Consider the following 66,027-nt stretch of genomic DNA (forward strand, 5'->3'; position numbering starts at 1 on the left):
AGGGCATGGATCATCAAAGATTTGAGGGAAATCTCCAAATATCTGAGAAGAGAGAGAGAAGCAAAGACAACAGACAGACCTCTAGTTATTTAGTAATGTAGAGGTAAACAAAAGATAAATCTGGAAGACTTAAAAGTTGTTGATTTTGGAGAGCAGGACTAGGGTTGTATACCCATGGGACGGAGAATTGGTGTTTCTCATTTTAAGCCTTTGATTTTGTTTTTAACTGCTTGCATTTATTAGATTAATTTTAAAAAATTGTAAAGTAAAAGCCATGAATTTTCTTAAGATCTCAAAACACTGTTTTCATTATATATACTTTCCTATCAGATAGGTGTTTTTTATCAGAAAGAACTTTCCATTGATTTTTTTAAATCATGAGTTGCCATCACCTTATCAGTGTTTTAAAGACCTCTTCCTGTTTTTAACCTCATGTTAAGATTTATTAAATTCATGTTATCTTCTAACTAGTTTAAGGGATCAATATAGTCATAGAAAAGAGTTACTTCATAGGTTCTAATAATTCTTCAAGGTTCGTAGAACTTTCAGTGTGGCACTAAAGTTTCTTTTCTATCTATGCTGGTAAGTAAAATTTTTATTCATAAAATTCAAACTACAGTCACAGATTTCATACATGTCAAGGCATAATGGGAAGGTATTTCAGAGGTGGAGTGCTGGACAGTGTCTCAGATGTGTGACCTCTTTAAAGTTTCTGCTTGGGAGATTATAAGTTATACTGAAGTCAATGACCATCTAACGACTTGACCACCGTTTCTGGGGTTATGTTCTCTAAACACAGCAGCCCTCTGGCTCAACCACAAAAGCATCTCATGAGTTATAGAGGAACTTAAGCATAGTTGTGTTTGTAAAGAAAGAAACCTAAAAAAAAAAACATATTCTGGTTTTTATAGCTCTACTTAGTTTTCTTCAAATTCTATTCTAATGACAACTTGAAGGGCTGAAGCTACCAGTGGTTGAAAACCTCAACATGGTTTCCTTGGCAATCAATAGAATACAAATAGAAATGAAAGTTACCCAGTGAAAGAACAAAATCCCACAACTCCTCACCCCTCCCCCTTGATCCCCTCCAAATTGGAGGAAGTTCAGCTGAAGGAATGAGCCAGCCTGGGGCTTGGAAGAAAATATCTGGCCTCCCCGGACTGACGATCACACAATCCTTGTGCTGCCCGTACAGCGTCATTAATTCCTGGTGGGGTTGGTGAGATACGACACAGGAGAGCAAGGAGACTGACTGAAGGACACTTTCTGTTTGGGAAAAACGAGTTCCTAGATGAAGGATGCTTCTTCATGAAGTCTGTGGGCTTTCTCTCAGAGTTGTTACATGGTTTGGTTTCTCACCGGCCAGGTTCTCATGTGGGCAGGTGGGTGGAGCCCTCTCACTCCTGCTCTCTCTACTTTTGTGGTGTGACATTCTGAGTTCACTGTTGTTTGTTCCTCATTATTTTTTAATGTCTCATTATAATCGGAAATAAAGTCAGAAATGCCCTAAGCTCCTCTTTTTGACGTAGCATGAAATTTTACCTGGATTTTTATTAATTTGGAGTTAGAAGCATACACATTTTGAAAAGCATATGTACATAGATAGCATAGCATCGTGTTTGCATTAACTATGTTGTATCCTTGAACTGTTTAATTTTCTCCCACCAGAAAGTATTTTTAATTTGATAATTTTCACAAAAATTTAAGTAGGCATACTAACACCAAACTCATTTTCCATTTTGTAACTCACCTTTTTTAATTTTTTAAGAGAGTTTTTGGTTCTTGCTTACATCTCTGTGGTTTGATGTTTTATCCTTTGGATTAGCTTCAATACTTTCTCTTCTGTTACTAAGATACTTTCACACACAATTGGACTTCTGTCTCTCCTCATGATTTTCTTCTTAGGTTTGGATAATTCATATGTTCCTTCCTTTTATGTAGAAATCTAAATCTAGCCTTAAAGAATTGCTTCAAATAAAGAGGATCTATTTATTTATACTTCTAACTTATCCTGAAAAGGAATTAAGGTGATTTATAATAACACATAAAATATATTAGGATATATTCAATTAAAAGTAAGAAAAGTTGGCAAGAGGAAAGTAATGTTGGAAAATTAAGAAGCCAGGAGTGAGATCAGTACCCAAGTACCTTGCCAAATGGAGTCACAGTATGGCTTGGTGCTCTATCGCTGGTTTTTGTTCACCAGCTTCAGGTCCCTTTCTTGAAGCCTGAGGACTACAACCCACCTGTATTAGTCAGGGTTCTCCAGAGAAACTGATCCTATAGGAGATATATATCTATCTCAAGAGATTTATTTGAATGAATTGGCTCATACAAGTATGGAGGCTGCCAAGTCTCATCCTAAGCAGTTCAGGTTCTAAGGCCATTAGTCTGGAGGCCTAGGGAAGAGCCAGTGCTGTCATACAAGTCCACGTGAAGGCTGTCTGCTGGTAGAATTTCCTCTTGCTCCGGAAGCTCAGTCTTTTATCCTACTCAGCCCTTCAGTTGATTGGAAGAGGCCCACCCACATTATGGAGAGCAATCTGCTTTACTCACTTAAATGTTAGTCTCCATGAAAAACACCCTCCTGGAAATACCCAGAATAATGTTTGACTACGTATCTGGGCACCGTGACCCAGCCAAGTTGACATAAATTAACCATCACACCACTGACGCCTGTTCCTTGCCTTTACCAACCACTTGACATTTTTCGTGTGTGCATCCCCCCCTTCTGTTTCCCCTAATCCAGGAAGATTCTCTGTATCTTTTTTCTCACTCCGTACACTAAAGACACTCAGAATTCCAAAGGGGTCATCAGGCCATGAGTCCATGTTTCCCAGGACTGGGTGAAGCAACTCTCCTCTCAGGTGGCCGGCAACTGCCTCTGAGTCAGCCTCTCGGTTATCCTGGGCTTCCTGCTAACCTCTCCTCCAACAGTCCAGCCTCCAAGCTCTTGGTAAAAATTCCTTACATTGTTGCAGGCCTGTCATGAGCCACCATTTCTGCGAAAGGGTTTTACAGTAGGAAGTAGCTTTGCTGACACATTTTCTGGGGCTATGAAGCCAGCACAAAGGCCTGGGGCTTTAACAATTTACCTAATCCCCAGTGATGATGAAGCAATAGGACAGTTCCTGGGAAAGTTTCCCAGGACCTAGCAGTCCAGTACGTCTCTGTGACTAGAGGGGAGTCGTGCTCCTTTCGTCCAGCTCTTGCTCCCCTGAAGAACAGAGCCCAGACCAGAGTCGGGGGTGTGGGAATTAGTTGCTGTCCCTGGGAGGCTTCTGAGTCTTGTGAGGAGAAACAAAAACAAAAATGAAATAAGACAAATAAGTGACAACACAAAAACATTTATAGACGGAGACTCATACAAAGTCTGTATTGTTCCCCCTTTTCCTTTTTTAACCAGCTACCAGAGGACCCTTCAATGCATAACGACCATTTCTGAAACCGTTGATAATATTCCCGTACGATCTGAGCCCAGATCTCAGACCAGTCGCAGCTGTGTGATCTAGGGAAAGTCACACCGACTCTACTCTCAAGTTACCACATCTGTAAAACAGAATGAGTAATGTGTTCCTCTCAAAATTACTGTGAGAGGTAACTGAGATAATGCATGGGAAAGAGTTCTGTAAACTGTTAAGTGCATCCAAACGTCACCTATTTAGTAAATCAGTTAAAGCCATACTGAAGACATTAAAACAATTGATTAGATATATCATAAATGGAAAACTAGATAAATAATTAGTTATCACTTTAGAAGTAGGAAGAGGAGTAGATGAGATTAGTCAGGAAGAAGAGTAGTCATTTGCATGGTCACGCGCTCCCCTTCCCAGTGGAAAATATAAACATGCTGTGTGTTTACATTGTATAAGAGAGAAGTGTCAGTAAATTGCTTTTCACTTTCTCTGGTCAACATCAAAAACAAAATTTTAAAGCTAAGAAGTTTGAGTAATCTGATAGAGGAATTTTTCTGGAAAAGAGAAAATTCAGTGATAGATATTTACACATATACCAAAATATTAAATACATTCTTTTATATGTAGGTATGTTTTATCTGTCAAGGAAATAACACGTTACCCCTCTGTGTATTTTCATTGTTTTATATATCATTGTTTCCCACCTATTGTTTAACTTTTTGATTCTCTTACTATTTTTTTCCCCCTTTGTGGTCAAGTGTGCTTCACAGACCACCTCAGATTAGCTGAGAATGTCATACTCGTGAGAGCATCTGAAAGCCATGCCACATCAAAGGTGGGCAGAAGAATTCGTTTCTGGCTCTTCTCTCCTCACCATGAGAGTCTGCCCCAGTGGCCCCTACCACTCCCACCCATAACCATCTCACTACACTTTGAACCCCAGCATATTTCATATCTGTAACGCTCATCTGCTTCTCATGTACCACTAGGTAACATTATTTATCTCTTTGTAAGCTCAGATTTATGCTCAAATGCTCCATTTCCCCTCATACCAGCTAATACTAGTAGGGGATTTACTACATGCCAGGCACTGTTTTGAAATTGCATGAGTTAACTTATTCAGTATTTGAAAGGATCCTATGAGAGAGGTGCTATTATTTCCATTGCATATGTGAGAAAAAAGGCAGGGTAGATAGATGACATATTTGCTTAACACCCCAGAGCCAAGTGTCCAGCCTCAAGTGGTTTGGCTTCGAAGCTGTAATGGGAACCATTGAGTTACAGAAGCTCATAGGTGCCAAGACCTTGCCTCCCAGCATCTTACCATGATTTGCATTCAGTAAGGGATGGTAAGGTCTTGTGGTTGTTGCTCTGTGAAAACAAATCCTGTTGTTATGAACAAAATAAGGACACAGGGACTAGGGAACTTATGAATGCTATTTTTATGGTTTTCTCCTTTTTTTTTCTCATTAAATTAAAATTTTTAGATTAAGCTAATTTGTACTGAGTTCAAAATCAAGGAATGTTAATGGTATCGAGGGTTTTCTGGCACTGATTTTTTTTCTTAGTGTCAGCCTGTGGTTTGGTGACATAACTATAGAAACATGGATAGAAACTCCCTATTATGTGACAAACCACTTCCTGTGTCTGTTTATTCATTTATCTGCAGTGTCTTAGCTAAACCCTTCTCCACTTGTAGGGCCCTATAATGGCAGCTGTATCTCACTATGTGGATCTTAAAACATTGCAGAGTGCTGAAGAACATGTATTTGGTACCTAGGTTTCAAGGCTAGAATTTTATGTAAATCCTGTGTACATAGCATGGTAGGAAGGATTACCTGTGCTAATCTATGTAAAGCAGTGTCACACCCATAATAAGCACTTTTTAAGTGTTTACTATTGTTTTTAAAACCCCACAATCTCAGGATATATATTTAATCCAGCCTTGTGCAATCAGAAGCTTTAACTCAGTTCAATGTGAAGGATAACAAAGGGAAGCTTCTATTCTCATAGGAACATCAGAACTTTGATTTGAAAGGGAACTCAATGGTAAGCTGCTCCCATTTCTGTGTACTATACCTAACAGGTGGTAATTACGTTTCTGCTTGAACATGCCCGGTGATGGGGAGCTTACTACTTCTCAGGAAAGTTCATTCCCTGATTGAATAGTTTAATTCTGAATAAGTTTATACTTTTTATTGAACAGAGAACTAACCTTCTATAAATTCTACTCATTGGTTCCAAGGATGGGTCATCTAAGCAGCGGTCTTCCATTTCCTTGGACAGAACTGTTTCATGAATTCTTAATGTCTTTGATTCAATTTTAATTTTTTCAAAAGTACATTTTTTAATTATTTGCCAAAACTGAAATTCCAAAGAAAAGTGTGCAACATCCTTGGGGAGACTGCTTAGCTTCTCCAATTCTCAGCTTTTTAATCTGTAAAATGGGTATAATTAGTAAGTGAATAATAAGCAGTTAATAAATGTTAGCTACATCTTTATAATTATTATCATTGTATTATTAGCATTTGATACAAGCTGTTAGGAGGCTTCTTTAAAACTCTAACTGGGGGCAGGGTATAGCTCAGTGGTAGAGTACATGCTGGGCATGCACGTGGTCCTGGGTTCAATCCCCAGTACCTCCATTACAAAAATTAGTAAATTAATAAGTCTAATTACCTCCCTTCCTTCAAAAAAATAAATAAAATAAAAATAAGGTAAATAAATCTATTTTAAAAACTTAAAAAAAAGTAAGCATGCAAACTAACAGAAAATAAATTTGAAAACAAAAAAAAATTTAAAGAAAATCCTATTGCTCTGTTTTACTCATGCTTGCTATAGACAATTCTCAGCCATCCTCTTCCTCACCCTGGTGGAGAACTTATTCCAAGGTTCAAACCCAAAACTTGGCCTTGTAATAAACTGAGCATGGGCTTCCTGGGTCTCCATCCCCTTCAAGATAATCCATCAGGAGAGATGACTCAACTCCCAGCAGCTACAGTCCCTGAAGATCTTCCAGGACAGGTGTTCACATGGTAGCGGATGCTTTGGAAATCCACTGGAGCTGAGTTTTGCTAACATCAAGGTTTCCACGTTGTGTGACCCGGTGAAGCTGCTGCCCACTGCAGACCCCACCATTCCTGCACATCCCAGCTGCCAGACCCTCCAAAGTACCCTGTGGCCTTAGAATAGGGAGAAATCCACCACAGCTGATTTCTACTTTGGGGATAATTCCCATTTCATGTTAATCCAGCTTTGCAGAGGCTGGAGACTTGGACACTAGGGAGACTGGTACTCCATCCTCAATTCAGAAGACCATCTTCTCTTCCTTCTGCTTACTCACTTAGCTCCTCCGAGTAAGGAGCTAGATCTGGAAATCGGTCTGAGCTTGACCAAAATGATATCCCCTTTTGTCTATCTGTGCTGTAAATACCTGTGGAGCATATTGTTAACTAGTTTTAAAAATTGTAAGTGTGATATGTGTGCATAGTAACATTTTTTTCAAACATTTCTAGTATAAGTGTAGAGCATAAAATAAAAAGTTATGTATCCCTAACTACTATCACCCCCAATTCCACTGCCCACTGATAGATCTCCTTATAAATGGTTGCACAAATTTCATGCTCTTATGCATGTAATTATGCATATAGCATATATGCCTATTTTTATAAGAATACTGAGGGACTCATTATAACATATAAATATATGCTTCATGCACTTTATATTTTGGGCGTTTTTCCATAGCAGCCCTTATAGGTTGTTTCTTTCTTTTAATGGTCTTACAACATTAAGTTAAAAAATCTTTTAACCAGTACTTTATTAATGAATATTGAGATTCCTTTTTTTTCCTTTTTATTCCAAACTGTCGTAACTAGCCTTAGAAGATGGTCTCCAGTGAGCCTCATCTCGTGGTATTCATGCCCTTGTGTATTCACTTCCCTCACTGAACTGGGCTGACTTGTATAACACAGATAGTGTGGAAACGGTGATGAATGGCTTCCAGGACTAGGTCATAAAAAGCATTGTGGCTTCTGCTTACTCTTTTTTGGATCATTCACTCTGGCGAAACCTGGTTGTTATGGGGACACCCTAACAGTTCTACTGAAGTCTGTGGGATGAGGAACTGAGGCCTCCTGTAACTTGTCAGCCACGAGAGTGAGTCACGTTGGAACTGGATCATCCAGCCCCAGTCAGACCTTCAGATGACCGCAGCCTCCACCCACACCTTGACTACAACCTCATGAGATACCCACCCAGCTAAGCTGCTCTCCAGCTCCTAGGACATCAAACTACATGAGATAATAGTGTTTATTATGATGTTGAGCTTTTTGTGGGTAATTCTCATGTAGCAGTGATAACTATTACCCAAACAATGCCACAACAGTCATCCATGTCTGCTCACTTTTGTGCATCTAGGAAAGTCTGTAAAATAAATTCCTAGGAATAGAATTACTGAGCTGAAACAGATGTGAATTTTCAATTTCACTTAATTGTGTCAAATTTAACAATATCCCAAAGGAATAAATAGGCTTCCCCACACCTTGCCCTCATCATCATAGCCCACCCTCAACTTTTACCATTTTATAGGCTTAATTTTTTTTCAATTTGAATTTCTTAGTTAGGCATGAGATTGAGCATTTTTTCATATATTTATTGGCCAGGTATATTCATACTTCTGTTAACTGTCAGTTAATGTCTTTCACTCATCTTTATATTGAATTGCTCATCTTTTCCCTATTAACTTGTTAGAGCTCTTTGTATAATAAGAACATTAGTCTTGCTTTATGTGTGTACATATTTTGACACTTTAATTTTAACATTACTTATAGAGATTTTTCGGAGTAGAAGATTTTTACTTTTTGTAGGAAGATGTATCTTTAAAACAGTATTTTGGATTTTTAGAAAAAGTTTACCACCTTTAAAGAAAGTTATTAAAAGAAAAATGCTCCTTTATCTCTGGTTCATATCTTACATTTTTTTTTCTTACCGATGTGGTGACTGGAAAATTGAATCTCAAAACACAGAAATGAAAACAAAGGCCCTAATTTGTAGTATTTGCAAATTTCTGAGGTGTAAACACTCTTTCCATGCCCAGTTACAAGCTCTCAGTGCAACCTCTCTGAGCACAGAGTTAGCTAGGAAGAGATGTGCACAATTGCCTCTTGCCAGCTGGTAAATGCCAGCCTCGCACACCGCTGCACCAGAAATGTATTTTGACATAAAGAATGAGAGAAATCCAGCTTCTTTTTCCCATATGGCTTTTTTTCCCCCAAATGGAAAATTCATTTTCTTTTCTGTACTGAAGTGCTCAGCTTGATCATATTCTCCTGGACACATTTGGGTCTATTTCTGTATCCTGTAGTCTCTTTCATTGATTAGCTGTTCCAGCCCACAAACAGTTTAATTACTAGCATTTTATAATCTTTTATACCTGACAAGTCTAGTCCTTTTAGTCTTCTTTTCCAGAGTTTTCCCTGTCTCTGTTCATATACTGTGCTTACAGATGTGCCCTTGGTTTAGAAAAGTTTATAGCTTTGTACTGGTTGTTTAAAAAAATTTGAGCCTATAAATTTGCACAACTAAAACTACACCGTGATAACGCTTACATGACCAAGTTCCTAGAGACTCAGGAAAGCTTTTCGGTGAATTCTTTTCTTATGCACCAATACAACACAATAGATAAAAGCAATTGAACACATAACTTGGTCATATTTTGATAATATTTTGACATAGGCGGTGTTAATGCTGACTGTACCTTTTAGATGTGTGTTAGGCTTTTATGTTTATATTAAAGAATACAAGCTAGTTGTTAGTGCCCTTCAAAACTTCTGATCCAGTTTAACGAAAGTAGTCCTAGACTGCAATGTGAGTTCTTTTAAAGAACCATTTGCAAATATTTGTTATTATGAATTGGATTTTTCTCAATTCTGTTAAACTAGATCAAAATTTTAAAAATAGTCTGATGCTGCCACCTGAGGTAGATGCTGAGCTGCATGTGAGACTAACTTTCATTAAAATAGCTACACTTTCATGCTAACATGAATTTGTATCAATTACGTTCTTAATATATTATGTACAAAAATGTAAGCTTTTATTTCAACATAGGCTTTCACTATTAAAACTGTTTCAAATCTGCTGAGCTGAGTCTTCAGCAAGAAGTGAGGATGGGTGGGGTGGAGAGAGGTGTGTCTCACTCATTTACTAAGTTGTGTGAGTTTCCCTTTAGGTCTTCAGTCCCCACACCCGTATCACCCCATATACCTTACGACTAAATACTCATATCATCTGTATTTTTTTGTTTGCTTTTTATTTAAATTTTTATCCCCCCCCAGTCAAAAACTAATTTCACTGTATAAAGATCAGTGGTTGCCAGGGTTAGGGTGAAAGAAGGGAGGAATGGGCAGAGAACAGAGGTGTTTTAGGGTAGTGCAACTACCCCAGATAATACTGTAATGGTGGCTATGTGTCAATATAAATTTGACAACACCAAAAGTGAAGCCAATGTAAGGTTTTGGGTGATAACCATGTGTTAATGTACGTTCTTCGGTTGTAATGAATGTTTCACTCTTGTGGGGGATTCTGCTAACGGGGAGGCTATACACGTGTTGGAGTAGCGGGTATGTGGGAACTCTCTTTACCTTCCTGTTCAGTTTTTCTGTGAACCTAAAACTGCTCCAAACATAAGTCTGTTAAAAACAAACAACTGATCTCAGACCCTTTGTCATACTAAAGTGCAAATGATGGGTGAGAGATTAAAGTGTTATCTCTCCAAGGACCTTTGTCTTTTAACAGGAAAAGAGGCTGTAAAGCTGATGAACTGAAACTTCAGTTCTGGCTGCAGATGGATGCGAGAGTTTATAGACATCACAGCCTTCCCATGAGTCGGGAGAGGAGGGGCACAGAGATGAAAGGCAAGGGGAAAACTGAAAAAGCAGAAGAACTGAGGGCACAAGATTTGTGTTCTGATCTTGGCTCTATCATTTCCTGATGAGTGATCTTGAGAACTCCCTAAAACTTGTTTTCCTCACCTGAGTAACAAGCTTAATAAAAGCATCCCACCAGTCCTTTAATGAGGATAAATTGAGATAACATATGAGGACATGCTTCATTAATGGAAATAATACAAAAATGTTTGTTATTTGTCACAAAAAAGGCAGATGTGCTTTTGAAACATTTAGAGTCCAGATTGACAGTGGGATCAGTCTGTCTGTTTTCTCTCCTTTTCCATTAACTCTGTGTCTGAACTTTCTCATCTCTAAAATTGGGATAACAATATTTACTTCTCCAGGTTGTTTTAAGGATTAAAATGGATAGGCTTGTAAAGTATTTAGAGAAGTGTCTGTCTGTCCTCACTCTCATCCCAGTAAGTGTCCAACAAATATTTTTGTTGTTTCCATTTCCTCTCCAAATCCATGTGGAAAGACATTAGTGTCTGTCACTGAGGTTCAGCTCAATCAGAAGTCAAGCCAAGCCCCACTGACCCAGGAAAGAAAAATCCCTGACTTTCTCAGAACTTCTTTTAGGGCATTTATTACTTTCTGCTTTCCTCTGTTCACTGTTCCCATTGCTCACTCCTCAGACTCTTTGAGTGGGTGCGTGACTTTTTGCCCCCATCATTCTATTAAAACTGCACGTGTTTTAGAGGAAGTAAACTATAAAGGGTTCTTCAGACAGTTAAAAGTGATGTGATGCATTTAGAAAGGGAGAGAATTTTTAAAACCCAGAACAATGATCAATTCTATTTCAACTTGCAATATACAGTTAACAGCATTAGGTGTGAGTGAGAAGTGGAATAAGCCTGATTATAGGCGACTGTTACTATATTTCTGAAAAAGATGTTTCTTCTTTCCTTCATGATTGAATTTTCAGTTACCACCTGTCTTCTTGGATAGAAATAACTTCCTTTCTCTGAAGCTGTTGGGTTTCTCCGGGAGCTGGGAGGTTCTGCACCTTGCGTGTGACTGCTTTCCTCAGTTCAGTAAAGAGATCAGTCACCAAGTCACCCTTTCCTCTCCAGTGATAGCTGCCACCTCTCGTTTTCACAAGAAATGATAAAGCAAATGAGTCAGCCCCCAGGACACTTCAAGACTGGCACGCAATGCTCAGGCGAACCTCAACTTGAGCTGGTGCTAAAGAGGTTTTAGAAAAAGCCTTCAGAAACCCTTCCTCCAGAAATAAAGGCATGAATCTGCCTTCCTTTTTTCCCCCTCTCTCTCCATTGGCCTTTTAACGGCTTTCCAGATTTCATTGAACTTTTTAAAAACACAAAGTTATGATTTTTCGTTTGAATAAAAAAGCAGTGATATAGTAGTCTGTGATCTTCCCCTTTAAGGTAAGAATCTGCATAATTATGTGTAAAGAGAAGGTGTTTTGAATTGTAGAGGAGGGAAGGTGTGTTTATTCTCCTAACTGTCAGTTACTTTGCAATCAGTTACTTTGCAGTCAAGTATAGGACTAGAAAGGTCTTTTCGCTTATGTGCTTGGTTGGTTTGTTTCAATGACTGTTTTTAAACAGTGACAGGTTATGTCCTCTGTTGTTTTCCTAACTACATTTTTAAATATCACAACAATTTCTGTTTTAAGTACTTGGAATGATATGTACAATAAAATAATTGTTAAATAATAGAAAAACAATAGATGCGACTGAGAAATTCTAAATGAAACCCACATCTAAACTACTTTTTTGACCAGCTTTGTAAATAATCGCTTGTTTATAAAGGTGTTAATTTATATTGTAGGAGGGAGAAGGATTTTAGTTCCTTTGAACTTTTATTATTATCCTTGTCTGTGTACGCTAGAAAGAAAGCAAACCAATAGCATTGAAATTGTTTAGTCATTAATTATGGTATTCCATGATTATTCCTTTCCAAGAGTTCAGTGCACTATCATCTGACTGGGTAAAGTGAAGCGGTGGAGACCAGAACTTGGGCAGCAGGAAAGTGGATAAAGTTGCTGGAAAAGAAAACTGTGATATTAGAGAAACTGGTTTAGCCCAGTACAGAGGCTAGAAAAAGTCAACTGCATATTTGCCCAAAGCATCCACCTTAAAAAAAAAACAAACAGATTTTAATCAATTGAACAGGTAGGACTTTGGTCGGAATGTTTATTTTTGTCTATTCATTTATTCTTTATAATCAGTCAGATAAAATGGTTTGGATTGGGTACCGTTATGCTTGTATATTTGAGCAAATCAATATCCACAATAAAAGTGTTATAAGATGATAAGAAATGCCAAACTGGCCCAGATCTACGATCCATCCACCCTAATTTCACCTGTTTCAGACTGATCTGGAGTCAACATGCGCTATGACCTGGTGGTTGCCCTCCAGACAACTTCTTAAGTTTAGGGAGAGCCTGTAAACAGTGCTGATAACAGTGCCTGGCAAATGTGTGGCTTGGGAGTGATTCATGTTTGCTGAACAAATGAATGAGCCAGAAAGTAACCATCATATACTTACCTCCATTCCCCTGAAGCTAGTCTTAGTTTATGTTACCAACTATGCATGATAAGTTCTTTGTTTTAAATGTCTTATATTACCTTAAAAATTACTTATCTTCAGCATCAAGAATTCCTCCCTCCTCAACTTTGGTATTCCAGGATTTGACCTGATTAAAGTTTAAGACAGAGAAAAATGCTCTGCCACCTGGTTGATGTACTCCCTGCCTCAGCTGAACCCATTTCCCTCAGAAGTGGAAGAATTCTGGCTTTGGTTGCAAACAACATTCCGGTAAGAAAACCAGTTGTGTACCAGGGTGTTTACTGCATGGCCTACATGAAGGATAAATGTTAACTAGTTATTACTGCTCCTTAATACCAGCGATGTTACAAGATTAACAGAAGTAGATAAGAAAAAGAAGCATGATTTATAAGTGATGCTGGCAGAAGGGTAATTACAGGGGAATGAGCTATTATTATGTGGTAATGGTTTATTGCAATAGACCCTAACAAGGCCTTTATAGTATATATCAATGCTATTTTCAAAGGCCTGGAGGGACAGGAAAAGGGAGGAAGCAGAAGCTCATCCTTTGGCGAACGGAATTTGTTGACAAACACACTCACTATCATATTCTGCAATTTCCAGGAACTAGAAGTGGATGATTAGTTGCATCTGTTGTGATATATACGGGCGTGACGAGTGGGAGCACTTTGCTGTATACTTGCTACCCCAGGCTAGACGAATCAGAATTTGGCTTATTCTTTTGGGTAGAAACATAATAAGAGAATAGATCCAGCTGGGTTTTTTAAAATAAAGCAACATAGTAGATAAAGCAGGACACAGCGTAAGATTCTCTGATTGAAACAGCTCTATGGTAAGACTGTAGGAGTTTGACCCCACTGACCTTCTGAAGCAATGTGGGCTTCAGAGATTAAGAGAGAGCTCTAGAGTGACTTCTCTCCAATCTAGCAGTTTGGTCGTGGGTTAAGTAAATTCACACTGAGTATCTCCAAAGAAAAACCAGTCTCTCATGGACTTAATTACACAGGATAACAAGTAGCAAACTGTAAGAACTCTACACTCCCCCCACCCCAAGCTTTTAATTTCTGGTAGAGGAGGACATTCTGGGAACAAGGAATCATGTTAGATCTACATACTCACACCTATCCCACACCAAAAAGTTTGCATTGCTTTGGCAGTGCATTGGTTAAAAAAAAAATCCTACCTCTGCTTCTCCTCAGTAGGGATAAACTTTCAACAGATTGGCAACATTAAGAGAATTCCTTCAGGAAGTACTTCAACTAGCAAGGCTTGGTGTTTTCAAAATGCCTTGTATTATCTTCAAGGGTATTTGTTCCCCTGGCTCCCTCCCTGTGGGGTTGCTTCAAGCCGGCAGCCCTCCCTAGGAATGTTTAGAAAGATCTCTTCTTTCAGGCGCTGGCAGTTGTCCCCTCTCCGACGTAAACATAAGCTCTGTTGTTACCAGTCCCAGGTTACTGCACTATCCCTTGTGACCCCCCTTCATTTAGCCCCCCTTAAGTTATCATAAATTGAGGAAGCTGTCTTTTTCCTCCCAAGATCCTGACACATCACCTAATATCATGAAAAAATATGAGTCATCTTCAGTGTGAAGTGAGAGTTCTGTAAGTAAGAGCTGTCTGAGAAGGAGAGTGAGACAGAGGCAGAGAGATGGCCCACTAGTGGATCAACCACCTTGTGATGGGGCTTTGGACTCTGTCCTGGTAGAATACGAGTGCAGTCCGTGGACCAGGTGGAATGAGAGACACCAGGGTCCCTGCTAGCCCAGTGGGACCCACTACCTGGGAATGGCTCGGTCTGCTGCATTTGGAAGTCTGTCTTCTTTATTTCCATGTAGGATCATTTAATACTGTAACACTTTCCTTGGGAGTCTACCACAAAACTCCTCTACTTTCTTTTGGTAACGTCAACATCTTTTCAGTCAGAGGTCGTCTTTTTGTTCTTCCTAAAGTTAACCTAAGGTGTGAGATCACTGCAGCATCCACACCCTACTCCCTGCTGAATCTGGGATCAGAGTTGTAGGATCTTCAGGTTACAAGAGTGGTGTGAAGCTGTGGAGTACAACTTCCCCCTCTCACACATAGTAAGCTGAGGTTTCCGTAGCCAGAGGTGGAAGGCCTTCCTTCAAAGCCCACAGCTCGTGGTTATTGGGAGTGTTAGAGCCTGTGAAACCCACAGCCCTGTTTTCCCTGGCCTAATCTTTCTGGCCAGAGACTCTGGACTTGACATGTGACATCACTCAGACTAGAGGCCTGAGGGGCAAAGGCCTCCATGGGGAGTTTTGGAGAATGAATAGGGAGAAGAGAAGAACCCAAAAAAGGGAAAAGGTTTTTAATTCCTGTGGGAATTTTTTGAGGTATACTTTGAGGACTGTGTCTTACTGAGAATTCGACAATCCAGCCACCAAAAATTCCTACTGGCTTTTTTAATAGGGTGGACATTTTCAGCAAATAGTCAGGAACCAGGGTTGTGTAGGAGGCAGTAGCCCAGAAAAGCAGTTCACTTTCTCCCTTGCTTTGCTTTAGTCACGCCCAGTAAATGAGGGCACCAGGGGGCTCACGGGCAGGTGTGCGCAGCGCTGAGCCCGGCTTAAGCTTTGACCTGCTAGTAACTGGAAATACTCCTTTGAGTGGAGCCAGTAAACGTTGTCATTTGCTATCATTCCTTGCATTCCAGGATTATTCACAGCAATTAGAATTTATTCTTCATGTAATATGGCTGGTATCTAAGACTAATATTTTACTTTTAAATGTGGCAACATGAGAGGCAGAATACTTTTGTGAGCCCCTTCAGTAAGAGACGCTTCATTAACCATTTGAAATAAAAATCAGCAATACTGAAACGGTCTTCTTGTTAGTTTAATTTTATCTCCTTTGTATCTTCATTTTGTAAGGTTCTTCTGTGTGTAAGTTTCTACTAACTCCAAGGGCAGATCCTGAGCTTTACAAGCTATTGGAAGTAGGCAGGAAAAAGTACAGGACAACTGTTTTTAGTAACATGCATGTTCTGAGGAACGTACTTTCATGCAGTGTATTAGTTTGCTAGGGCTACTGTAACAAAGTACTGCAAATGGGGTGGCTTAGAATGATAGAAATGTATTGTCTTGTAGGTCTGGAGGCCAGCAGTCTGAAAGCAAGGTGTCAGCCGGGCCATGCTCCTTCTGAAGGCTCTAGGGAAGGGTCTGTTACGGGTTTCTCTCCTAGTTTCTGGTAGCTTCCAGAATTCCTTGGCTTGTACATGGCCATCTTCTCCTTGTGTCTCTTCACATCGTATTCCTCTGTGTATGTCTGTGTCCATGTTTCCCCCTTTTATAAGGACATTAGTCATACTGGAATAAAGCCCACCCTAATGACCCCATTTTAACTCTGTAAAGACTGTCTTCAAATAAGGTCACATTCATTCTAAGGTCCTAGGGATTAAGACTTCACCATATCTTTTGGCAGGGGACACAGTTCAACCCGTAACTATACAGCCTGCTGAAACTGTGAATGGGGCTGCTACTCATGGTTGCTGAGCTACTCAGAACTAAACATTCTGACTGGGACTTTTCCCCAGCTCATCGAGGGCGCACCTTTGCTTAGTGTGCTGTTTACCACACGTTAGGATACAACCGTGTGTTTAAAATTAGTGGTCTTGAGGTGTGTGCTGGTGGGGCTTGCTGTTTTTTCTCTGGCCTTTCTGAGTTTCATGTGCAAGCGAGACACTGCTCAAAAATCAATGACTTTGGTGTGCTTGTCTTATACTCTTAAGTCATAAGATCATGGCTTCAGGCAGAGCTGCAAGAGCTGAAAAATCACAAGACAGAAAGGACTGCACGTTTTTGGAAATTTGTTATAAAATAAACAACTTTGCATTTTGTTCTTATCCAAAGTTGCTAATGATGTTTTTCCTTTTGGATTAAGCATCTTCCTTTCTTTAAAAATAAAATATTAAGATAATTCCTAATTATATGTCTTCTAATTATGTGAAAATGTTATTCAACATTTCAAAAAAGTTTTATATGACTAAATAAAAGAGGATACAAAAATTACAGTATGGAGGCTTGGATTCACTTAGCCATGTTCAAACGTATGGATCATTTGTTTTTTAGATCTGTAAAATCAGAAACACATGCATTTGCAAAACGACACGTGTCTCAATGTAATTAAAGCTTTGCTATTTTATAATTAGTCACCCAAGCAGCCCCAGCACTATTGCTTATACTGCCATTAACACTGCCAGTACTACTGCTACTAATAACAGCTGATGTCTGTTGAGCACATATTCTGTGCCAGACACTGATCCAAGTGCTTTGCCATGTTTTGACTACTCTCACTTCCACAGCAATTCAACAACTCAATTCAATTAAACCATTATCTCTAATTAAAGAAACCAAGACCCAGAGACTAAACTAACACTGTAAATGGCAAAGCCAGAATTCAAATCTGGACTCAGAGCTCTTACTTTAATCACTAAAAAAAATCTTCTTGGGCAGAGCATTCCAAAATCTGTGCCATAGAATACCAATTTTATTAAATGCTCCTGAAAAGAAGAAGAAGAAGAAAAAGAAAATGTTTATGTAGCTAAATACATTTGGGGATTACTGCTATGTAGATTTGTAATGTATGCTATGTTAAAAAAAAACCTATATAACAATGTAAGATTGAAATTTCAACTAGGAATCAAGATAAAATAAATGCAAAATTCCTAAATGAGTTTCTAAGTCACCATATGCAGACTATAGAAGCCTAATATCTGGAAACCTATTCCATAACTCCTGGATCCTTTCAGAGAATGGAAAGGTTTTGTATGATTTTCCTGGGAGAGGTTAGCAGCTGTGCTATGGGGCACCAAGCTTTTCTGCTTGAGAATGTTGCTACCTCCTACATCAAGCCCAGTGAGCAAGGGCTTCAGGAGGACTACTTGAAATGCTTAATTTGTGTCCCTATATGTCACGGAAACTGCAGACTGAAATTGACTCCCTCTTGGGAAATCTAGATGTAAAAAGTTGGCCCATTAGCACTTTAATGCCAGTACCTAGATTGGCCTTGCTGCTGCATGGGGGCAAAGATGTTTCACTGCTTCCCATGGACCATGGGTGGGCTGTAGGGGGTGAGAGTTGTAGGAAGGTGGAGTCTCCCAGATGATGGTCTGGGAATAGAGGTGGATGGACATCCTGGAGAAATGAAGAGTATCACTCTTCATTTGAGAATTGATGCTGGAGAGTTCCCCTATGATGGAACTTTCAAAGAACCCCTAAAATCGGCCTATATGAGTCACCTTTACCATCTGCCATGCCCGAAGAACATAAACTCACTTAGCAGAGTAAGGACTATAAATCCCCTCACCTTTTCCCTCTGCTGTCATCTTGGGTTGCTAGATAAAATGCAAGGTCTTCAGTTAAATTTGAATTTCAGATGAACAATGAACATTTTTTTATTATAAGTATATCCCATTCAATATTTGGGACATGCTTATATTAAAAAATATTTGCTATTCATCTGCAATTCAAATGTAACTAGACATCTTGTATTTTTATCTGCTTAATCTGGCAAACTTCGACTCACCCCACCTTTCCCTGAGGAGATGTTGAGCAGGTGAATGGTGACGGGAAGGAAAGAACAGAAGTTCTTATATTTTCTGAAATAGGGCCATGTTTGCAGATTTAACCTCTTTCCAAAAGATAAGTAGAAAAGTCAATAGACCTGCCCAGGTCTTCAGGCAAGGGGCAGGGGGCAACTGCCGTAATGAATAAATTTGAAAAGTATTAGATGAGAATAAAAAATGAAAATTATATTTTGAGTATATTACAAATCTTCTTTGTTAAATGATCCAGGTCTATTTTATTTGACTTTGTTAAGCTGTTCTTCTCCAGGACTATAACAGCTGTTAACTTCTCTTGGAATTTGTGCTCTTTGGAACACATTTTGGGCAATTCTACTTTGTTTTATAACTTGGTGGTATAATTAACTAAACTGCTGTACTGGAGAATTTTGACGAAACTGCTGGGGGACCAGTGTATGAGTATATGAATTCTTCTAAGATTTCAAGTAAAAGAAAACTCAACTCAAATAGGCTTAAACAACAAACGGGCTTAGGTTTGGGGAACTGGAAAGCCCAGATGTACAGAGGTCTTCAGAGTTGCTTGATCTAGCAGCTCAGCCATTGCCAGTAAGAACTCAGTTTTTAAATTTTGTTTTTTTCTTGTTGCTTTGTTTTTCTGTCTTTTCTCTTAACTGTCAACCACACTAGTTAATCTTATTCTGATTGGCCCTGTTGCTGTTAATAAGGTGGTTGCAACTTTCAACAACAGAGCCTGGTTGGGGAGAGAGCAGTGCTGACCCGGCATTCTGAGTAGCCTGGTTGGCTGGTCACATGCTCAGCCTGTGGTGACTGTGGCCTGGGGCTGGAAGGAACTGAAGATCTGAAATCTGTTAAGGCTTTTCCATGGGGCTGAGGGTGGGACCACCTTTTACCAAAACACACAAGCTGTGTGGGCAGGAGCAGAAAGATGAGTGCCCAGGGGTGGGAGCAGAACGTGTGAATGGATGCTGGCTCAACCAACAAACGTCTGGTACAGCTGGAAATTTAAGTTTCTGTCATTGACTACATGCAGGGTTGAAGCTCAAAACTATTTAACAACCTACATCCTCATGGGCACCAACCATTCTGAAAGGACATTGCTGTCAGTGCAGGAGCCTGGTTCCCAAAGGCTCCTGCTTACAAAGTGTTAACTCTATAGTTGCTTGATATTGAAGGGCCCAGGAGTCCTAGGGAAGGTGACAGAAGGCCATGAGAGGTGGGCATTCAGGGCAATGCTGCTTACCAGCTGGAACAGAAATGTACCACTATCTAAACAAGGTTTATAATTGTACCCACGTGTGCAAGCTCAGTGATTTTTAAAAAAACACGAAGGATATTTGCTTCTGAATAAGACTCTTAATTTACTTATTTGAAAAATGAGTGGGTTGAAGAGGATGATTTTATGGTTCCTTTGACAGAAATGTTTGTGTTGTATTCTATTAAAAATTAAATAAATAAGCCTTAGTTCTATCTATCATGCACATTGTGATGTGTCTGTATTAAATAGAATATTATAAACAGTTGTTATGAATTTAAAAATGCAAAGAACCAAATTTCCATTTGAAATTTGGCACATTACGTTTAACTAATTTGAGTCTAAATTTAACTAGATCTTTACATTGAAATTTTTAAATACATTATTTCTAAAGGCCATGAGGATTTTCTCATTGCTTCTCATTTTCTGTTTTGTAGTGAAGAAAGAAAAATAAAAACCCAATAATTTAACATATGAAAAACTCATTTTAAAAACATGTTAAAACTCATAGAGGAAAACATAAGCAGAACACTCTTTGACATAAATTACAGAAATATTTTTTTGGCTCCATCTCCCAAAGTAAAGGAAACAAAAGCAAACATAAGCAAATGGGACCTAATGAAACTTAAAAGCTTTTGCACAGCAAAGGAAACCATAAACAAAACGAAAAGACAACCTACTGAATGGGAGAAGATAGGTGCAGATGATATGACCAATAAGGGGTTAATAGCCAACATATATAAACAGCTCATACAACTCAACATCAAAAAAACAAACAACCCAATTAAACAATGAAGAGAAGAACTAAACAGACATTTTCCCAAACAGGAAAAGCAGATGGCCAACAGGCACATGAAAAACTGCTCAACATTATGAATCATCAGGGACATGAAAATCTCAATCACAATGAGCTGTCACCTCACACTGTCAGAATGGCTATTATCAAAAAGAACACAAGTAACAAATACTGGCGAAAATGTGGAGAAAAGGGAACCCTCGTACACTGTTAGTGGAAATGTAAATTGGTGCAGCCACTGTCAAAAACAGTATGGAGGCTTCTCAAACACCTAAAAATAGAACTACTATATGACCCAGCAATTCCACTTCTGGGTATAACCCCCCCCCAAAAAGCCCAAACCCAAAACACTAATTTGAAAAGATACATGCACCCCAATGTTCACAGCAACATTATTTACAATTGCTAAGGTATGGAAGCAAACTGTGTGTCCATCAACAGATGAATAAATAAAAAAAGATGTGACACACACACACACACACACACACACACACACAATGGAACACTATTCAGCCATCAAAAGGAATGAAATTTTGCCATTTGCAGTAACATGGATGGACATGGAAATAAGCTAGAGAAAGACAAATACTGTATAATATTATTTGTATGTGCAATCTAAAAAATACAACAAACTAGTGAATAAAACAAAACAGAAGCAAACTCACAGATATAGAGAACAAACTAGTGGTTACTAGTGGGGAAAGGGAAGTAGGGGGCAATATAGGAGATGGGGAGAAAAAAAGGTTATATATGAAACCATGAGTGTGAAACTTTTGAAAATTGTAAAGCACTATAGAATTTAAAGAAACATATTCAATAAAAACAAAAAACAAAAAACATTAGTGCCATTTTGACCTTAATGGAAAGCAGAGAGGGACAAAACCAGAAATGGCTAAAGAAAAAATTAGAGTTAAGATGGAAGCCATGCATTTACCTAAAGATGGTTCAATGGCTGAAGCAATCCGTTCATGGCAGCCACTGTTGGCAGGGTTACCCAATGGTGGAGAGATACAGAGCGGGTAGTGGCCATGAGGCTTCTCCCCTCTCCCAGTGGGTCAGTGTCCTCACAGGGCAGAGCTGAACTGCAGTTAGAGAACATGAATTTTTCTCCAGGGCTTTACCTGCTTGCTTTAACAATCCCTGAGAAGCCTTCCCAACCACTTAGGTTCTCAGCTAGCTAGTCATCCTAGATAAACCACAAAAACAAAAAAACAAAACAAACAAACAAACAACCACAATGATGCTGCTGTCTCCTATCTCCCACTCCCTTACTTGTCCCTCCGCCAACCCCCCTCCCCCCACCCCCACCCCCAAGTAGAGTTGATTTTTCCAGAGGGCAGTGCTGGAGGCACCAGAATTGTAGGCAAGAGGGATGAACATTATATCTATGCCTAATTTTTTTTTTTACATAGATATATAAATAAAATGTTTGTGATATTTTGAATTTTTGGTCTGTCTGATGGAGCATTTTAAACATTCACAGATCTATATTTGTAGATTTTTCTACACTTAAAGTCATCAAAAATGTCAAAGTCAAGAAAGGTTTTGATTTTCAAAGAGAGAACTTCTTGCCTATAGCTAGCGTTTTCTCCAATCTTCAGGGCAAAACCGAGGCTTGGTATATCCTTAGCTCCCTTCCTCCGTCTTTATATATAATTTCTGATAGAGTTATAGGTATATGCACATCCGTGTTAATTAACCCAGCTGAAAAACTTTTCTTACAGAGGCTTCCAAGGAAATACATAGAGTCACAGGGATAAAGACTGGTCATCTTATTGCTTTAAAGGTGTTTTCTGTTATAGCACCAGCAAGAGCTAAATAATAAATGCCTTATAATGCTTTGAATAAAAATAGTTCTCAAACATAATGGTAAAACTTGCTGCCTAGGGGCTAAAATTAATTTATTAGCTATGAATGAGGATGCTGGCTCTATGGGTCTGCATGTTTAGGTGTGTATGTGTGTGTATATATATATATATATAAAATGCCTAATATATAATATTATATGTATTTTATATTATGTATGTATACTCTAACAACAACTTGATAAATTTTAAGCCTTCACAATTAAATTACTTTAAATTAAAATTTGTTTAAAAATATATATTTGTGTTTATGCATGTAGGATTAATAAAGAATATAAAAACAATACAAACATTACTTGCATGACCTACCTCAACAACCCCAAGGAAAATAGTGTTATCCCCATTTAACATGTTAGAAAGCCAAGGCAGAAGATGTCAATAACTCGTCCAAGGTCACACAGACGTTACAAAGTGATTTGTTGTTGTGGTTTCCAACTCAATTTTTTCCGATTCTAAAGCCTTTATGTGTCCTGTTACATCGCACCATAATTTTTACTCCATTATTTTGAGGCATTATTCATTTAAATTTTCCAGAGAAGTGAGAGAAAGGTTGGGAATAGTAAAAAGGTGTGAGTAGATAAACTCTAATAATAGCTATGATATTACTCATCACTATAGTACTAAGAATTATTACCTACTACCTAAGGTGTCATTGAGGACTTTCTTTAAGTCAGCTAATCAAGATGCTTTCCAGAGGCACACTTTCATAGTTCCCTGCTTTATATATGACTTCAGTAGACTGAAAATGCACAAAATGCTTGTTATTTCATTGTATAGTGTGCTCATTTTTATATGTCTGAATGAAAGTATTTCCCAGAAAAATTCTTGAACCCTCAGAAAATTTTCCTTTGTGTATTAGTTCCAGTTTGCAGAGAAGCAGACCTTAAGACAAGAGTAGGCAAGAGATTTATTGCAGGATGGAACTAGAGAAGGTGTGGAGAGACCCTCAGACTGAGATGGAGGTCTGACCCTCTGGAAAAAGAGGGAAGAAAGGTGGACTGGGTAGGTTTTTTCCCACAGGTTAGAGTGTAGATTAAATTAAGTGTGAGAATGAATATATGTGAGCCACTTAACAGTTCCTTGGTACTAAGTGAATACTCAATAAACATAGATTTTATTCTTAGTCTGCATTTGAAAACATAATTGCCATGAGAATTGTAGATATTTATCACAAGTCATCTTCCTTGTGCATTTTTCTTGGTAATAGAGCTGTACCGTTACAATGGAAAATTGACGTCAAGACAGTGGTTCTCCTTCTTTGAGAGCTACGTAAATAGTCTTCAGACATCCTCGAAGCTAGAAAACTTTCTAGGTAAATCCAAGTGAAAGAGGAAAAGGTTAAAAGTCAACATTCATCCTCATATAGCTGCTCAAATAAAAAGTTTATTACTTTTGTTTTAGAAATTTTTCACCAGGAAATATTTGCACTTTTCCCAGAAATATGGTATTTGCAAATGTTTTAGAATAGAACATTTGGAATAAATTGGTAAGACTCATAGTCAACTATTATCCTATCCAACCAATTCTAATTTGCACTTAATTGAAAAGTTGAAATATTTAAAAATAAGATAAAAACTGCATCTACATACACAAACTAGACTGACATTACACTTAATGGGCAAGTTAGTTTAGCAAAAATAAATTGGAATCTTTGAATCAAATGGTGACTTGCTGCATTTACTATGAGAACAAATGTGATTTGATTGACCTTTAATTTGATAAGGCTTTGTCCAAAGTTAAATCATCCCAAAAACAAAGTTCAGGATATTAAATTTAAAACTGAACATGATATTTTAAAAATTCCTATTTTGACTTTAGAGGAAGAGGCAAAACTATACTGAAATATTAATATGTGTTTTATGATACATGCGACATTTATTTTAAAGTTAAAAATACATATTCATTATAGGAAATGTAAAATAGTCATAAAAATGTAAAGAAAAGTAAATTAAAATGAAAAGTGAATTTTTTCTTGGTTCTACTACGTAAAAAAAAGTATTGTTAACATTTCAATATACTCTCTAAATAAAGCAAGCTGAGGTAATTCTTCTTTGATGTTAAAAATAAATAATAGATTTCATACTTGAATAACATGCTCTCTTATTCTTAAAAATTGTATTTCCTTTTCTCCTTGATTATGGGCCAGTTATTATTAACTTTATTATCATTTTACTTCATAATATTCTTTCCCCTCCTAAAAATGCTGCTTGGAAAATATTATTTCTTATTTAAAATCAATTAAAATTGAGTTTTTACCATATGTTTGGGGAAATTTGTAATATTCCTAATTTGACAAAACTGTGTTTCTTAAAACTACATTTGGGAGTCCCTATTAAAATTAGGAGGTCATTTATTTTAAAATGTGCTTTCTGAAGAGAGTAAATGAAGTTCCTGAAAGACAGGAGTGCTGGCTACTGACTCCTCTCCACACAGACCAGTGCAGCTTCTTGGCATAATAAATAGCATTTAATAAGAAAGATGGTGAAACTTTAAACTTCTGGCACCAGTTTAGGCTGCATAGCTCACAGGCACACAGGCTACAGTGTGAACTTTGGCATTGGATTTACTTTTTCTTTTTGCTGTAGTTTTATTATAAGAAATCTGGGACATCTTAGGGATAAAGAAAATTAGACTATGATTCTTAGCATGTACATGCTTGTTAAAAAAAAAAAGTTTTCCTGTTAGGGCCACTGTCATAGGTGCTATTATCCTTTAGTGCAGGGTTGGGTGTGAGGGCGAGTGAAATAAATAATTGTCCATTTCTTACATGCAGCATGTATTTGATTTTCTAGATATTTTTAGTGACTGTCAGATGGACGATGCCATTTCTAATGGATCACAGTTAAGGAATTTAAGAGACTATGGGAAACATGTTACAAAAAAACATTTTTCTTTTGAATGTATTTTTCAGTAAAATGGACTTCCTCCTCCCTCAAGCGATGTTAGCCACGAATAGGTAAAGGGTTTGGTGATTTGAGATATTTGCACTGGAAAAAATAAGAAATATAGTTTGAACTTGAGAAATTATTATAGAGGGAGAATAAACTAAACCAAGGGAAGGTTATGATATTAACAGAAACTATTAAAGAGTCTAGAAATCAGAGAAAAAATATGGTGATGTGGAAAAAGCAGGAGCTTTGAAATTGCGTAGGCCCAAGCTTAACTGATATCAGGTTTCACTTTAGGGTCAGTCCAGTAAGAATTATGTGAAATTTGATTTCTTTGAATACTATTTTCTTCATCTCTATAATGGAGTTGTTTCTCTACCATTGCTTATCAAGTTCTTAATATGTACCAGTTAGTTTTGCAATAAAATGCTGCAATAAAAATGCATAAAAAATATCGAGGCTATAATTACATTCCAGGGTAAAAACCCTAGAAATGGAATTTCTTTCCATGCATGTTTTAAAATATCCTCTAAAAAGTTTAATCAAATTACACTCAATCAATAGTTTAAGAAGTCTTGTCTACACTCCACACCTCTAATCCTGATCAGTCTCAGTATTTAATGTTTGAATCTTTGCCAGTTTAATAGGTAAAATTATATTTTGTTATTTTAATTTGGCCGTCTTTGATTACTTATCATGCTAAACATTTTCATATTTATTGGCAGTATTTTTTCTGTGTTTGAGTTATATAAGTGAAATTACTATAATTTAAAATCCTAAAGACTGAATAAGTGATGCAGTTCTGCATTGAACTTTTTTCCAATTCTTTATTTCTTATTAATACGCGAAAGTCAGGTCTGCATTGCATGAACATCTTTTTCGTTAGAACTAGACTAGCCATTTCCATCTACCTTCAACTCCTCTGAATCTATATTTTTTGCTATGAAACCATGGGCCAAGTTTCATTTCTCATTTACCACTTCTCCACCTGAGTTGTCAGTTTTGCTTTTGGTCTAAACTGAGGGTAAGTGAGAGGGCACCTCGTTAAATCACTGTCTTTGGGCAGGGTTAGAATAGAGTTATCTACTTTGCATATCTTCTTTAGTTTGTTTGAAAATAAATTTAAACCTAATACTGTTGATGATGTGTTTGTCTTGTGTTTAAAATAAACTTTTACACTTAAAAATCTTTAAGGGCAATACAAGTATTTTCATGTGGGGATGCCAGTGATGGAGGGGCATATTTCTTTAAGGAAATGTGACAATATTTAGAAAATAACCATATCAAAATGGTAGTTATATGAAGTGACTTTTATGTGGACTAACATAGGCTTTTCCCTAAACATTGGAAAAGATCAAAGAAAATGATTTGAATTTGAATTTTCTTTCTTTTGCTTTTTATTTTAATATATTTTTATTGTAATTTTCTTTTTATATATCAAGCTCTTCTAAGGTGGTAGTACTCCATTCTTTGATTCAAAAAATAACTAAAGCCTTGTAAACTCCATGAGGAAACAGATTCCACTACTGCCTCTTTAAATCCTACAGTCTAATAGTGCCATATATATATAGTAGTTGATTATGAGAATGGGCCACAGTTTCAATCTTTGAATAGGACATTTTAATCCATTTATGTTTTTATTGTACTTGTTGATATATTTATATTTATATATGTCATTCTGTTTTGTATTTTTTCTTTTCCTTATTTTTTCCTTTCTTGCATTGAATCAAGTACTTTAGACTGAATATTAGCAATAAATTTCGATACATGCTTATCACCTGCGTTTGTACGTCATGTGTTTGTGTATTTGCGTTTGTGTGCATAAACAGAGAGAGAGAGAGAGAGAGAGATGGAGACTGGATGGGAGAGAAAGAGGAGTTTTGTGAGTGGGTGACTGCAATATGACTGCTTCAGAACCCATCAGTTATAATAAGGAGACAATCAGTTACAATAACAAATTTGTGGCTGTCATAGTGCATTGTGTATAATAGACACTTTGCTTTCACAGTTTGATGTTTCAGATATTGACTATTTTCAAGGAACTCCACGGGTCTAGGCATAAAAGGCATAAAATGAAACCACTGACTTACAATGCGATGAGTAAGGACTGACTGAACTAGTGAGTGCAGCCAAACACCTAGGATTGACACCGCAGTTCCGCTTTATTTTCTACTCATTATGCAGTATCTCTGAAGACGTTAAAGTTTACTAAATTGGTATGGAGTAAATTATACGCTATTTGTAGGTTTAGGAATTTGTGGAAGTTTTGCAATAGACAGTTCTTAAATACTATCTATACTCTATAAGGAAAAGAGCGGAGTTGCTTGCTGAAGACTGCCACAGAAAATTCTTTAAAATTAAAAATAGTCTTTAGTCACACAAAATTTTTGATGCATAAAATTTTATTTGATCTAAGAACATCACAAGAATATATCTTCTGCAAATATGGATTATAAAGTGTTTTGACAAGAAGAACCTTTTATATTTCATTTTGAACCTAATAGTAAGAAGGAAATGAAATCTTCCTAATCAGAATTGATAGGGGCTAGCAGATAAAAATGCTAAACTTCCGATCAGTGGTGGCAAACATGAAGTACTTACAGATGAAGCCCAACTCTTGTTAATACAGGAGTGATAGTAAACTGGCTAATTAGTAAATCTTCTTAATTAGAAAATAAGAAAAATCACTGAATACTGTCAGATTGATGACATACTTTACTTGGTCTGCAGAGCATTGCAAAATAATATGAACATTGCATCGTAAATCCTTTAAATGGGCCCCTTGCCTAAATTAATTACAATTTAACCTAACCAGATGTGGCCAACTCAAAAAAAGTTCCACTGTAATTTTAAAGTGCCTTTGGATCTTAGCTATTTGGTACTCATATACATAAACTAAGACTTTTTTAGTTTAATAATGTCTGCCAACCAATACTTTCCTCCACATTTAGATTAAAAAAATGGATGTTTCATGTGAGTTTATATTTCATGATGATTTGATTTGTAAGAATTTTCACTTTATTAACAGTTTGACACATTGGACACTTAAGACACATTGGACACTTAAAATAGGTTGTTCGTTGTTGTAATGCAGTAGGTTAATCTTAGGGATGCAATTCCCACTTATCAAGCCCATTTAGGAAATGTAACTCTATTGAGAAAATGACAAAGATAACAAAAGACAAGAGTAACTCATCCCAGCGGGATTTTTACACTGGCAATTTAAAATCTTGTCTCTGGAACCATTTTTCCCTATACACTTTTACGTAAAGTCTAGTCATAATTGCTTACCTGTAGAATTGATAAAAACAAAGAATGTTGACTCAAAGAAAAGAACTTAAAATAGTAACAGGCATTTGCAAGAGACAATCCAATGCACACCAACCTCTGTGGAAGGCAAAATCTAGCAACCATTTATGAATATTCTGGTGGTTAGAATGATCCTCCTCCCTTTTCTCTGGATGGCACTTCTCTCTCTTAGGAGACTGGAGGCATCATCTTACTAGCAGGCTGCACCAGTGCTCCTTTAGAACTAAGTCTGCAATTCTTTTAACATTGCTTGACTTTTGTGAATGAGCCCTGCAGGAAAACTGAGGCTCATCGTTCCCTGTGGTGTGCACATTTGACAAGTCATTTCTCACTTCTGAGATCACTCGGGGGAATAGAGAATGATTGGAGGAGTCAAGATGAATCAGAGGAAGATTTCTTTTACTCAGCTTCCCATCATACTGTGCATTTCTGCATCTATTTAAAAATTAACTTGTAACCCCTAGTAATAGTCCTCTCTTAGTCACGCACATAGCTTCCTTTAAGACTGTTATTCTTACCTAGTGTTAATCTCACTCAGAGGTGATTTTGACTTGTTAGAGTGATGATATGTGGGACTCCAAGGAATATCAGGTTAGTTTTAATCTTTCGATATGGCCCAAATGGAGTAAATGTGTGTTTGTGACTGTGTGCGCCTTGAATATATCTATTTTAAAATTAATTATGTTATCTGACGACTTTTCACCTAGACTTTAATGGAGAACTTTTCTGTGGTAAATTCAAGAAAAATTTCTTGAAAAATTCTTGGGAGATTACTATCTTTTTATATTTATCCTTAAAGTCCTGGCAGTAGCTTTGAACTGCTGAAACAAACAAGTAATGTTAGTCTGCAATGATCTCCTTCTTCCTTTGCTCTTATTGTGTTTTATTTTTCTAATTTTGGATGTAACTGGCAAGGCATGACTGTGTTAGGTGTCAGATTAATTTTCTAAAATTTGTGGCAATATGTGTTGATTCATTCTCTAATGACATTAAATTTCCACAAAGTAACTCTCAGGGTAGTTTATTGGAGATAATAAAAATCTTTAAAAGTTATAAATATAGATTTATATTTCTACTTATGCTGGTATCTACATATGTGTATAAATAGAATTTGTTCATATTTAAAATGCAGAAATATTATGGTTTAAAATAAGCAAAATGAGCATGACTAGGACATTGTGCTATATACCAGAAACTGATGCATTGTAACTGATTGTACTTCAATTAAAAAATTAAAAAATAAATAAAATAAACAAGATGAGACCTAATCAAATAATTTATTAAAGAACTTTTAATGCTATTATATTGTAAATTAAATTTCATACCAGAGGAACCCATGCATGACATAGTAACATTAACAACTTACTCACATTTAAAATTTTTTCTATCAGAGTTATGCTGTTTTCTATCAGAGTTATGCTATCTGTAAAATTTTGCCTGTTTTTCCTTCCATTATTGGTATATTATGAATATAAAATATGCTAAGATATTCTTAAGGCACACAATTAGCATATCTATTTTTAAGTATTAAAAAGTACAGCAGTATATTCTTTTTTGATGTTATTTTAAAAATGCCCAGCAAAAACTAGAGGGATGAAAAAGAAGTAAGAGGGATTCTTAGTATTTGTTAAATAAGAGCAATTAAGCGTCATTTGATAGTCATTGGAAATTTTTATGTAACATTCAATAATTAACGATAGAAACCAAATTGTTTTATATAAATTTTTACTAATATTTAAAAAAAACTTGTACTTAAATTTGTCAGTCTTACAATGTCCTTGAGAATTCTATAGCCATAGATATTACCAATGACATCTAGGTATGAAAGATTAACATAGCTTGTTTAATGCCCTAGCATTAAGGGTGAAGCTAAACCAAATAACCCAGATTTTCTCATTTCCTAACAGATATCTTAGTTAATTGACCGGGCTATTTTTTAAAGGTAGTATTTCTCAAAGGCAATGACTTCGTGATTAGTTATAGTGCTTTTGTTGGTTTGTTTTTAAAAAGTGAATGTCTTCTTTCTGTATTTTGATTTTATTTACCCTTTGAAGATCTATTTAATTGTTTTGAATTCACTTTTGGAATTTTTCCAAGAAATTTTATTTTCAGTGACTTCTACAGTCTTTTTTTCCTATATTTATGATAATATATTAAAAGGCTGTTAGAATATCAGTATTAAGTGAATATGTTAATAGAAATTAATATAGTATAGAAGAATACTTATATGAGGAAATCATATTTTTATTTAACAAAAATTTAAGACAAATGAACAAACTAACCAATTTATAAAACCAAAAACTTCTAAATAGACTGTAACATAAGGTACCCAATATTTGAAATTTCTTCTAATATGAAAGATATATAGGATGAATTTGAATTACCTAGTGTCTGAAAAGATTCTCGGCTTTCTATGATTTTTTTTTTTTTTTAGTTGAAGTATAGTCAGTTACAATGTGTCAATTTCTGGGGCACAGCACAATGTCCCAGTCATGCATATATACATATATTCATTTTCCTATTCTTTTTCATTAAAGATTATTATAAAATATTAAATAATTCCCTGTACTATAGAGAATAAATTTACTTTTTATCTATTTTTATATATGGTGGTTAACCTTTGCAAATATCAAACTGACAAATTTATCCCTTCCCACCTACTTTCCAATGGAATAGGAGAAAATATTTGCAAATGATGCAACTGACAAAGATTTCCAGAATATATAGACAGCTTATACAACTTAATAACAAAAATACCCAAACAGCCCAATCCAAAAATGGACAGAAGACCTAAACAAGTAATTCGCCAATGAAGACATACAAATGGCCAATAGGCACATGAAAAAATGCTTAATATTGCTAATTTCCCTGATTTTTAAACTCCATATTTAGAAGTAAAGCAGTAATTCATCTGAGTCAACAGTGAGGGTAGCAACATAACCCACTTTATCTTGAATCAGAAGAGGTTTACTATAATAGGTTTGCTGCTGCAAAGCCCTTTGTGGTTGCTGCTAATTACATTTTTCACTTCAAATTCTTTAAAAGGGATATAGGTACAAAATGACTCAATAAATATTTATCAGGTGAGGGAATTCCGGAAGGTCTCTGGGCTTGGAAAAATGCATATAAGATACCAGTAACATCTTTATTATGGATTTTTCACTTCAGCTGAATACAAAGATTCCTGTCTTCCTATATTATTGGATCACATCTTGAAATTACATACACCAAACAAATGATGCTATAGAGAATGTGTAGCACTAATGTTTTAATTAAAATACAAAATGATCATCTGCACGAGGGTGTAGTTAAGCATTTGATGACTTCTAATTATAGTGGTAGTAATGTTTTTATTTGATAACTAGATAACTGGGTGATTAAAAACATGTAATTAAAGAAAAGTCATATCCTAATTTATAAAGGCAATGAAAACAAAGACCACAGCCAAACCCCATTGAAAAGTAGTTACTACACAATTATAATGAGATACATTTTTACCATACAAGTATATCTTATAAATCAAATCTTGTCCTATGCTTTCTCATTAAAATACTGAAGACTGAGTGGTAAAGTAAGTCCCATATCATACACATAGTACAAAATGATTTAACCCCCATGAGTTTTTTGCCAGCCCAACATCATTGTGAGTGGTATAGGGTGAAGACAGTGTTGGAAGATGTTATAGAATCAGCATACAAAGTTCTAAAGATTAAGGCCAGAACTCCACTTCATTACTCAGGAGCAATGAATTGCTGAGCATAGGCATATTATATTTTTTACTACCTGTGTGATCACCCCATTGCTCACCAGATGTAAGTGGGCAGAATCCTTTACATGTCGTCCACTTTGAAGCCGAATGTGAAGGATGGTGTAGCTCAAGGTACCGTGGTTCCTGAGATAGGAAAAGGCCTCAGTGTAGGCTGACAACCATGAAGAAAGAAACTGGTCCAAGTCGGAGCCTTTACCTCCGAGTTCAAGAACATACAAGAGTTGTATTTTGCCTGGTGAACTTGACTGAAAGGGGTCAAATAAGGCCACTCAGCTAAAAAAAAAACAGTGCATGGCCTATATATATCCACAGACACAGGGACTTTCTAGTCTTCTCTGTAAAGATTTACTCTTTCTTGTTTTTATGAAGCAATATGAATACTATGAGCAATACTCCTTTCTTTGTCGCTGACACAAATGTACTTTCCAATCCACCAAAGGAGCTTGAAATGTAACTGTCCCTTTTAGAGGGACACAGACCTCTTCCTCCTTCTGGCAAAATCTTCTGCCTGAATGAAGTTGGAGAGAGCCTTGGTGAGGTCTGATGTCTCGGTGCTGCTCCCAAAGTCGTAGTTCTTCAGGCAAGGACACAAGCAGTGCACAATGGCCCGGCGGATGTAGCTGTCAAATATATAGTAAATGACAGGATTGACACAGCTGTTGGCAAATGCCAAGGGCCCAGTCACCTCCATGCCCTGGTGGAGAAAAGCTGAGGAAAAGGAGAGTTCTTGCTGCAACCCGGAGACAATAGCCAGGAGCTTGAAAGTATTAAAGGGTAGCCAGGAGCAGACAAAGGCTGCCACCACAATAAAGATGATCTTGATGGACTTTCTCAGCTTTTTGTTATGCTTTCCCGACTGCTGGTAATGAAAACACAGCTTCTTTGTGATGCAACAGTAGCAGGTCACAATGCTCACCAGAGGGGCAAAAAATGTAAAAGTCAAGGCCACCAGGGCCCAAGCCAGTTTAATTGAAGTGGCCCTCTTCTCTGCACAGTATGGCTTACCATCAATCAGGGTAAGCTCCCTGGACAGAAGAGTAGGTAACCCCAGGAGGCAGGAGATAAACCAGACGCTGGCACAGACTCCATATGCACAGTCTCTCCTTCTGAACTTCCTGGATGTGGCTGGACACATGATGGCCAGGTAGCGGTCCACACTCATGCAGGTGAGCAAGAAAACATTGCAGTGCATGTTGACTGAGATCATGTAGGAGCTGCCTTTGCACAGGAAAGAGCCTGTCCTCCACAGTCCTAAAGATGCTTCTTTATCCACCCAGAGAGGCAAAGTGACGAGGAAGATGAAGTCAGAGGCAGCCAGGTTGATGATAAAGATGTCGATGAGCCTTCGGCTGCCCCGTTTGAAATGCAGTGCGCTCATGAGGATGAGGTTCCCCAACGCTCCAATCAGGAACACAGCTGCGTAAAAGATAGGAAGGAAGACTGATGTATAAGTAACATGAGAGTAGGTCTCCTCGATATCTGGATCTGGGCTTGTGGCATAGAAATAATCTGGATAAGCCAAGGTGGCTTCTGGGGCCATCACTGGGTCCATCAGGTGGCAAACCTGGTAAGTTTCCTTACCTAGGAAGGCTTTGCATAAATTTTAGAAATCTCAAGACAGCTTCTTTTATACAGTGCCTGCACCACCCCCTTCCTTAAAAGACCTTGGGACCATCATAAAAACAGAGATTAAAAAATGCAGTTTCTACCAATCCTCAGAAAGGGCCTACAAGGAACACCACCCTGATTGTTTTTGGGTGATTGTGGTTATGGTTTTCTTCATTTGCATTTGCCCAGGAAACTGAGGTGCTTTTTGACTTCTTTTTTTAAGATATACAATTTGTTTCTTTAAATCCAGAAATTAGGAAGTGAATTAATTTTTCTTTTCCTTACCTACTTTAAAGACATTGTTTTTCTGACATTAAAAGTCCTTCTGATCTAGCCTCCTGTTTCACCTGCAGGATATGGTTTACTTTTAGGATTTTCAGGTGGTGATATGGAGGATACCCTTTATTTACATCATGGTGAAATGTGAAGAAAATAGTCTTTCATCGCATAAAGAATTGAAATTTTCCCCAACCATACCAGTCCGCATCTACGGCAAACATAACGATTCCAGTTAGGGTATTAGGTACTCCCCATTTATTTGACTCTTTCAGTTCATGCATAATTGATCTTGTCTCATTCAATAAGTTGTTAAAAATACCCGGAAGGCTGGAGCCATGTCTTGTGCCTTTATTATTATTTGAAAAATTTCCAGTACAATTAACACAGCATCTTGCACGTAATAGGTGATTTGGAAACATTAATTTTTTGAGCTGATTAGGAAAACTCTCATTTTTGTGATCCAGTATAACTTAGCAAGGATGAATTCATTGGGGGTTAACTGCAGGCATTGTTATTTATGGAGCTTACAGACACAGGTTTAAAAATCACAAACTGCTATTTTTTTGTGCTTATCTGTTATTATAATTCAACCAATGAAATTTAGTTTAGTTTAGTTTTGTTTTGTTAGCATTAACATCCTTGAGTAGGACATTTTCTCCCTACTAATCCTCGAATAACTATCCTTTATCAGACTCTGGAATTCCTCTGACTTTCTCTTCTTTACACCTCACCTTGATAGAAGTGATTTTGTTAGCTTTTGAGCTATGACTTTTCCATAAGGGCCTCCACACATCTGTGAACTTCACTCTTGGAATTATTGACTTGGCAACAGACAGACTTTTATTAAGTGACATTACAATGGAGTTGCCAGTATAGGGAAGATTTTGGGTTCATCCAAAACACTTAAGAAACTGGCTAACATTGAAAGGATCCTATCATATTTTCCCCCTCATCTGTTCCCGTTTATTTAGGAAGACCATAGTAAAAGATGACAAATTCTGCAACTGACTCCTTTTATCCTCTTATTTCAATTCCTCCTGGCCAAGGTGGCTCAAGGCTCATGTACACTTTCCTGTCTTTCTCTTTCCTGCCATCCCATTTCATCACCAAAATTAGTTTCAGGCTGATATTACTATTGTATATGTGAAAGTATAATTGTTAAACATTTGAAGTCCTTTCTACTGAATTTTTATTTCTTCCGTAATTCATGTATTAAAAAGAACGATACTGCCTGCTGTACTCCCTCCTTCTCCCTTCTTCCTGAGGTGCTCTGTCGTCACCTCAGTCTCAGGCATGTGAGTCTAGGTCAGGGAGGGATGAGGCTCTCCTGATCTGGGGCAGCCTCCAGAAGTTGCTTGGGAATTGACTTATGGGCCTGGGCCTGCCTTCTTTTGGGTCCTTAGCTGCTCTGTGTTGTTTCTGGAAGGAGTGGGGGAGGGCACATCCTTCACCAAATATAGGCTGCAGAGGAGATCAACTAATTAACTTTTTGACATTTCTGAAATAGAAATCATTCCCACTGGGGTAAGCCTTAAATATTTAATAGAATAATTCATTTTGTCAAATAGTTTGAAGCAGGACAACATTTACTTGAAAAGGATTGCTAGAGTAAACATGGAATATTTAAATATTTAAATGCTGTATCTATATATGTGTGTGTATTAAAGAAACAATTATATATATTTAAATTTTACTTTATTTGTAATTGTATTTTACTCATATTATTAGAATTTTGCATTCTGCAACTAGAAGTTCTCCTGGTTTTTTTGAAAGATAAGGTTGATTCTGGGCCTAAGATACTAAAAAAATTTTTAGGTATGTCTCAAGAATTCCACATGAAAAGTACTACAAAATGGAAAAGAGTTCATGCTCATACTCTGGAGGAAAACATCTGGCTGTACATTTATTCTGAAGACCTTAAATTTTCTTTCAGCATTCCAAAGTTGTTGGCCTGCTAATGTAAACTGTCTCAAATGAATCTGACTTTCTCAGTAAACTCTGAAGCAGCTGTGGACAAAATTATTTGCTTTATCACATATAGTCACTTTAGACTATGGTAATTAGTGATCAAGTGCTACAATATGAGAATACCCATCAATATCTTGGGACCTAATTTGGAAAATAAATTGTGCTAAAATAAAGGAACAAATAGCATAGCTCTGGTCTTTTAATAACTCAGAGTGCAAAGCTATTATAAGACAGAACCCACAATAAAAGCTGACTAGATAAAGTAGGGGAGGTCATAGTTCTAAATAAGCTTGGAGCAGCAATCATTTTTAACTTTGAATGCTCCTTGAAATAAACATGAGGAAGCTAACAGTAAAATGACCAACCACATACAGACTGAAACTCAAAAACAACACTGGATACAATAAGCATACGAAAAGGCAGTATGAACAGGGTGATGACCAAAAAAATAAAAAGAGTAAGCTGTAAATATCAGTAACTGAATGACAGCACATGTCACCTCTTCTGAATTGTCTTTCCAGAAGAAAACAAACAAAAAACCCAACAAAAATCCACTTAAATTTCTTCCTTCATCCCTGGCAGAGACAATTGCTTTCACCTTTGTGTTCTCCAAGAACTTTTACAATACTGCTTATAAAGTACTTATTACCTCATTTCACCTGCTTAGTTGTTCCGGTGTCTGATCTCCTGACTGATCATGAGCAACTTGAAGGCAGAGACCATCTGTTATCTTTCCATGGGCCTCCAGCTTATTGTAGTTACCCAGCCGAAGTCTTTTTGGGTCTCTTAAAGCCATTGTTTTGAACCTGGATGCCAAATCACTTTACCCACTTTAGAGTCACCTGGGGTGCCCATCAAACCGGAGCTTTCTGAACCTGGTCCCAGATCTACTGAATCAGAGTCCTTAGGAGTGGAGCCTAGTACTTTACATTTAACAAGTATTCAAAGTGATTTGTACACACACTAAAGTTTAAAATCACTGTTCTAATATATAATCCTAACTAACCTTATACATTATGCTTTGTTATTATTTTGGCTAATTTTTTTAAGTTTAAAAATCACCTCTAAATTTGAACTTCTTAGAAGTCTTCTGGACTAGCTTGCACAAAACTTTAGGAATTAATTTAGACATCTGAACACTCCCTATTTTGCATTCCAATTCCTGAGATATGTTCAGAATCGGCTCAGATGTTGACTACGGGGAGAGAGTAAGATTTTGTCCACCAATGCTTCTGTTCAGGTGAATCTAGCTATCTAGTCACATAGTCATCGCTGCGACTTGCAGCCTTTGCTTCACGGGTAGACTGAAGGTTTTGTGTGAATATAGCCACCTCAACTGGCATTGTGATATATTACTTCTGTTTCTTCCCTATCAACCACTCTGGCCCTGTATTAGATAGGATTCATCAGATTAAGTAGCATATAGCACAACAGAAAGAAATCTCTGTTCACATATGCTCCACTGATACGCCCCAGAATTAATGGCAAAGATCATGATTATTATTTGGTTTTCATAAATCTTATCAATCAGACAGAGTGATTATATGTTTGTTAGAAACACTCTCTTGTCCATTTCTTACTTGAGTATCATAAAATATATAACCATTTAAATAGTCCAGTTTAAGAAATCTGTTTACACTCTAAAAGTTGATGGGTTTTTTTGTTCTGAGAGTTACTTGAAGAGTCTAGTGCAATATAATGTAATATATATTGCCAAATTATGTGGCATCTATTTGCCATTATCAGGGTCCTCCCCCACTTCATTATACTTACCTTGGTACCCCATACATACACAGCAGTGATGTTACTATTTTAGGCACATATACTTCAGGTTTTTTCATAATTGTTGATTTAATCTGGGTTTAAGTTTGTATAGCAAAAACAGTGTTTCTTTATATTGGTGTCCCTGGTATCCTGCATAGTGTTTGGCATATAATAGGTGGTCAATAAATGTTTGTAGATTTGGACTGAATTATGCTTGAATTTTGAGTCATTTCCAGTGAATAGGGAGTTTCCCAAACTTCTTGGACAGCTTCCACTTTCTATGATTACTGTTTATTGTTGAAATAGCAAAGGTCTGTGTTGCTGTATCTTTTCTAATCAGAATGCATACAGCCTTCCTCCTTTTCCTTTGTCCATCTGCATTTCCCACTGTCTCTGCCTTCTTGAATATTGCCTAGGCTGGAGGTGTAGGCCACTTAACTCCCCAGTGAAATTTTAATGCTGTGCATCTATGAAAACCACATTTTGGAGCTACATTGTTCTTATCTCAGCAGAATTATAAATCACGAAATTTTAGAGCTTCAAATGACATAAGTGATAACCAATACAACCATTTTACTAATGAGGACACCCAGAAAGAGGTCATTTACCAAAGATTCACACTGATGATTTTAACATAAGTACAATTTAAATTTAAACTTCTCATCTACATATGGTCATTCTCTGTCCTTCAGAAGCATGGTCTACTATAGTTTGCTGCTCTGTGTTGCGTTTACTCTGTGCCGAGTTACTAAAACGAAAGAGCCATTTTAGATGCACTTTTCTATTTGCCTTGTCCTTGATTAATTTTGCTGTTATTCTATAGTGAATTGGTACAAAGAAATTGGTGCCTTTTTTTGAAGATAGTTGTTAATTGGAACCCAGAACTTGCATATATTTCTATTTCCTTCCATTCTGATTCCAAAATTCATAAGGAAAATAACCAGGATAAAATTATGTGAGAAAAATACAACATAGATACATCTTGCTTAACATAATTTTTAATTCTGAAGAAAAGTACAATTAAAAATAATATTTAAACATATTAGGGAATTTTGTATTGAAGGGAATTCTTGCATAGTTGTTTTGTAAGCACATAATATAAAAAATTATAATATCTGCATGTCTAGATTTTTGGTTGTTGGGTTTATTTAAAGTGTAATGTAATTATTACATCTTCTTGCAGAAACTAGGACCATCTTTAAACAAATTAAGCCAGAGGTCTAGTTCAACTTTGCTTTTAAATCTAAATTTCATAATCTGAACCTGTTGTGCTAAATCATCTTTAACATTTGTGAAAAATGTCAGGCTGGCTACTATTTCCCAAACAGCATAGTAAGAAATGGAAACAGAAATTGAAATCCATTAATTTATTAAGGATTTATTTTGCCTATCCACACAATGAAGAAACATTAATAGAAGATAGAAACACCCAAAATGTAGAGCTACATCAGATGTGGTCGTGTGCTTGGTGGTACTGGGTGTGACGAGGTGGTTCAAATTCTCTGTGCTGAGTGGGCAGGATGGTTACAACCTCAAATACACAGACACTTCCAGGTCCATACTAAACTGCTGATTGAAATGTGTCTTGTTTTTTTCTAGGCATTCTGCAGACTTGATGGATGAAAGCATCATCCTCCTTTGCCGGTCTCCTCAGAAATACCCACCTCCTGAATCCTAAAGACTTATGTATGAGCCCAACCCGGAAATCTCTTGAGCAGAGCTCAGCAAAGATGCCTGAAATCTGTTCCTGACATGTCTTTCCAAGTCATTTGGCAGTTATTCCAGAGGTTCAAAAACGTCCTGAAGTGATCGGGGACCCCTCTACAAATGGTTTATTTCCAGCCTACAGGGGAATTGAGAACTTTAAAAAAGCATTTACACCAACCCTATTCGAAGTTTATAGGTGTTGAACAAATGTTTGCAAATAATAATAATTTAATGATTGTCTACTATGCCCCAGACCCTGTGCTGGGTATTTTATATGTATTTTCTCATTTAATCCTCACAATAATCACGTGGGATAGGTGCTACCGTCAACATCGTATTTTGGAGAAAAGAGAACTGAGACTTAAAGAGGTTAAGTAAATTGTCTAATGTCACAAAGCTAGTCAGCCCACTCAAATATTCAAGCTTGAAGTCAGTTTTTCCCTAGGCTCAGTTCCCTTCTCTGTGACTGAGGTGGTGTCTTTCTCTTCCTTTTCCAAACTTCTCTTTACCCTGGGTTTATTTACCATGAGACTTCACTGGAGAAAGAGTTCCATTTCACTGGAGATAGAGGTAGGGGATGTCTAATGAAGATCAATGGATGAAAACTTCCTGGTGAATAAATGCATTGAGGAGCCCTGACAGCTCTGAGGCTGTCCATGACCTTATCTGCTTAAGGCAATGTTCTCCAAAATTCTCTTTTTCATACCACATAAACAACTTTTTATTCACGTTTTTTGACATATCGGGGACCCTCAGTATTAACTTAATATTCTTCTTTAACTAACTGTAATTTATTTAAAAAGTAAGCTTTACTACAGTAAATAGATGACAAATATCACTTGCCATAAAGAGAAGGCAGCCACAAACATAAATTATATAAAATTCGAAGAACGTCACTACATTCTAGTTGGATACCGTCTGTCAGGTTATAGCCTTCTTAGTCTAAACTTAAGCAATACAATCAGAAAGACTATCTGCTGCAATGGGAGTGAGGCTGTGGGAGAGAAAATAATGGGTTAATATTTTAAAAGTCTAATCTCTTTGCTCTTCACAAGTAGGGTGGTGGTAGGAGAAGCACAGGACTGGAAAACCTGAGTTTTACAGGCACAATCAGTGACCAGCGGTAACCGTAAAGAGGTCGCCTTACTCGGTGGACCTTCGTCCCTTCCTTAGTAAAATATAAGAAGCCATCAGCCCAGACCTCCCTTTGGCGCACCGGCTGTCCTTCGGGAGAGCTGAACTACATCTCCCACAATGCACCGCGCGTGGCGCCGGGAATGCCGACTGCCGCCTCTCGCAGCTTTTCCTCTGTGCCTCCTACAACTCCCAGAAGCCCCCACGGCCCTGGGGCCAGGCCCGGCCCGGGGTGGAGGCGGAGGCGGAGGCGCGGGAGTTATGGAGGGGGCGGGCTCTGCAGGGAAGTGCGTCAGAGGAGGCGCGGGGAGAGTAGGGTGCAGTGGTTTGAGCTTGAGGGTGAAGCTGGCGGAGCAGGAGGATGGGCGGTGAGTGAGCGGGACCGGCGTTGCTGGGCTGGGGTCGCGTTAGCCGTTCGACGTTTCCAGCCGTTTGAAGAGGGGCTCCCTCCCCGGGCGCGGCCGGGGCTGTGCGGGTTTTGAGCGGGGGGCTGAGGCGGGGCTTTTCCTTCGGCCGGGTAATCTGGGGAGGGGCCTGGTCGGGTACCTGGGGTCCCCGGCTGGGGACCGCGCAGGGCTGCCCCGCCCCAGCCCCGGCTTTTCTCGACCTCCCCCGGCCCCGAGGTGCGCCCCGCGAGGTGACAGCGCCGGGCGTCCGGCCTGGGCAAACCGCCGCTCCCGGTACCCCAGACCTTTTAAGGTCATTTGAGAGCACCAGGATGAAAAGGAATTAAAAAGAATAAAAATACAAACCCAACTTCTGGAGTTATCGTTAATTATTGTAATTGCCTTGATCTCTCCTGAGTCACTTGCCATTTTCCAAACTCAGCAACCCCAGTTTGCGAGCCTGTTTTCGTGCTCCTTTGTAAGGTGTTTGGTGCGGTCATGGTATATACTTGCAGTGTTTGACTCAGCTTGATCCGCCTTGAGTCATTTTATTGCGGCCATTTACTACTGCCATTGAGCCTGTCCACGCCTTTAGAGTGTTCGTATTTTGCCCCTTTCAGAATTTTCTTTCCGGCTGGGAAGGAATCATTTAGTCTGCAGATGAGGAGATTCAAAAGTATAAGAAATGGAGAGAGTAGACAGGAGTGAAGACTTTGGCAGCGTAAAGGAGCTTGGCTTAGCTTTAATGGATTAGGGGCAGATTGGTATCTGGCATTATTCTATGTTATTATTCTCTTTGCTCTTCGTACGCCCGCAACAACCTTTCTGGGTTAATAAACATTTTCAACTGTCTTCTAAATAGCTCCTGACTCTTAACCTTGTTTTAGAAGGTTTCCCTATTCAGAGGAAAACTGGGAGGGGCAGATTTCCCCTGCTTCCTTTTCCTATGCCTTTTCCACACTCAGACCCAGAACACAATGCTTGGCAGCTTGTATAAAAATTCAATCTGTAATTAAAAATTTATGCAAGGTACATTGCTGACTCTGGGCATGTCTGTTGTTTGTATCTGTAATGTGTATGTCCATTTCAGTGTTGTCTGTTTTAGTGTGCAGGTGATAGACTAGAGAACAAGACCTCTGTCTCCGTAGCATCCTGGGTATGTGAGCATTCAATAAGTACTTTCATGATAATGAGTTTTGTTTTGAACTTAAGCACATGCTTACTTCTTTTTTAAAAATATATGTTCATTAATGATTATACATTATTTTAAAGATCCGTGGGATGGGGAATAGGGTAAAGAGTGATTTTGAGATAATTGCTTTCAAAATCTGTATTTGTCCTTGAAGTCTAACTTTTCTTCTTTCTTCAACTTTTAAACAGAGCAGTCTGAATGCCAGAATGGATAACCGTTTTGCTACAGCATTTGTAATTGCTTGTGTGCTTAGCCTCATTTCTACCATCTACATGGCCGCCTCAATTGGCACAGACTTCTGGTATGAATATCGAAGTCCAGTTCAAGAAAATTCCAGTGATTTGAACAAAAGCATCTGGACCGACTTTGCTAGTGATGAGGCAGATGAGAAGACTTACAACGATGCACTTTTCCGATATAATGGCACGGTGGGATTGTGGAGACGGTGTATCACTATACCCCAGAACACATACTGGTATAGCCCACCGGAAAGGACAGGTATTTCTCTTAACTTTGTCTCTTTTACCTACTCAGTAATACAGAAACTAATGTGATGATGGCCCAAATAAATCTTACGCGTCTCTTCTCTCCCTACCACCTTCTCTCCCCACTTTCCATGAATTGCCATAGTACTCGCTAGTATCAGTTGGATAAGTAACTTATCTTGGGAAAAACATTGCACTTGTTTACAAATCTTTGTTCTTATTTACCCACTTATCTTTTTCTTAATCTCAGATATGTCATGAGGAAGTAATTGGAAAAGAACTTTGGCAGATTTTAAATACTTGGTAACAGGTAAAAGGAGTGGTATCCAAAATGAAGTTAACATATATGAATTGGTAGTCTTTTTATGTTTGTCTGTGTTTTAGTAAATATTATCATTTGCCCTCTAATCTTAGAGGATATAATTTGACCAACTCTGTTTAAATTGCATATTTGAGACTGTTTTACAACAATCTTGATAGGAGTTTATAGGTTAAAAATGTGCATTACAGAAGTAAAAAAAAAATCTAAATAATTGTCTCTCAGGTTTATTCTGTAAGCTTCCCTAACAGTTAAAAATTTTAATTTCCAGTTATTAAGATGGAAGCTTTAGAGCTCTTTGTAAGAAACAACTTGATAATTTATTTCCATTTACAACTACTTCTGTTGGCCTCTTGGTGGGAAGCACTGTATTCAAATCATAGCACAACAGGCTTGAGTTGCCATACATCAGAAGGATGGTAGTTGTGATTTCATATGGAAAAAAGAAAGTATTTTGGAAAGAGGTGAAAGTTGGTTAAAATTTATTAAAATGTTCAATGCTATTTATGAGAGCATAGGAGCAATTGATATTTGAATTGTAGCAATCATTCATCGTTTAGTCAACAAACATTTTTTACATGCCTTCATGATCCAGGTTCTAGGAGTCTGGAGTACATTAGGGAAAAAAACCCCAAATCCCTACTTCTGAGGAGCTAACATTCTAATAAAGACTAACGGGCAGAAAACAGAATAAATAATTATAACAGTGTAAACAGAATAAATAATTATATAGTAGAAGATGACATGTGCTTTGAAAAATACAGGAAGATAAAGGGGACTTGGAAATATGTAGGAAAGGGGATGTTAGTAGGCATGAGTTACACGATTTGTTAGTATAGGCAGGATAGGCTTCAACAAGAAGACACCACTTGAGTAAAAGACTTGATAACAGGTGAAGGAGTTGGCCATGTAGGTAATTGTGGCGGCAGGGAGAATCATGAAGGTTGGAAGGGATGGCTACTGCAAAGTCCTCGTGGTGGAAGCATGCCTGAAATATTCCAGAACCAGCAAGGAAGGCAGTGGGCTTGGAAGGGAAAGAGATAGGGGGAGAGTTGGATATGCTGCCAGAGACATATTCACAGAGTGGGAGTCGACAGATTATGTAGGATTCTCTAGGCATGACAAGGAATTTGGTTTTCACTCTGAATGTGGTGGAGCCATAGGGGGGCCTTTGAGCAGAAGTAAGATAATTAGGCCACCCAGGTGGATGTGTTGGAAACAGGTAGTTGGTAAAAGTGGAAGCCAGGAGACAGTCAGGAGGCTACTGTCAATTCAGGTGGTGGTTGTGAGTGGTGATTGTGACTCAGACCAGGGCGGTAGTACTCAGCAGTGCTTGAATTCTAGATATATTTTGAAGGTAGAGCCTCTAGGATTTCCTAGTGGAAGGCATATGGGCAAGAAGGACTCTAAAGTTTCTGGGCTGAGGAACTAGAAGGATGGAAGTGTCATTACCTGAGATGGGGAACATGGCTGAGGGAGTCCGTTTCGGGGAGATCATCAAAGTTTCTGTTTATTTCCAGTCTTTGGCCCCTCCTTTTTCTTCCTAGTCTTCTTACATATCTAGTCTCATTTATTTTACTACTCATAATGTTTTTCTTCCTTCTTGTGTCCATGTCTTAAGCCTACTGCTGAGGACCACCAGTCTATTGGGCATTGGTGAATCCTGTGTATCATGTGGGGCCATAGAGGTTGCTGTCTCCCTGAGAACATTTTTCCATATCACTTTCTATTTCAGAGGGCAATTAATGAAAGAGATTTTTGTTAAATGTTTATAATTAAAACAACAAGCAATCATTGTTATTCTTGTTCCAGAGTCATTTGATATGGTCACAAAATGTATGAGTTTCACGCTAAATGAGCAGTTCATGGAGAAATTTGTTGATCCTGGAAACCACAATAGTGGGATTGATCTGCTTCGGACCTGTGAGTACTTTGAACTCAGCAGGACTATTTGGAGGAAAAAAGAAAATAACTGCATTTGCCTTTTGTTAAACTCTGTTTTTGGAACAAGATGAGTTAGTACAGTGTGTCAACTTGAAATCAGGTCTCTAGCATTATCCCAATAAACTCTGTTCTGTTGATAACATATTTTAGACATTAGATACATAACAAATCACAAATATGAAGTTGAGCAGCTAATACATTGGATGACAGAATCCAGACCCTCTATAAGATGTTATTAATGGGCCCATTTAAGGGGGAAATTTAATAGAGATAAGTAATAAATTTCTGTATTTGAGTTAAACACTTAATTTATCTGAGTTCAGATAGGGATATGTGAAAACAGTTGACTGCAAGCTTTATGAGTCACCTCAGTGTTAGGAGCATTCTATTCCTTGATGGTCAGGCTGCCTAGGAAATACTGTCTTCAGATTTGAACCTAGTTTCTAGGCTGTGGGGAGTTATAGGAGCTTGCCCACAAGAATGACCATGTCATGAAAGGTAACATTGATTAAGTGGCAAGTATTCAATTTTGCATTATGAATACATAGAAAGAATTTTATTACTAACAGAGCTTGAAGGGAAGTTAGAGAAAAGACTTTTATCTGGTTTCAGAAAGTAAAACTAGCACTAAAAGGTAAAAGTTGGTTTAGAGTTGATACTACTACACTCCTCTAATTAAAATAATCTGAAAATGTAATGGGATACTTTGTAAAGTCATCAGCTTTTTTCCCTTGTTGTTGAGGGAATTTATAATAATTAAAACTATGACTTATTGAGTGCCTGGTGCATACTAGATCCTCTGCTTTATGCTTTATGTATATTCTTTTGGCAGGTCTTTTATAATCACTGTTCATTTACTTGTTATTCCTACCTTGAGATCCTGTAAGGACTTAGATTTGTTTGTATGTAGAACCAGAATGCTCTGCTTCAAATCTGGTTCTACCACTTACTGTGTTACCTTGTACAAGTTATTTATACCTCTTGTTTCAGTTTCCACATTTATAAAATGGAGATAATAGTACTAGTACCTACTTCATGGGGATGTTGGGAGGATTAATACACAAAGCATGTGTAGAACACTGCCTGATACATAGTAAGTCCTCAGTAGCAGTTAACTGTTAGTGTCCTTTTACTTTTATCAGGACAAAGTTGGCATAGTTTTGAACAGTATGCTTTAGGAAAAAACCTAATTGTTAAAGTACTCCTCACTTTTTGAGAAAAGCTCTAATTAGAATATGAAAGAAATTGCCATTGTGGAAAAGCTGAAATCATGATAACATTTCTTTTTTCTCTGTCTTTTAAAATCAGATCTTTGGCGTTGCCAGTTTCTTTTACCTTTTGTTAGTCTAGGTTTGATGTGCTTTGGGGCTTTGATTGGACTTTGTGCTTGTATCTGCCGAAGCTTGTATCCCACCATTGCCACAGGCATTCTCCATCTCCTTGCAGGTGGGTCTTTTCATCATACTTTTATCTTCTTCCTGTCTCCTTAGGGATCACATATTACTGCCCTGTCCTGTTGCCTGGAAAGCTCTTACCATGCTCTTACCTTGCTATGTTTTGTTTTCTAAATTTTCCTCCAAGGTCTGTGTACACTGGGCTCAGTGAGTTGTTACATTGCTGGAATTGAACTACTCCACCAGAAGCTAGAGCTGCCTGAGAATGTGTCTGGCGAATTTGGATGGTCCTTCTGCCTGGCTTGCGTCTCAGCTCCCTTACAGTTCATGGCTTCTGCTCTCTTCATCTGGGCTGCTCATACCAACCGGAAAGAGTACACCTTAATGAAGGCATATCGTGTGGCCTGAGTGGGAAGCTGCCTGCTTTAGCATTGCCATTTTTATGATTTTTGATATTAATGTTTTCCCCTTATCTGCCCCTAATTGTTTTTAATTTAACTTTTTTTTTGTGGGTATACCATTTTATCCTGAAAATCCATTCTATTTATTCATACAGATGGTTGTTCCTTAATACCACTGAAATTTATATGGGAACCTGAGGGATTCCATCTGTCAGGCAAACTAATCTAGGTTCAAAATCCAGACAGAAAAAAATGAATAGACACTTGGCACAGATTTGGGAAAGAAAATTGGTAGTGGAAGAGTGACCCAAAGTGAGTTCTGCTGATGTCTGTTGACTTTTCAGTAAAATAACTGTATCTGTTCAACTGGAAACTCTTAAGATTCTTTGAGACCCCTATAAATTGTCAAAACTTATATTCATTTTGCTACTGTGGATAGCCAGTCAGCCAGAGGTATTAGTGTATTTTCAAGGACTTAGACTATCTGAAATAGGGAAATTACCTAAGATGTTTTTCCCTAAATATTGGCATATAGCTTCATCTGAGGTGAAATATGGCAGTTGTTTATCTACACTGTGTCTGTTTACAATAAAGGAGGTGTTTACATGGAATTTTAACTTTGTAATTGCAAGAATTCCAATTCAGCCAGACACTTTTTTTTTTTTAACTCTCCTTAATATGTCAATAGGATTTTCAGTATCACCAACCATTTTGGATTTTTGTTCCTTCCCTCTTCACACACCAGGCTTATTAAAAGAGTGCTTTGTTTTTAACATTACATTAGGGTCACAGAGTAAAATTCTCCAACTGCTATCTATTTATTTCAGCTAAATACCATAAAGAAAGTTCAACCATAATGACCCTGTGGAGCTAGGAAAACTACCACAAGACCTAAAGCTTTGGCTGGTCACTGACTTCCAAGTATGGTCTTTATTTCTTGTGGTGAAATGATGTGCCTTTCCTTGCCTAATCCCTTCCTGGTGTGTATCAACATTATTTAATGTCTTCTAATTCAGTCATTTTTTTATAAATATGTCTATAAACATTGAACTTAAAAAATCTTATTTATTTATTCCATTACTGTAGTACTTGACAGATTTTAAAAAAAAATGTAACTTAGTAATTTCTTACAATATCCTAAATCTGTCTTTTTTAAAAAATAAAATAAAAAATGAGAAGAGACTCAGAATTGTGTATAGTGTCTGAGTTGATTAAATCTCAGTACCCTAGGATAAGGATAGTACAGGATTCTGAATGAGGATTTCTGTGATTTTCTGTGGAAAATTCATTGTTGATTTACAGGCCTATCTTTATGTCCAGTGTTTTGATCTGTGTTTTACCTTCCAGAAAATGTGGGATCTCCTTGCCCCCATTAGAAAATAAGAGACTATCTCTTATGTTTCAGAGTTTTAAAACATGTTTTGAAAGTAGTTTTGTGATCATTCTGTATCATACTTAGTGTGCCTGTTTTTTCATAAAGTCATTTAATGGCTGTGGGTGATTATGTTCTATATTAAAGAAATGATCAAGTCAGTTTCTGACTTACAACAAAGCCAGTTTTACTCCGTAGCCAATTATTGCCTGTGAAATGGCTGGTTACTCAGTTTCCTACCTCTTCCTAGTTCTTAAAGTTTTATTGCCTCTCAGCACTTTCTGTGGAAGGTAGAGAAGCTAAGGGATCAAACACAGCATACTTTTGGGAATGGGATTTTTAAGTGATTGACCAACATGACATTTTTGGATTCAGAAGTTATTTATTTTAAACAGTGTCCCTGCTTCTTGTTACCCCAAAGTTATCTGTGACTGTCCCTGTGACACCCGTCTGATGTGCACTGAGGAAGCCCAGTCAGAATCCAACTTCTGAGCCTCACCAGTAGCATCCTTAAATATGAAGAGCTAGCACCATAAGCCCTGGTGCTGAATATGTGTTGTATGTAGTTTAAGCGTATTTCAAAGTAGCTGAAGTCATTCTCTCCTGCAAAGACTTCTCTTTGGAATGACATAGGGCTACATTATTCCATTTGATGTTTTATATTACAGTTATCAGCTGTCTAATGATTCTAATCAGGTAGAACCATATGAAATTACTGCTATCTGATCATTTTTGATTAAACTAATACATAAAACCAGTGGCAATAACATCCTGTTAATCTCTTTACACTAAGATTTTGAAAGCAACCTCCAAAGTAAAAAAATAATTTTCAGATTTTTCACAATATGAATTTTATGACAACTTAAGAAATGTGTTTTAAGATCTTAATTTTATGGTTCCTAATCTCATTACATGATGTGAGTAAATATCTACATCCTTTTCAGCAAAAACTCATTTCAGAATTTAGAGATAGCCATCAACACAGTAAAAGTTGATATAACAAAAAAGGCAGAATTTATTTGTTCAATTAGTATTGTGTGCCTACTATCTAGGTCATGATACACTAGGGTCTCAAGAATTTAGTAATTTCATAGTAACATGTTAAAAGTTCTGCCTGGTCTAAATATTCATGTGTGTATGAGATGGCGGGGAGAACAGAGTTGACAAGTCACAGGTGAACTGATTTAGTGACCCTGGTGAGAAGGAGGTGACCATACAACAGATCAATTTAGGTTTAATTGTTTTTCCATTTCAGAGACCACCAAATTACAGACTGGTACTGTAAAAACATAACATAGATTCTGTCATCTTCAATTGATAAAACAGTGTGAGGACATTTTAAAATGCAACCCTCATGCAAGCTTTTCACCAGAGATGAAAACAACCTGTTGAATTAACCTGATTTTGCCAGTTGCAACACTTTGAAAAGTTTCCCAGCAGTTAAAGGAGTAGGTAATGGATACAGTTCTAAAGATGCAAATTGTTATTTCGTAAGCTCCATGCAGCCTCGGTCCTGGCACAAATGGGTGAAATTGCTTGTCCTCCTTTCTACTCATAAGAGAATAATGATTCATACCTTGAAAAGAGAGGAATAAAACAAGGAAACACATCTATGTATAGGAATTCTTTTTCTTTTGCTCATCAGGTGTTCCAACACACTATTGTAATGAGATATGTTTTTCCCTTGGATCAAATTATGTGCCAGTGTCCTGTAAGTTCATTATGTGAAAATTTAAATTGCAAAAAAAATAAATTAGAATAGTTACTTGCTCTCTAGAAGTTCCCATAAGTCATTTAAATCCTCTTCAGTGCTAAAATGTCTATTAGCAAAATTAATACATTATTTGACATATTAAAGTTTACAAACTTGTATAAAGCAAGATCCAATTTATATTACTTTCTACCTTTGCAAAGTTTTAAAAAATGAGATAAGGAGAGAGGTAATTCTCTTTCTGTTTTGTCTTCACCTTTTAAAATATTTGACTTAGTGGTAACGCATCCCCTTTCATCTTCTGACTCAGTGTCTCAGGATGTGAACTTCTCACCCCTCCCAGTCTTCTAGCCTCTTCTTGTTTTTCTCTGTTCAGCTTGTATTGTCACTGGTATGTTGACAAGCAGCTTCAAGTCATGCTCTCCCATGGCACCTTCCTTCACAGTCCTTAGCCTTATCATCACAGCAAAACTATGCCATCCAGTTTTCTTAGTCTCAGGCTCAAGATATCAAGGAGGGCTGCTCAAACTAATAAGCTGTTTCTGTTTAAAAAATTGCTTTGACTTTGGCTTCTTGATAGTTAACCACCTCTGACTGTTGATTTATTACTTTGCCACACATGTAGTTTTTAAATGTCTATAAAACTTAGTATTCTTCCTCCTCAACTTCCATGGAAGGTGTTTATGTTCTTTTTAAGGAAGGCCTATTGGAATGAACTCTTCCAGTTTCTCCAACACTTACATTCTTCTCACTGCAAAAGAAAAAATGTATTAACTTGTCAGAGAGAGTGCTGGGAGCATGGGCCCCCACAAAAAAACAACAAAGTGTACAGTGGTTAAGTATTCAGTCAGGAGACAGAATACTAGTTTTGTAATCCTAGGTCTGTCACTTCGCCCTTCCAAGTCCCACTTTTCCCATCTGTGAGATGCTATGAGCATCACACCTGCCTCACAGAGCTGTCATGAGGATTGTGTAAATTGCTCAGCATGAAGTAACCACTCAAAAATGCTTATGACTGGCTGCATTAAGAGTGGTTGAGGTTACCCACCATGACCTGGCCAGCTCACAGGGTGGTTCTCAGCCTAGGCTGCACATTGGAATTGTCTGGAGAACTTTAGAAAATACTAGAGATTCTGATTTAGTTGGTCTGGGGTGTGGCCAGGTCACTATGATTTTTTTTTAAACCTTTCCAAGTGATTCCAGTGGGTAGCTATGTTTGAAAACTATATTTTGAAAGCAACATTTGAAAGCAAGAAATAGAATTCTCTCTTCTCAGCAGATTGTTAGAAAGACAGTGGGCTCAGCCTTTGACAGTTGTGATGCCACATGTACAATTTAACTCAATCACTTAGGCTTTTTGATTTTTTGCACATTTCATATGAAGTGCTTGTACTAGAAAATGTTTAAAGTTTTTTGTTATTATGTTGCCTTGGTTAGAAGAACTCCTATGTATTTTTCCAATCAAAGCTTAATATTTTCTTCAGCAAAATTTTTCCTGACCATCTCTCCTGGGTTAGTTCTCCCTCATATGTTTACAGAACGCTGAAGTGCCTGAATGTGGGAGGCAGTAAAGTCCAAGTGTGAGGGTGATTCTATTTGTCATTGCTTCATTTAAACTGCATGGATCCGTTCTTCCCATACCTCAATAAAATCTAAGGTAGGTTTTGGGGTTGCTTAATGAAGTAGTTCTTTTTGACAGTGATATGAAAAACTTCAGTCTAGTCTGATAATCACATTCTAGACCAGTTAGTGAAATATTAAAACTAAAACATTATTCAAAGTTAAAACTCCTTTCTCTCTTAGCTTAGTCTTGCCTCTGGCAGCTGCTCTCTGTCCTCACTTAGTCCTACATGGACAGTGACTCCTCTATGGTCAAACCTGAGGAAGAGACGAACAAGTACAGTGTTCTGTGGCTGCCCCAGCTGTCCTCTGACCCGGGGGCTATAGCAGTCCCACGCACGTTGCTGCACTTTCTCTTTTAAGGGACACTACAGGAAGTTTCTCAGAGACCCTCCCTCTGCAGACCTCAGATTGCAATTCTTTTAACACATGAAATCAAGATCTCTCCTCCAGCTGTCTGCTTACCGCTCGCCATTGCCCCCATCCCCAGATGCCTGGGTTCCTGGCAGGCTTGTTCCTCTCTGTTGGGGTCAGAGTGCTCTCAGGTGGTCCAGGTTCTGTGTTACCAGGACCTCAGGTCAGCTCCTTCTGTGGGGAAGACATTAGTCCCTGAGACACAAGAACGGCTAATGGGTACCTGGACGGAGGGAATGCAGGTCTCTCCCAATTTGACCTGGGGTCTTGTGGCTTCACTGCTTCAGCCCTCTCTAGCCACCTAGCCAAGTTCTTACAGCTTTAGATTTTTCAAGGGTGAGTCAGATATTCTTCCCTAGGTTTCTCAGACTCCAAGAGCACATGTCTAGCTCTGGGGTAAAGCACTTCTGAAGTGACTAAGAGATGTCATCTCCTTGGTGCTCATTGCTTGCCTCTACAAGAATTCTTGTCAAAATAAATTTCAGCCTTACATCTTTTCTTGTGACAATGTAAAATTGTCACCTGAGCGTTCTTGGGGAATGCGTTCTTAGGGGAGTCACACTCCTAGCTCAGCTGACGTAACACCGAGAAGATAACTTGTTTCAGGGCTCTCCTCCCTCCTCTGCAGTCTGGTGTCCTCAGGCTACCCCTGACCTTCCAGGAACCATGTTTGGGGCATAATTTGGCATTGGTGTGTGAGAGTCATGGCTTTCTAGATTGTGCCTCATTTCTCTGGGCTGTTTCCTGCTGGTAAAGTAGCATTTGAATTGACTGATGCTACTGAGATAATGAGTCACACCGTCCTGTAAATTATTTCCACTTTAACACCTGGACTTTCAAGATTTTAATCCTAATTTTTTGCATCTAATTCTTCTCTCTTCCTTTATGCTGTTCTTTCTTTCTTAATATGTTTTTTGAGCACCCTCGCTGGTGCCAGACATTGCAGTAGGCCCTGGGGATGCAGCCTGCACCCCTACTTTCATGAAAGTCATGTGGAACATAGGCTACCACTAAAAACACAACGCAAATTGTTTTCTTTAATATTGAAGTGTAGCACTTCCTTTTTAAATCCATGAACAATACCCCTAGTCATTCAATCATGCTCTTACTTGCTCATTTGGCAGAAAAGAGAAAATCTATTCACCATGTTTGTCTCAACATTCTAATGGTGGAATATGTCGTTGCTATGGAGATGAAGAAATATTTTGACTAGGAGAATAGTTAGGAGCCCCTCAAATTACATTTCTTTGCCTACTCATAGAGCTAGTCTCTATATAGCTGTCTTCCAGGATGAATAAACCACTTTTCCCTGTCCTGTTGTCCCTAACTGTGACAACCTCAAGCAACTCTTTTAGTCAGTGTTCCAGATTTATTGCTAACATGCTAAATGTATTTCCGCCTCCCCTCCTTTGTAGATGACATATCAGTGAGCTTAGGTACCTGTTCTTAGATGCCCTAACCTGCCCATCAGAATGTCCCAGGGTATGTTTCCTCTCATTTTCCCTCTCTGGTTTTATGAAGAACTAGTTCTATACAGATACATATCTCTGCATGAAACTGTATTTTTTTTAATTCCCAGTAATTTTTTTCTCTTAATAGAAAGTTTTGAATCTCTATCTCAATTTTTCTTTATTTCATATATGTTCTTTTAGCCTTGTCTTTTAAAGGGAACTATCAAAGAAAATATATCTATAAGTCATATCAGTATGCAATGACATATTTCTCAGCTATTGAATCAGCTATACTTCAATAAAAATTTTTTTAAAGTGCCCTGAAACAGTGAGAAATTGTTCAAATCAGTATATTTTATAGTTTATAATAGCAAATTGGTAAATGTTTTTGTGTAAGTATTGAAATAATGAAGTATAATGAGAGGCAGTATTTTGTAACTCAAGTTACACATTCAGATGTTCAGAGAAGCCAGGTAGGTGGCATATAAAGAAACTAATTGTTGCCAGACCTCCCAGTTTTTAAAAAGAAGTTAAAATTTGCTTTTATAAAGAATCTCCTGATTTTTAAATCTAGGACATTAATTTTTAAAAAGCACTATATTGTTCTGCACTGCATGGGCTGGACTATTCTGTGCAATCCTCTGGATAATGTTTTGTGACTTCTTATGTGATAATTGAGAATGTGGCTTTTGTAGGTAGCCTGGGATTCAGAACACAAATACTGCTGTGGGGCACTGAGCAAGTGACTCAGCCATATTGGGCTTCCCTTTGTTACCTGTCATATGGGGATAATAAGTGTACCGATCTCATAGTAGTTTGGCTTATTGGGGGCCTGGGAGTTAGGGGACTTCCGAGGAGTTCACTGCTTTGCTTTTTGTTTCACAACAGCCATCTTACATTTATCCAGGGAAAAACAAGTTTTACAAACAGTAAGTGAGTTAAACTGTCTTTAACATTCTCCCTTCAAACCCAGCCCTTGATGTACCCTCAGTCCTGCCCTAACATCTTTCTCAATTCTTCCTAAACTCTTGTAAATTGTATAAGATATGCTGGCCAACACAACTCAGTATATCTCATTCCACATGCTCTTCTTATAGTGTGATGTTGATTCTTCCCATCAAGGGATCTATGTCCCCTCTCCTTAAATGTGAGAAAAATGTAGTGACTGCCTCAAAGGTTGAAGTAAGGCAGAAGTGCATTTATGTGACTTCTAAAACTGGGCCTTCAAAATGTCATGCACTTCATGGTACATTCTTGGAACCCAGTAGCCATGCTGTAAGGAAACCCAGGTATTTGCTTCCTGGGACTGCCATAGCAAAGTACTTCAGAAGGGTAGCTTAAAAGAACAGAAATGTATCGTCTCACAGATCTGGAGGCTAGAAGTTTGAAATCAAGGTGTTGGCAGAGCAATACTCCCTCTGAAACCTGTACAAAAGAATCATTCTTTGCCTCTTCCTGTCTCCTGGTTTGCTAGCACTCCTTGATGTTCCTTGGCTTAGATGTGTCACTCCAATTCTCCATCATCACATGGCATTCTCCCCATCTCTCTACATTGTCTTCCCTCTGCACGTCTGTCCTTCCCTGTGTCTCTTTTTTAAAAAAAGCACTGGTCATATTGGATTCGGGCTCACTCTAATAACTTCATTCTAACTTGATTACTTCTGTAAAGATCCTATTTCCAAATATATCCACATTCTGGGATACTAGGGATATCCTTTTAGGGAGCACAATTCAACCCTTAATACCAGATCACAAGGAGAGGCCACATGTTGGCTTAGATTCCATCTGACAGCCAGCATCTATGGCCAGTCATACAAGTGAAGAAACCTTTGAGATGTGTCCAGCCCCAGCCACCAAGTGACTGCAACTACATGACATGTACTGAGCAAGAACTTGCCTAAGTGAGCACAATTAACCCTCCAAACCATGGGAAATAATAACATAGTGATTGTTGTTTTAAGTTTTGGAGCCATGCAATGATGAATAACTGAGTGTAAGTTGTGGTGGGATAGTTAATAAGTTTTGTTCACACAGGGGCCCAGTATAACCTTCAGTTGCAAGTATCTTAGGATCAGTGGCTGGATCAGGCCAGCTCTGGCATTTTTCAAAGTCTTACCATTTCTCATTGCCCAAAGTCTCATTTTTCATCTTTTGTCAACAATTCTCTCATTCCTTGTATGCAGCAGTTATTATACACCTTTTCTTTAGGTCCTGCTTTAGCACTTATGGTGCATGTTCTCTTACCACTTCTTGCAATAATACACTTTTCTCAAGGAGTTTCTGTAATTTTTGATGAATGCAGAGACCAAAAGAAGCTTGAAATTTCAAATGTTTGAAACTAACATAGCCTTCCTCAAAAATGCTAATTTAATTTTCTATCATAAGCATTGGAAGTGGAAAGAAGCAAAAGGTTCAAGCTTAAGATAATGTTACCAACATTTTAAAATTTATCTTATTTTTATCAAAGTGATTTGTATGCAGAATTTTGGAAATCAGATCATTTTAAATGGCTTAAAATGAAAAATAACATCTATATCTTCACCTCAGTTTCTGCTTTTCCAACCCTTAGCCATTTTCAACCCTCCTAACTTTTTTTCTGGATTCGCTTTTGCACTTCTAAGCCATGTGCTTATACTTTCATAGTTTCTCAGGTATAGATGTTTCTAGGGAGGAACAGAGAGCTCTCTCACTATACCACACCCCTCCTCAAAGAATGCTTTCACTCCCCTTACCCTCTCAAAAAGTTAAATCACTGCTTTGGTTAAATCAATAGTCATTGTTTCTATTTATATGAATATGTATTTTTTGCTTATAGCTATGACATGAAATGTACCATCATGTCACTTTTTTTCTTATTCAAAAAATTTCCCCATAGATTGATAAGGCCTTTTTTCTACCATTTTGATCCAAAATTGTTTGGAAGTATAAATATTTATTTTTTTTATTTATTTTTATTAATAAATTTGATATGTAACATTGTCAAATGTTTAATATGTAGAGTGTATTACTTCAATACATCTATGTATTTTTAAATGATTGCCATTGTAACAGTATTTATCACATTACATAATTATACTACAATATTATTGTCTATATTCAATATACTGTGTGTTAGGTCTCTATGTGCGTTAGATCTCTGCTTGTTACAAGTTTGTACCCTTAATTACCATCACTGCCCTCCAGCTGCCATGCCAGTCCCCTAGTAACTGTCATTTTACTCTCCATTTTTTACAGGATTGACTTTTTTAGATACTACATATAAGTGATATCATGCAGTATTTGTCTCTCTATCTGACTTATTTAGCATAATGTGCTCAAGGTCCATTTCTTTTGTTGCAAATGGCAGGATATCCTCCTTTCTTCTGACTGAATAATATCCTATTGTGTATATGTACCATATCTTTTTTATCCATTCATCCATTGATGGGCATTTGGATTGTTTCCCTATCTTGGCTTTTGTGAATAATGCTGCAATAAACATTGCATTGCAGCACAAATACCTCATCAAAATCCTGTTTTCATTCCCTTTGGATATATACACAGAAGTGAAATTGCTGAATTGGTAGATCTTTTTCTAATTTTTTGAGGAGCTTCCATATTGTTTTCCACAGTGGTTGGACGGATTTATATTTCCAATAGTACAAAAGGATTCCCTTTTCACATCATGCATGCCAGCAACTGTTGTCTCTTGTGTTCTTGATGATGGCCATTCTAACTGGTGTGAGATGATAGCTCATTGTGGTTTTGATTTGCATTTCCCTGATGATTAGTGCTGTTGAGCATCTTTTCAAAAGCTTCTGCACACAAAAGAAATAATTAACAAAATGAAAGGACAATCTACAGAATGGGAAAACATTTTTGCAACCCATATATCCAATAAAGGATTAATATCTAAAATATGTAAAGAACTCATGCAACTTAATAACAAAAAAACAGTCTGATTTAAAAATGAACAGAAGAGCTACATAGGCATTTTTATTTTTCTAAAGAGGACATCAGAATGACCAACAGGAACATTAAATATTTAAATTGAAACACCTCTCTGGAACACTCTGTCACTCTAATCCAGTTTTAATCATCGTTTTCTTTTGTCTTGAGGTTTCACTTTATAATTATCCTGGGAATTCCTCTTGTATTTATTAATACATAAATACTTCCCAAGAAGGAATTATTTCTTTAATAGTTTTTCTCCTGTTATTTGATAGGATAATGATAACTCTTATTCTTTGAATGTTGGATCTCCTGAATATAAACTGCTTTTCTTTTCTTATTTAATTTTAAATCTTTTTGTTCCACTTTCTAAAATATTAGGCCAGCTTTAACTTAAATTGACTTTTAAAATGTCTGCTATTGTAATTTAAATTTTTCATGATTGTTCTGTATTCATTCAGAATACAAAATTCATTCTGAATGTATACAAAAGGTTGGATGTCTTTTAAATAGCTTCTGTTCTTGTACTTTGGATGCCATATCTTTTTAATTTATTTGATGACATAAATTATTATTTTTTAAAATTTTCTTTTGTTACCTGATTTGTCCCTTTCTTCAGTTTTCATTTTTCTTTCTTCTTCTTTTTTTTTTCCTATGCTGTTTTCTCAAGAGAACTCTGGAGCCCTTTTAGCTCCAGGGCATTGGTGGGATTGGACCACACTGTCAGGGGTCTGTATTGTACTGAGTCTTTTCCTTGTCAAACCCTTTTCACCTCTTTATTCCACAAGAGTTGACCCCAAGGGCATCCTCTAAAAAACGTCCTGCACTCTAAACTCCATCCCACAGACTGTTTCTCTGGAAATCGAATCTGTGACTATTGTTATGAGAGAAGTGACTTTAGCATGAGGGGGAGAGTAGGTTTTTCATTCCTGCTCTGGTCCCTTGTAGTGGATTTGGGCCCCTCTGAAGAAAACTGTGAGAGGCAGAATGTCACGCTTGCATGAAGTACCTGCTGAGATGGTGGGCAAGGACTGAGGGCCAGTCTACTGATTGTATGACAAACTGAGATTTTAATGAGATTCTGAGTATAAGAGAAGATGCCTGATGGTCATGCCACTCTTGGAAGTATTTGTGAATATATACTAAAATGAACCATGAAATTGTCTGTATTCTACCAGTTTTTGTCCTACAAAAAGATTTTACAAGGGTTAACCTAAAATATCTTTGCTTCTTGAGAACAAGTTCTATTTTTTCAAGTTGATAACTGGGTCTTTTTATTTTCACTCAGGATCTACTTTTGTGCTTCACATACTATAAGCCTCAAAAATAGTTTGGCTAAGTGGAAGGACAGGTCTTGTGCATCTGGAAAAAAACAAAATGAAAGAAAAAACCTTCTGGTTTTATTCAACTAGAGACAAGTAGGAAATAGGGAAACAGAAATACAAGCTCTATTTTACAGTCAGTTTTAGGTGAAAATTGGAATTGTCATTTGTTATTCTACAGAGAAGATGAGAAGAAGCCACAGGAGAATTTGTATCATAAAATAATCTGAACTTTTTCAGCTCAGCATCGTAATGAGTATCGACGGCAAAAAAGTAGCAGAAAACAAATGGAGACTTTGAAGGAATAAAAAGAAACTGATCTTTGCTAGTAATTGCTAAACCACAAAGCGCTTGGTTAGGCAGAGCTGAGATGAGAAGATTCTTGTGTGAGCTACAGACTGTATGTTTGATTTTTTTCCTCATGTTTAATAGACTTTATTTATTAGAACAGCTTTAGTTTCACAGCAAAGTTGAGCAGAAGGTACAGAGATTTCCCTTTTTTCCACATATGCATAGCCTCCTCCATTATAAACATCCTCACCAGAGTGGTACATTTATTATATTTGTTGATGCATCGTTATCACCCAAAGTCCATAGTTTATACTATGGTTCACTCTTGGTGTTGTATGTTTTATTAGCTTGGACAAATTTATGATGACAAGTATCCACCACTGCAGTATCATACAGAGTATTGTCACTGTCCTAATAATCTTCTATGTTCCCCTTACTCACCCTTCTTTCTCCCCAACCTCTGAAAACCACTGATCTTTTTACTGTCTCCATAGTTTTTTTGCCTTTTCCCGAATGTTATAAATTTAGAATCACACAGTATATAGCCTTGTCAGATTGGCTTTTTTCACTTAGTAAAATGCATAACAGTTTCCCTCATGCCTTTTCATGGCTTGATAGCTCATTTCTGAATAATATTTCATTTTAAACATACCACAGTTTATCCATTCAACTGCTGAAGGACAACTTGGTTGCTTTCAAGTTATGACAATTATGAATAAAGCTACTATAAACATATGCAGGTTTTGGGTGGGCATACGTTTTCAACTCCTTTTGGTAAATACCAAGGAATGTAATTGCTGGATGATATGATAAGAATATAGTTAGTTTTGTAAGAAACTGCCAAGCTCTCTTCCACAGTGGCTATACCATTTTGCATTTCCATCCAGAATGAATGAGAATTCCTGTTGGTCCACATCTTTGCCAGCATTTGGTGGTGGTGTTATTCTAGATTTTGGCCATTCTACTAGATGTATAATGGTGTCTCGTTTTAATTTTCATTTTTATTGATGGCATAAGATGCCGAGCACCTCTTCATATGTTTATTTACCATCTATACATCTTCTTGGTAGAGATAGCTGATAAGATCTTTGGCCTAGTTTTTAATCTGCTAGGTTGTTTTCTTATTGTTGAGTTTTAAGAGTTCTTAATATATTTTGGAAAACAGTACTTTATCAGATGTGTCTTATGCAAATATTTTCTCCCGATCTGCGGGCTTGTCTTTTCATTCTCTTGTCTTGTAATGTCTTTTGCAAGCAGAAAATTTTAATTTTAATGAAGTCCAGCTTATCAATTTTTTCTCCTATGAATAATGCCTTTGGTGTTATATCTAAAATTTTGTTGTATATCCCAAATTAATCTAGTTTTTCTAGATTTTCTCTGTTATCTTCTAGGAATTTCTCAATACTGAATTTTTCCCTTTCAGTCTGTGATACATTTTAAGTTAATTTTTGTGAAGGGTGTAAGGTCTGTTAGACTTATTATCATTATTTTTGCACGTACATGTGTTGAGTTGTTCCAGCACCGTTTGTTGAAATGACTATGTTGGCTTCATTGCATTGCTTTTGCTCCTTTGTCAAAGATCTTATGATTATATAAATGTGAGTCTATTTCTGGTCTCTCTTCTATCCATTGATCTATTCATCTATTCTTGTGCCAATACCACACTGTCTTGATTGCTGTAGCTTTATTGTATGTCTTGAAGTTAGGTAGTGTCAGTTCTCCAACTTTGTTCTCCTTAAATATTGTGTCAGCTATTCTGGGTCTTTTGCCTTGCCATATAAACTTTAGAATTGGTTTGTCAATATTCAAGAGATAACTTGCCTGGATGTTGATTGAGATTGCACTGAATCTGTAGATCAAGTTGGGGCATCTTTACAATATTGAGCCTTTCTACCCATAAACATAGAAAATCTCTCCATTGATTTTATTCTTCTTTGGTTTCTTTTATCAAAGTTTGATAATTTTCTTCATTTAGATCTTATACATACCTTGTTATATTTATACCTAAGCATTTCATTTTTATGGATGCTAATGTAAATGGTACTATGTTTTTTAATTTCAAATTCCACTTGTCCATTGCTATTATACAGGAAAGCAATGCTTTTAAATGTACTTTTGTATAACCTTGTATCCTGCGACTTTTCTATAATTGCCTATTAGTTCCGAGAGTTTTTTTGTTGATTCTTTCAGATTTTCTACATAGACAATCATGTCATCTGTGAACAGTTTTATTTCTTTCTTCTCAATCCATATCCTTTTTATCTTCTTTTCTTGTTTCATTGCATTAACTAACACTTCCATTACAATGTTGAAAAGCTGTGATTTTCTTTGCTTCCTTCTTTGTTCCTGATCTTAGTGGGCAAGCTTCAAGTTTCTTACCAGTAGGTTTGAAGTTAACTGTAGATTTTACATAGATATTATTTATGCAGTTGAGGAAGTTTTCCTCCATTCTTGGTTTACTGAGAGTTTCTGTATGAGTGGGTGTTCAATTTTGTCAAAAGTTCTTTACACATTAGTCATGTGATTATGTAATTTTTTTCCTTTAGCCAATTGATGTAATAGATTCCATTGTTTTTTTTAGTATTGAGCCAGCATTTCACACGTGGGATAAATCCCACTTGGTCATGGTGTATAATCTTTTCATACATTGTTAGATTCACCTTGCTAATATTTTGTAGAGAACTTTTGCTTCTGTGTTAATGAGAGATATTAACTTTTGTTTTCCTGTGATGTCTCTGTCTGGTTTTGGTATTGGAGTAATGCTGGCTTTATAGAATGAGTTAGAAAGCATTTCCTTTGCTTCCATCTTTGGAAAGAGATTGTAGGAAATTGGTATAATTTCTTAAGTATTTTGTAGAATTTATCACTTGAACCTATCTGGGCCCAGTGCTTTTTGTTTTTGAAGGTTATTAGTTAATAATTCAATTTCTTTAATAGATATAAGCATATTCATATTATCTATTAATTTTTGTGTGAGTTTTGGCACAATATGTGTCTTTCAAGAAATTGGTCCATTTCATCTATGTTAGCAAATTTATAGACATAGAGTTATTTATAATATTCCTTTATTATCCTTTTAATGTCCAAGAGATGTTTGGTTTTTAAGAGTCTGAATAGTTAACCACTAAATAGTCCCAGGAGAAATATTTTAGAACATATTATCTTTGTTATTATAGAGTCAGAAAGAAAATTGTTGCATGTATTTTTAAAATTATCTTTAAAATTCAGTTTTCTAAAGTTTTGAAAGTTGTTTATCCATTAACTACAAGATCCGTAGTATATCAGTTATGAGCCGATACTGGAAACCACATGGTGAATTGGTTCACTGATACAGCAGACTTGCACCAGCAAGCAAAGCCAACTTCAGAGCAATTTGTGGGGAACTGGAAATGAGGAGTAATGTGATCCTAAAGAAGAATGATCTGTAAAGGGGAGGTAAATGGCATTCACAGAGGTAGAATAAATACTTTTCAGTCCACCAAACTCTGGATACTCAGATACTTCACAGTTCATCCTGGTAACAGAGATAGTTTATGAGGGTTTAGTAAGAGCTCAGTAATTAAAATGTAAAAAGAAAGTATTTCTGGCATTAAAAAATCTACAGATTAGTCGAAACATTAATCTTTGTCTATATAACGAGGTAAAATTTTGATATAAGCTGATGAAACAACACAGAGGTTCTCATTATCATGGTATCAATCTGCATGTCCCAGAAGTGACAAAGCTTTCTTAGGGAAGTAAAAATTGTCATGACATACAAATATTCTTGAGTGAACTAACCACTTATAGACTTAATTTCCCCTTAAACATCCCACCCTGCTTAAGACTACTACCTTCATCCATTGTACTGACATCTTACTTGCTCACCGATTTTCTGATTATAGTAAGCATTATTCAAACTCAGTGTGAAATGATTTTGAGAAAGATGCAGTAGGCTTCATAAAGTTAATAAAAGTGGTGTTGGGGAACTGCCTGAAGGAAATGTGAAATCCCATTGACAAGTGGGCCTAGTAAAGTTAGAACAACTGAAAAGTGAATAATAAATGAGAAAAACGACAACAGATTCATTAGCTAAGAATTTGTACAGTAAGAACTACAAGGGACCCTTGGGAAAATTGGTGGAACCTTTGGATATGCTACTAATTTGTTCCATTATTATCATTCATTACTATTATTCCCTGAATTGAAAAGTTAAGATTGTATCTAGTTAGCATTCTTTATTCTTTTGGAAAATAATACCGAGAAAAACACTTGACACTTAATTCATTCTTTGTAAAATTAGTACACATTTATGATTATAACTAAATTTTGGTTAAATATGAGATAAAATATTTCTGTAAGTTTGCTTTATTTTTCAAAGTGAAGTCCTAAATAAATCTCTTTTTTCTCTGCTTACTATGAAATATTGGTCAGGATTATAAAAGGATTCATTTTATGGGATTTTTCTCTCTATAATAGGCAACGCTTAGATGAAGACTGTCTATAATTCTATTTTGCCCAATGAGCATTCCTGCCACTTTAGATAGCAGCTTGTGAAGTCAGATTGATTGCTGTAAGAGAAGGAGACCAGAGCACAACAATGTCAATCTCACATTCTTTTTTCCCCCCTAAACGTACCTTTGAAAACCTAGAGAGAATAAATTGAGAAAGCCTCACTTTTGAGGACTGTTCCAAAATGAAAATGTATTCTGTAAAAGTAGATTTTTGGAAGCATTTGTAATGATGTAATAGCTAGATATACCCTAGAAATAAAGATTCAGTGAATTGAGGGGGAAAAAGAAAAGTCAGAGGGGAATAATTTGTGTTTTCTAAGATGGGGTTCTGTGACTTAAATTCCCAAGATTGTCCTGGGCATGAGATGGGGAGACAATCAAATGCCCATAGAATTTGGAGATTTATGGGCAAAAGGGACCTTCCAGAGAGACCCATGAAAACCTTCAAAACCCTGTGTCATACTGGTACAGCGAGTCATCAGAAGTACAAAAATGGAACCCTTGAACTTTTCCTTCAACTAGGTGCTTTCGCTGAAATGCTTTCATGTGTAGCCTGGGGACTAGACATGAATGCAGAAACCAAAACTGATGGTGGCCCGAAGAGATAATCAGAAGGTCCAAAAGGACCAAACATCTTAGAAGACTGCAGCATGGACAAAGCTCCATCTGTAACATGACACCTGTCTTTAATGTCTTATCAGGCAAATACTTCTGCATTTAGATGCAACCAAGAAAGAATGGAGGTAGGGTTGAGCCAATCCTAAATCATGGGATTTGAATTTGAAACGACCTAGGAAATCTTGAAATGTCTCCATTTAAAATCTTGAAATGTCTGAATATATAGAATGAGCTGGATTAGATTTTTTTTGAAGGTTATAAGATAAACTAAGTGGTTATAATTTTGTACTCATGAGTTAAGGAATTGGAAATACTGTATCTGCATTCCTACTACATTTTCTAAATAGACTCAGCATGTTGACTTTCCATGTGAGGTCAGCCTTGAGCGGACTGGACCGTAGTTGCAACCTGACAATTGCCTTCTGGGAATTTAGATGTGACCCCAGAACATCAAGAGAAGTGGAAGGAGGAATTTTTATTTTACTTGATAGGGATCCTTCTTGATCTAGAAGTGAGTCATTAAAATCATGGCAATGTTCTATTATTTAAGAAGCTGGAAGACGTGATATTGGTAACGGTATATCCCACCCCCTAGAGTAGTGTTTCCACAATAGCAGGCTCTCAGATCTATGTTGAAAGTAATTCTTTGAATATGTCACATTAAGATCATGCAGTACTACCTACATCCCACAACTTCAGGTTTTGCAATAATGAAAAGAAAAAAAATGTTTTAAATAAATTCTATCCATAGCTCAACAAGCATACTTTTCTTCACCTCTATGTATAATATAATTGTGTCCCCATTTTTGAACCCCTTCCTAACCTCTTGAAAAGGTGGATAGAGTTTTCCCTAGCTCACTGACAATCACCTCTTCAAATCCTAAATGAGGTTTTACTGCTTGGCTGGAACTTTGTGTCATGATATTTTTATGCATGTACATATGAGCGTAAACAAGTGTCTGTGAAGATAACTACTCTCGAAAATTGATGTTCCATCTTTATTCAACTCCATAGGAACTTGGAAATATACTACTCACTTTTATTTGACACTTTTATTTCCTCACTACCTCTATTCTACCTACAATCTCCCTCAAAATGCTATTAAAAGTGACTCCTCAAAATTTACTTGCCTCAATTTTGTCACTCATGATTGTAAGTGATTTCATTGGTTGAAGGTTCACATACCCTTAAACCCTTTGAGCTTAACTGGAGTGCTCATGCTCCAATCTATTAATGTAGGCTAGCTATTAATTTTTAATAGATTTATCCTTTATATTTGTAACTGCTAGTTTTGTTGTTTTTCTTCCTTTTTTTCTCAGCCTGACAAATTATATTTTTTTCCAGTTTTATTGAGATATAATTGTTGTTTATCTTTTGTGTGCTGATAATGCCTGATTCTGACACAATCCATGACCTTGACAACCTACTGTACTGTTTCTTGAATGAATTCAAAGTTTGGTTTTGATTTTTGTTATTTTGAATTAAGATTTAGCACAGTTTACTCCTTCCTGTGTATTTTCTACTTTACATATTGCTGTTTAAATTGATTATATTTTGGCATATTTTAATATTTTACATACAATTTGTGCCTTTTTCTCTGTGTAATTTCACTTGGAAGTTTTTTTTTTTTTGCATTTAAATCATTAAGCTACAGTAGGGGTCATTTGTTTCAAATTCTTTTGAGATTTTTTTTCCTTCAGAATTTTTCTCAAGACAGTTATTACTTCCTTATTTCTTAGGCTATAAATGAAAGGATTTAGTAAGGGAACTACTTCTGTAAACAGAATAGCAGCTGGTATATCTTTATCCCCTTCTTCAAGCAAATTTGGTCTAATGTACATGAAGAAAAGAGATCCGTAGAATAATGAAACAGACAAAAAGTGAGATG

At 37.1% G+C, this 66,027-nt stretch overlaps 3 protein-coding genes across 5 annotated transcripts in view; 1 reads left to right on the plus strand and 2 right to left on the minus strand.

Annotated features, from left to right (window-relative positions):
- Nucleotides 1–17,378: 17,378 nt before the first annotated feature.
- GPR15 (G protein-coupled receptor 15) lies at nucleotides 17,379–33,972 on the minus strand. Of its 2 annotated transcripts, none has more exons than XM_072966806.1 (2): nucleotides 32,375–33,972; nucleotides 17,379–17,413 (listed from the first exon to the last, which is right to left on the minus strand). In XM_072966806.1, exon 1 carries the CDS (start codon nucleotides 33,886–33,888, stop codon nucleotides 32,800–32,802), a length of 1,089 nt encoding a protein of 362 aa, XP_072822907.1. In that variant the 5' UTR covers nucleotides 33,889–33,972; the 3' UTR covers nucleotides 17,379–17,413; nucleotides 32,375–32,799. The 2 variants fall into 2 exon arrangements, with proteins under 2 accessions (XP_072822907.1, XP_006208121.1); XM_006208059.3 differs by lacking the exon at nucleotides 17,379–17,413 and adding an exon at nucleotides 23,466–23,678.
- Nucleotides 33,973–41,029: 7,057 nt separating this feature from the next.
- CLDND1 (claudin domain containing 1) lies at nucleotides 41,030–48,106 on the plus strand. 2 transcript variants are annotated; one of them, XM_072966816.1, is made up of 6 exons: nucleotides 41,039–41,164; nucleotides 42,288–42,338; nucleotides 42,563–42,872; nucleotides 44,991–45,101; nucleotides 46,431–46,568; nucleotides 46,704–48,106. In XM_072966816.1, the coding sequence occupies exons 3-6, from the start codon at nucleotides 42,581–42,583 to the stop codon at nucleotides 46,922–46,924; spliced, it is 762 nt and encodes a 253-aa protein (XP_072822917.1). In that variant the 5' UTR covers nucleotides 41,039–41,164; nucleotides 42,288–42,338; nucleotides 42,563–42,580; the 3' UTR covers nucleotides 46,925–48,106. The 2 variants fall into 2 exon arrangements, with proteins under 2 accessions (XP_006208124.1, XP_072822917.1); XM_006208062.4 differs by lacking the exon at nucleotides 42,288–42,338 and having other exon boundaries at nucleotides 41,030–41,164.
- A 17,403-nt stretch (nucleotides 48,107–65,509) lies between these two features.
- Nucleotides 65,510–66,027, minus strand: part of LOC102536671 (olfactory receptor 5K1) — a 1,339-nt gene continuing 821 nt past the window's right edge. The window contains exon 1 of the mRNA XM_006208063.3: nucleotides 65,510–66,027. This exon is cut by the window's right edge and continues 821 nt beyond it. Coding sequence (XP_006208125.2) covers nucleotides 65,783–66,027 — 245 coding nt within the window. The 3' untranslated portion in view covers nucleotides 65,510–65,782.

The sequence above is a fragment of the Vicugna pacos genome, chromosome 1, assembly GCF_048564905.1.
Source record: "Vicugna pacos chromosome 1, VicPac4, whole genome shotgun sequence".
Lineage (NCBI taxonomy): Eukaryota > Metazoa > Chordata > Mammalia > Artiodactyla > Camelidae > Vicugna > Vicugna pacos.

Bases quoted from the DNA above. Each gene is read 5' to 3' on its own strand.
- GPR15 (XM_072966806.1), bottom strand. From the start codon at position 33,888: ATGGACCCAGTGATGGCCCCAGAAGCCACCTTGGCTTATCCAGATTAT.
- CLDND1 (XM_006208062.4), top strand. From the start codon at position 42,581: ATGGATAACCGTTTTGCTACAGCATTTGTAATTGCTTGTGTGCTTAGC. The intron at 45,102-46,430 runs GTGAGTACTTTG...TTTTAAAATCAG, and splicing joins GATTGATCTGCTTCGGACCT to ATCTTTGGCGTTGCCAGTTT. The intron at 46,569-46,703 runs GTGGGTCTTTTC...TTTTCCTCCAAG, and splicing joins CATTCTCCATCTCCTTGCAG to GTCTGTGTACACTGGGCTCA.